Source organism: Trachurus trachurus (genome assembly GCF_905171665.1).
Source record: "Trachurus trachurus genome assembly, chromosome: 13".
Classification (NCBI taxonomy): domain Eukaryota; kingdom Metazoa; phylum Chordata; class Actinopteri; order Carangiformes; family Carangidae; genus Trachurus; species Trachurus trachurus.
The window spans coordinates 26455674-26527762 of NC_139892.1; the positions used below are offsets into that span (position 1 = coordinate 26455674).

At 41.6% G+C, this 72089-nt stretch overlaps 4 protein-coding genes across 4 annotated transcripts in view; 2 read left to right on the top strand and 2 right to left on the bottom strand.

The window, feature by feature from the left end:
• Window positions 1–11729: 11729 nt before the first annotated feature.
• On the bottom strand, window positions 11730–37833 carry foxo1a (forkhead box O1 a). The gene is made up of 4 exons (XM_083985178.1): window positions 37754–37833; window positions 36804–37676; window positions 13403–13594; window positions 11730–12968 (listed from the first exon to the last, which is right to left on the bottom strand). Exons 2-4 carry the CDS (start codon window positions 37458–37460, stop codon window positions 11781–11783), a joined length of 2037 nt encoding a protein of 678 aa, XP_083841304.1. The 5' UTR covers window positions 37461–37676; window positions 37754–37833; the 3' UTR covers window positions 11730–11780.
• Window positions 37834–39209: 1376 nt separating this feature from the next.
• slc25a15a (solute carrier family 25 member 15a) lies at window positions 39210–44227 on the top strand. The gene is made up of 7 exons (XM_083984719.1): window positions 39210–39492; window positions 39575–39646; window positions 40174–40432; window positions 42298–42438; window positions 42527–42702; window positions 42798–42956; window positions 44099–44227. Exons 2-7 carry the CDS (start codon window positions 39592–39594, stop codon window positions 44218–44220), a joined length of 912 nt encoding a protein of 303 aa, XP_083840845.1. The 5' UTR covers window positions 39210–39492; window positions 39575–39591; the 3' UTR covers window positions 44221–44227.
• Window positions 44228–45713: 1486 nt separating this feature from the next.
• On the top strand, window positions 45714–49559 carry stoml3a (stomatin (EPB72)-like 3a; the record flags this gene model as incomplete). The annotated part of the gene is made up of 7 exons (XM_083984710.1): window positions 45714–45792; window positions 46833–46936; window positions 47489–47561; window positions 47701–47783; window positions 48109–48312; window positions 49117–49251; window positions 49368–49559. The coding sequence occupies 7 exons, from the start codon at window positions 45714–45716 to the stop codon at window positions 49557–49559; spliced, it is 870 nt and encodes a 289-aa protein (XP_083840836.1).
• A 3072-nt stretch (window positions 49560–52631) lies between these two features.
• mtus2b (microtubule associated tumor suppressor candidate 2b) overlaps window positions 52632–72089 on the bottom strand; it is a gene marked incomplete at both ends in the record, with an annotated part of 19606 nt that continues 148 nt past the window's right edge. Inside the window, 15 exons of the mRNA XM_083985672.1 lie at window positions 52632–52839; window positions 53081–53178; window positions 53685–53804; window positions 53925–54023; window positions 54159–54232; window positions 54324–54429; window positions 54552–54766; window positions 55117–55183; window positions 59964–60160; window positions 61179–61274; window positions 63049–63195; window positions 67598–67804; window positions 69345–69534; window positions 70405–71077; window positions 71591–72089. The exon at window positions 71591–72089 is cut by the window's right edge and continues 148 nt beyond it. Coding sequence (XP_083841798.1) covers window positions 52632–52839; window positions 53081–53178; window positions 53685–53804; window positions 53925–54023; window positions 54159–54232; window positions 54324–54429; window positions 54552–54766; window positions 55117–55183; window positions 59964–60160; window positions 61179–61274; window positions 63049–63195; window positions 67598–67804; window positions 69345–69534; window positions 70405–71077; window positions 71591–72089 — 2996 coding nt within the window. The remainder of the gene's footprint in view (window positions 52840–53080; window positions 53179–53684; window positions 53805–53924; window positions 54024–54158; window positions 54233–54323; window positions 54430–54551; window positions 54767–55116; window positions 55184–59963; window positions 60161–61178; window positions 61275–63048; window positions 63196–67597; window positions 67805–69344; window positions 69535–70404; window positions 71078–71590) is intronic.

A 72089-nucleotide genomic window follows, 5' to 3' on the forward strand; every position in this document is an offset into this window, starting at 1 on the left:
CCAGAATTATACCAGCTAACTTGTGGTGATGAGATAATCAGAGACACAGATGTTAATGTGACACTATTACATGACAATTATACTGCACCTGCTTCCCATTTTAAATAAAATGACCAAAATACTGAATTAACATTCAAACAGACCTGCATCCATCATATTTATTCTGTTCTGTAATTGAACTGAAGTTAATAAATTAACATTGAAACAAACCTGTATCCATCATGTTTATTCCGTCCTGTTATTTCATTGAAATAAACAAACTTTGTGGGGGTAAAAAAAAGTGAATAAATCAGGTCTCATACAATTGTGTGTGTTTTATATACATTTCCTACAATGTATATTCCTATTCTAATGATTAGTCTACCATTCAATGCTTTTGACAGTATTATAAACACCTGTGAAAAGATCCCTTTGTCTCAGGATGAATATTTCCTGCAGGATGCAGAGTGAGTTTTATGTTTTACAGAATGAGCAACATGTGGGAAAAGAGATATTGTTTCAGTCCACACTGGCTTTATTTCAATGGGGAATTTTGTTACATCAGTTACACAGGTGCAAAACTCCAAAGAAGTGACAACTAGGCTAGTTATCACCCTCACAAGAAATAGGATCTATATTATTTATACAATGGGAACAAATTAATGAAATCATGTTAGTGTGATGCAGTCAGACTTGTTACCAATTAACTAAAAATATTCATTAAGATGTGAGTTACAGATATCACTGTGGACTTGGTGAGGACCAAAAACAGAGTGAACACAGTGACCATTGAACATAACATACATAACATACTCTCCACTGAAAGGTGAATGAGTCCACAGACAGTTGCCTATTCAAGCATCCGGCAGACAGGGTATCATTTGTTTGGAGCCATTTTTGGTCCACCCTGACAAAATCCTTTTTACAGTACCTCTTTTCTTGGTCACCACATCTGTCCCTATGAATACTAATGGTCTACTTACCTCCACTGGCTAGTTGCTAACTAGCTATGGGTGGTTTGGTGCTGGTTGGTTTATCAGTAGCAGTAGCCTATATTTGCCAAAAAACAGCTTGGTGCTGCTGGAGAATCCAAATTTTATTTTTTTGTTCATGTAAATCTTTGGCATGTGGAGCTTTAAATCAGTTGGATCACTGATTTTAGTATGGATGTTGCTCAAAGACAATACCACAATATTCCGTCATCACAGGATTGTATTAACACCGTCCATGTCATGTCAAACAATCAATAGCATTTCCTGGGTCTTGCTTTATTTCCCCATGTTTTCCTGCTCCTCCCTTCTTCTAAGAATATGCTAGCCCGTCTAATCACAGGAACCGACCCAGGCTGGAGGTGCATGCCTTTGCACATGGCAGCACAAATTAAAATGTCTCCTGCCGCCCGCCTCTCTAATTCCCTGGCACTACGCCCTGGCCTGTCCCACGAATTACAACCAGACCTCTCCATATGGTGCAGCCAGCATGGGGCAGGCTGGCTTATTGACATGAGCTCCTCCCTGAACTCTCTAAGTCAATAACCAAATCGCTCAGAAAACACACATTTGAAAAGCCACAGAGTGCTAACTCCATAACATTATTAGGAACAATAGAAGAGGGATTTTTTTTTGTCCCTTAGCTAAAGGGGACTACCCAGTCGATACCACAACACATGCGTTATATAGAGAAAAAATTTGGAGTTTATCCAATCCTGGACCATTTAATCCCCTATGAAGTGCACAGTGTGGTTCTTGGCCAAGGGTCTCTGGGTCATTCCCAAGTTTAGACTGAAAACAAAAAGAAACTGGACTATTTCCAAAGTGCTCTTTGGCTTTTTAATCTCAGTTTTATTGTCCTGCTCACAGTTAATGATTTCAAAGTGTTGCCCCCCTACTCTACTACCCATGCACCCCCACCTCCTACACAGGATTGGATTAATCCTGTAGTAGAACAGCAGAAAGGTACAACATTTCAAAGGTCATTATTAGAATGTATCAAATTGATATTTTAGTGTTTGACAATGAGTGAATCAGAGAATAGTCAAAGACCAAACATCAGATCAAATAAGTCTAAAACACATATATTCATACATCTTGTGGTTGTAAACATTTTTGTTTTGGAGCATTTTTAATCTAACTGAGGACATTTTGTTTCACTGCTTATGTCTATAACAAAACATAAACAAAGTTTATGGCCTCTTTATCCACGTGAAAGCTTCAAAATTACGAGGATGAAAGAAGTGAGGGGAGGTTACACAGTCAGCATTTGAGCTCCAATAATTGATAACTTGAAATAAAAGTGTTTACCACAACAAAGCCAGGGAAAAAACTAAACAATTGGTTGTTTAAAAGATGAAAAAACAATCTATGCTATAAATTTCAATAAGAGGGTTTTGGTTGCCATTTCCCTTGCTTTGTTCTCTGCTGGGTGTATAACTGGTTGATTTTGTTTCACTTCTGCTTCTCAGCTATGTGCAGATGAAGAAATCAGCCAAAGAGCAAACACTCACAATGCTACGAAATTCTCTGTCCACTGCCTAAAAAACAGGCCCATTGGAATATTGTTCTCATTGATAAAATCACAAGTTGAATTCCAGATACGTAATTGGGAAAAAAAAAAGATTCATAATGACACTAGAGGAAGAGCCCAGAGGTGTAAGAGACATCACTCGCTTCCATCCTGAAAACCAGACAATGATGTTCTTGTTGACTCTATTATCAGGAGACGAATCTTTGACCGCAGCAGCGGCGGGACAGCTCCTGCGGTTGGATCAGTGACAGACTGCCTCCACCTACAACTCAGTGCCAGACTTCTCCAAACACACATGCTGCTTTGTTAGGATCCGTGGCCAGTGTTTGTCAGCTGCACCGAGTGTTGTTGATGGTGTTGTTTTCCAATGTCCTGTTGATACTTGATTCTCGCCCCCACGCATGCCCTGGATGCAGATTACTAGGCCGGGGCTCAGGTAACCGATATGTTCCTGCACCAAACATAAACAAGCGTGAAACACCTTATGACACACATGAGGAGAGGGGACACAGAATCTGATTCACTACTGAATAATTTCATCACCTGCTGAATGACCCACTGCTGCTGCAGGTTACCTTTCTCCCTTTCTCTTGCATTGATGAGTGACACTTTAAAACTCATGGCAACCATGGGGCCAAACAGGTTTGAATGTGTATGTCTGTCCATTTGTTGCACAGGTAGAACTGAGGGAAAACCCCTCACTACATAAATCTGACATTTCAATAACAACAAACACAAAAGAAGTCTCCTTCTCAGAAGCTAAATTGGCCATTCAGCATTTTAAGATGAATAACTCTCTCAATGGAAAACCAGAGAACCACAACCCCATAGTTGTTAGTAATAAAATATATCCTGGGGCAGCTCCTTCCACAAAAAAGAGCAGAAAATCTTTGTGGGCTTATGGGTATTAAGCTAGGACATAAACCTGCAAATGAGCACTTTTGTTCCAAACCCAGAAAATGTACTGTACCACAACCAAGCAAAGTACAGTAACAGCATCCTGGTGTTCTCTAGTAGTGCAGTCCGTTCAGAGAGATTATGAATTCACTGCTGGGTCGATGTGTGTGAGATGTTTTTCTCTTGTTTCTCTCGTAGGGCAGACCGCAGGCTGTAGTTCTTGTGAGAAGAAACAGCAGATTTAAACAGTGAGGGTAAAGGAATGAGGGATCTTTCCACTTAGTTGGCTGCATTAGTGAATCATTGGAATAACGTACAATTATTAAGCGATTGCCTCTGTGTCTGAAAGGTGCGAGACAAATAAAACTGCCTCACCTCTTTCTTTCTTCTTTCTGTTGGTGTTTCACTGTGTCCACACTGTACTTTTTCTTTTGTACCTTTTTCTCTTTTCCTTCTCTTTCTCTTTGTCCTATTCAGTGTTTACATCCTGTGAGCCATTCAAGAAGACTTTGTTTATGCTGGAGAGTGCCGGTGTGTGACTCTCTTACTATCATTCTGGAGGAAATACCATGAGTCGCGTGCCAGTCACAGCTAACCACAAACCCAAGCTGGGTGGAGAGGGGGCATTTTTCATATAAATCATGGAATATGGCTGTGGGCGAGCTATTGCTAGGCTGAGTGAACGACCATAAATAGACTCCCATTGCATGTAGTAACAGCTTTGAGCAACACAAAGGCAGACTGTAGTAACCGTCGCTTGCAGTATAGCAGGGAAAATTGTTTGTGAACATCCCCGAGTTGGTCACAAGATATTATCGGGCTGTCAAGTTCAATTCATGAAGCTTCAGAAGTAAACCTGTGTTTAAACCAGTTTATTTAAATACTTGAAATACCCAAATACCAGAATTTTCACTAGTCGTCTCCTCCCAGCACCAGAGGGTCTGACAGTGTGACAGAAAATGCTTTTAACGAACCCAGCTTTGACACCCTTTTATTCTTTGACAAAATCCTTACACACAGACTCTGCTCTGTCTGGCTCCATTTCCCTAGACTGCTCACTTCACATGACATAAATGCAGCTCATGGGTAATAGATATCTGATGCTGCAATGATGGATACTTAAATAATGTCAGAGGCGGTTAACAAGGGCTCCGGGAGCAAGAAGATGTGACAGCACAAAGGCTGCAAAAAGCAAAGAGTGATGTGGAATGTAACTAACCTAGGCTAAAGTCATATGGGGCTAATCGGTTCCAGCAATGCATAAATTACAAAGCGAGGAGCAGTGATGGTCAGCAGCACGGCCAGAGACAGTCAAGATAAAACAGCGAGGGGAAGAGAGAGAGAATCGCATCAGTGTGTGTGTGTGTGTGTGTGTGTGTGTCATGCCTGTCGGGTGTCTTATCAGTGCTGCTGGAGAGGTCAAGTCAGGACACAAATCACCCCCCACCCCCACCCGAAGCTGGGCTGCCTCCTCTCAACTTACACAACAGTTGAGCTACATCTGTTTCTCTTTAACTCTCTCTGTGTCTCTACATCTTTCTCTCTAACCCCCCCCCCCCCCCCCCCCCCCCCCCCACTTCTGAAGTGCAGCATTTCAGAATGACGTTTGTTGGCCCCGAAGCGGAGTTGCTTTGGTACAGTGTGATGTGATGCAGTTCAGTGGAGCATAACTGAGCAGTAGCATCCAGGCTGTCTATGGGTCAGGGCAGGAAAAACATGGCTCTATGGTTTATGTTTAGTTTTTTTTTTTTTTTTTTTGATTCATTTAGCCCGAAGGTCACATTAGATTAGCACTTGAGTCGACCACAGAAGCACTTAGGGTGACCTGAGGGGCCCTCACACTAACCAGAAGCATCACTTAGAGCAATCAAGTGATCCAAGGGCACTTGTCACAGAAGGGCCCTCATGCCGACCAGAGCCAGGTTAAGGTCAACCAGCAGAAGTATTCAGGCCAACCAGAGGGCCACATAAGCCACTAACAGGGGTATGTAGGCCAAATAAAGAGGCACATGGGCAAACTGCGGGGCAACCAAAAGTACACCTTCTGCAGCCAATCAGAGGGTCACTTGCCAACTACAGGGGTCAATAATCAAAGGGGCAGCTCTTGGGCCAGTCATGCCAACCAGAAGAACACATGGGCCTGGCTGAGGAGCACTGAGGTCAACAAGAGGGGCATTTACACTAAGGTCACTTTTCAGGAGGACCTTTGGTCCACTTATGGACTCGCCAAAGGAGGGTATTTGGGTTGACTGAATAGTTACTTTAGATGTGAGCATGGGACACTCCACATTTGGGCACAAACTAAACTAGATAACTTGTTTTTGGAATCCAGTGTTACTTGATAATAGTCTCTTCGAGCCAGCAACACAATTTGATGACTGAGCAGTCCTGAAATAAATCTTTTTGATGACTGAGCAGTCCTGAAATAAATCTTCGTTATTGTGTAATGCAGTCAAGACTTTTCTTTTTAAAGGATGGTATTACAGGGAATATTTTTTCCATCAAACAAGATAAAGAATATGGGTCAAACAAGCAGATAAAAACATTGCTATAGCATGACGTTGAAACAAAAATGTATAGTGCAGGGTGTGCAGCAGGAAGGCTCAGGTGAGGCTGGTGACCACCCATGGGTTCTGTCGTCCACGTTGGCACTTCACTAGTTACAGGCCCCACTGCTTGGTGTCTTCAGGCCCAAAGTCTCTCTGAGACTCATTTGTGTCACCTCCAGAGCCCTTGGAGACACACCTTCAACACACACACAACCATACGTGTTCAGGCTTGCCTGATAGCTGGGAAAGGTAAGAGTGATAAAGTACACTAAGTAGATAAGTCAGAAAATGTGAGTTTGGTTCTCCTATTTACATTTTAAAATGCTTTACAGATCAATTCTTTTGAAATGTTTAAAAGAGTAAAAATTCAAAGATATCTATTACATTATGGTCCTTGCTCTATGCAGCGATAAGATGATACCCCACTAGAATAGATATGTTTTTCTACAGATTTTTTTTTTTTGAATCGGTGAATACTAAACCCTTTTGTTATTTGGCTACAACTGTTATTTCTCTTAAACACTTCTACTTTGATTGTTTATAAACCACTTGAAGGCATTAAAATAGTTTTTATATTCAGGTGTTCTGCTGTGTCTAGTATGTTCTAATAGACCAGGTACCAGGAAGTGTCTTTGATAGCAGAATCCACAATTGGCCACATTTTTCTTCTGCTAAGCCTTTTGTGTTTGCAAATATTGACTCTACTGCACCAGAGGAATGACAAGAATTTAGATTTAAGGTTGTTTGTTTTTGTTTTTTTTCCTTTTGCCATTTGCCTTTTGTATTTTCATTAACCCATTGTCTTCTTTTCAAATTAGGGGCTCAAGAAAACAATCTGAAAAGAGCCAGTTTGTTCTAAAAAAGAGCAAATACAAATGTAGCAAAGAGTATGAACTCAACGACCTCTCCCTGTGTCCTCACACTGCATCTGTGTCCTGACATGGACCCAACTGTCTAACCGCGTTTTGCCTTCTTGCACCCAGGGGAACATAAGGATCGCATATGCCTTTGGCAGGAGTCCACGCCCACATTCCTGAGCTATATGCTCACAAGCCCCCCCCCCCCCCCTCTTCACTCTGACACCAAAACCTTGGCCCACATTGCTGTGCACTGTAAAGAAATGCAAACACTCAGATTTCACGGGGGGAGCAGAAACATAAATTGTGCTGTTGAGTTGAGTCTTCTAAAGTCTCTTCAGCATGCTGCTGGCTAAGCTGACTGTTATACATTACGTGGGTTTGTTGTGTCTCTGTGATGGGATTCATTTTAACTGAGCAGTAACTACATGCTTAAAGTCATTTCACAGAAATCATCCTCAATGTGATATGCAGCCCTGCAAGAACGACGGTGAAAAAATGGTTTCGAAAAAGAGCTGAACACTGGAACGAGTCTTAACAGCAATTTCCTAAGAACCTTTCTTAGCCAGAGCCCTTTATGAGACAAGTCCCCAGTGGCTTGTCTAGTTAAAGGTTATCTTTTACTTACAAGTCAAAGTCAAAGACAGTGGGGTCCAGAGAGGTGGTGCAGTTTGCTGTCTGGGGTGACTGGGTTCAGTGGTAGGGGGTGCATGGTGCGGAATGTGGCTGTAAGGAAAAGCCAGGAGGAATCATTATAGGGAAGAAATGAGACGCCAGAACTGGGAGTACAGCACATGAGCAGAGAATTTTCAGTCTTTTATAAAACAACGCTCTGCACATGGCTTAAATCTCCTGTACTGAGATCCTTTATCCTCCTGTGACTGTGTACTTTCCAGTTTAGAAGCATAGAGACTGAATAGAAGTTGAAGGAAGAAAATGTACTTATTTTACTCTGCATATACTTTTACTCTCAGGTTAGATGATTATGGGTTATAATGGGTTTTGCCATCTAGCTCTGGGTTTGTTCATTTTTCTATTACAAAATGCTACATTGTGTCAGGTCTTACTACAGCAGACACAGCATATGTCAGTTGTTCTATTACTTGGGACAAAAATGTGACCCCTGGCCAGATAACCTGCTAATCATTCCCTGCCAAGACAGGCAGTTTAGGTATTTTGGGTGTCATGCTCAGGGCTTAAGAAGTCACATGTAATATGTGTGTAACTATAAATCAGCAACCGACTGCTGTGGAGTCAGGAGTCACTTATTAATCAGTAGCCAAAAATATGAAGCCCAGTGCTCTTGTTAGTAGCCATATTGTCAGGAAAGAGTGGTCACCAACATGTTAGCTTATTGAGCTAGCCAAATTACCCTCTGCTTTCTTTATCATCATGTTTGCATAGGCCTATCTAGTGATTAAGGAAATCATTGAGTTTAGGTATTTTTAATGTCAAGCTGTCCATCTAGCTTACCACTATCCAGAGTCACATGACCTGACCCAAATCATACCAGCGTCAAGGTTTTGAGGACTTGAGACTTGCTTTGACTAAGGTTCCATGAAAGTAGCGATAAAACATAAAAAACAAAACAAAACAAAAATATTGCTTCAGTACTTTTTGGTAAATCTACAAAAAACTAAGGAGAGACGGATGAAAACTTGTGTAATTATAATCAAACTCTTCTTCACTTGCTTGATTTACACCACAGTAACCAGGGATTTGAGTGTTAAGACTGGAGATGTGCATGTGTGACAGTAGTTTCTTATTAGTTTCTTATCCTTACCCACTGTGTTATCATTCAGATTTTTATGCATATAACAAGAACAGATTAAGTATGCACCTGCATTTTCACCAAAAACAAACCATTTTTACCAAACCAATATATCAGTGTCTATATCCACTTCCCCTGGATCTTTCCCATTGTTGAATGACAGATCAGACACGTCTTTAACACAGAAGTACATTTATTCAGGTCTTAATACATTAATATTGAACAAGTTACATATTCTAATTGATTGCAAATCACACATCACAATTCCAATTTATTCCTGTATACCTGTATAAGTTAAATGTAACAGATTTTCATTTTAAAATATGTATTGGGAACTCTTCCTCTTGATATGAGGAGCACTTTGTTAAAAAAAATGTAAGTAAAAGTGCAATATCTTTCTATTCATAAAATTACAAAAAAATTGGTCCAGAATCTGCCTTTTGAGCGGGACTTCTCTGACAGACTACATATTCTGTTTTTCATTTTAAAAATGAAGTATATCTTAGCATTTCTTTTTTTTAAGTAATTTGCTTTTTGATGCTGTTTTCTAAAAACTGTAGCTAAATACAAGAAATACAACATTGTCAGTTTACAAAAGCTTAGCATATCAATCACTGCACTGTATTTTCTAAATAAACTTCATTTTTTCCCCCATATAACTATCTGGAACATAGAGTTTTGACAACAACAACACCATAATATCTCACAGCGCTATGTTACAATAAAATATCTCTGTCATAAGTTCAAAAAGAAAAAAAATGAAAATATAACAATAGCAACATAAAATTAAGGAATACAATGCATAGATTCAATCATTTAAAAATGTAGAGATATAATTTACTTAGTACAGCTCTTTTACTTTTAGAGTGAACCCTGTGACACTGACTACATGGATTCATTACAGTTTATCCTGACTTGAGTGACCGGCACAAATATATATAATTCTTAACATATCACATGATAAAAATGCTAAATATATCACTTTAACTTCAAAGGCAAATTTGGCTATAGTACATTATGGCATGTTTGGGTAAGAAAAGGCAACACCTGGCACCAAAGCCAAACAGCAGCTTCTTTAACGGCTCCTCTGCAGAGCCTTTTGAAATGTTAAGAATTTAATTTTACTCTTCTTAAACCTCCATGGCTTTCTTAAAAATCTTTCAGCAGTGTCAGATCTTGTGTCATTACCAGCTGGTGGAGTATGCAGGCTTTCATTTCAGCCAAGCTTTCCTCCTGTGGTTGGAGGTGAACTCATTAGTAAAAAACCTGCATACTCCAAGTAATCGACAACACACGATCAGACACACGGACTGGTATGTGTGGTTTCTGTATAAATCAATCAATAAATGTTAACATCAAATTGGCAGTTTTTTCAGTTTTAGTTTGTTATCTCCAAGCCACTTGGTCTTTTAGCCTCCGAACCAGTCGACTTCATGAGAAGCAGTCATGTTTACACACACCATCTTCACAAAGTTCGCCACAATCTTGTACACTACAGGCTGACAAGCTCGTTGTTAGTACAGCAATAAGTGGGAAAAGTTGGAAAATGCAAATACACAAGCTAGATAGGATACTTAACACTTAATAGCACTTTTCAGGGAAAACTTAAAAAGAATAAAAAAATAAAATAAAATAAACGTGTCATTAAAAAAGTAAAAGACTGGAGCTATCGAGCTATTACGTGTTACCATTATATCAAATGTTTTAAAAGACATAGAGACAAGTAGAGGTAGGAGGGGCAGACTGAAGGTGGAGTCTCATTAAAAGCAGTAAAGCTCAGAGGAATCTCACTGTACTTATTCATATCAGTCACGTGATATTTTGATACTAAGAAGTAAACGTTCTAAAACTGAAAAGGGGACAGGCTGGTTACTCACAGTGACATCAATGACAGGTTTTGGACTCAGTCTTGGTGTGCGAGCAGCAACAGTACCGAGAATATCTGTTATCCAACCTGCCTCCACCTCCTTACAGGCCACAGCCAACAGGAACGACCTTGCTTCTTCTTGTGAAATCGGGGAGCGGAAAATAAAGAATTCACTGTACTTCTCTTTAAGACTGCTGGATTTGAGTATCTTCTGGACCGTAGATATTTACAATATAAAACCCTTCAAGCCTGCAGTCTACTCTGTTAGGCACAATAAATAGGCCCCTGTGGTATTAAGGTTCAGAGTGACGGACGACTCAGATCAATTCTGATGTCTGAGCGCAGGTTATGCACCAGCATAATCTATATTAATCCACAAATAATTTAGGTCTCAAATATATACTAAATCTAGTAAACACCTACTACATAATTTTAATATACATTTGTAATGTATGTACAAGAAATCAGAGAGTGTATTACCATTTTACAGCCTGATTGAGAAGGATTCTCAAAGCACAGATCTGTCCACTCGACGTGCGTTTGAAAGAATCTGATCCAGTTTTCTCTGTGAGCTCATTTCTGCTGCCTTAATTTTTGCTTCCATGCTGTAAACACTATTTACAGTCTTACAAAACACACTACAAGACCTGATTTTACAAGGCGTATGACGACATTATGTACATTCAGGCAATAACAAAGTGAGTTATTATGTAACATCATCCGAGGATCCCTTGAGAAGTCTCTCACTTTACATCATGTCAGTCCATGAACCCATGAGCTAGATTACCTTCATAATTTGTCCGTAGTGGTAATCAATTATCCCTACACTGTACATACAAAAAGTTTGATTGTGCAGACACAGTAAACAGCATGGTATGTGTTTGTGCACTGGTACAGATTGTGCTGCTGATGATGAGATGGAGTTGGCAGTGTCACTCGCAGACAAAACCGCTGAATAGTATTTCTAACCTTGGTGAGTAAACCAGAGGAGGTGTGTTTCAGTTTGGCTCTTACGTTAAGGCAAAAAATGTTTGGCACTTAGTTTGTACAGAATATGTGAGATTTCAAAAATAATCTGATTTCATCTTCTTCAGTTTGGGGGCTCTAATGGCGCTGCGTCCTCAGCAGATTGTGACCAGTCTCAGTCTGCTGAAGTATTTGTGAGACACAAATGTCCGAGGACATCTCAGGTGATGTTGGAATAAGGATTAAACCTCCCATGATACATTTTTGTTTGTCTTAGATGAGTTCAGATTCTGTCTTCTGCCAGACAGCAACAGCGACAGGTCAGATGAACAGGCCTTTTTATTTAATTATTTTTTGTCGTACTACAGTTTCTACCCTGACACCCAGCTGTGTGTGGTGGTCTTCACACCATGGGGGAAACCTTGTTGGGTCACCATTGGCTCAAAGTTGAAGTCCAGTGAGTCCCCGTCCATCAGAGTGTCATGGAGGACCGTCTCCATGTCAAACTCAAACTTCTCGATGGACATGTCGTCCAAGTCGCTTGGCAGCTTCTCTGGGTGTGAGGGTGGTGCCAGGCTGGGTCGACCGTATCCATTGGTGTTGACTGGGCAGAAGCCGGCGGGCATGCCTCCTCCGCTGAGGTGGCCGGAGAGGCCGTAAGGCATCTGCATAGGGCTTTTGGCTGTAGGCAAACGTATGGAGCCCCCACCGTGGCTCAGGGACATGAGCAAGCGGCCATTCATGGCGGGTGACGTAGCCGGGGCTTGGCTGTGCACATTGTGGGGGTGAGTGTGAGAGAGACTGTGCAGGTGACCGTTTCCTCCTGCCATGAGTTTGGCTGCATGCTGACTGCTGTTGTAAGGTGGCAGCATGCAGCCTCCACTGGACTGAGACACCACAGTGTCCACCGACGGCATGAGCTCGCCGTGCTGGTCTGTATCAGACGTCAGCAGTTCCTTCAGGAGCCCCGCTGGGCAGCTGTACGGGCCCATGCTGGGCCCAAAGCCGGGCTTACTCTCTGGCAGTGTCTGCAGCGGCATGGATGACAGGGTGTTCATTCCTGCTTGACCATACACACACTTGCGATACTCCTGCTGAGGCTGCGTGACCATACTGGGGGAGCTGTAAGTGGGGTACCCGGGGCTCGGCTGCATCATGGGAGATGGGGAGGACTGGGAGGAGCCTGGGGTTGTTGCCCCGCCTCCGACTTGAGAATTGTTGGGTGAGAGCAAGTTCAGGTTGTCCAGAAGGTTCTCCATAACATTCTCAGAACTGTGTCCCAGAGAGCCCGTCATCTCTGTGAGGCTGGGCAGCGTGGCTGTCATTTTGGCCCCAGGGGCTCCTGGGTAGCCCATATGCACATCTGCCTCTCCGAGATCATCCTCAGGCATGAAGGGAGAGAGGCGGCCGCTCAGAGTGCTCGCATTGGAGCTGGTCCGAGGCCTGAAGCTGCTCCACGCATCAAAGTCATCGTTGCTGTGGGAGTTGGGACTGCCAGGCCACTTGGAGTAGGAGCCGGGGCTGTCTGCACCTCCGTCAGGGCCGCCCTGCAGGGACAGCTGTGGGGAGACAGTGTAACACATGCTTTAGGCTGAATTTACTGGGGGAAAAAAGCACAGGACTGGCAGACACTAAGAAAACCAAATTCCAAAATAGGCATGTCAAATAACTGTTCCATAATATGATTGTGGGAAGGGCTGTTCAGAAGATGTTTACAAGAGGGTTAAAAGATATAACTCATCATCAGTGTTGATTTGATTCCCAAACACAAAGAATCGTTTTAACAGTCTAGTAAGTTAATTGTATTAAGTTAGCAAAATATATAACCTGCTCTTTTACAGTGAGTGAATATTAACATTTACAAAAAGACCAAAATGACCCTGGGACACCCATTCCACACCTGTTTGTAAATGCTCTCATTTGAAAACACAAGTGGAGAGAAAGTGGAGATGAAGTTAAATCACACAAGGACAAATTACTTTTATTTGTTTACCTTTTTCTTAGCTGCTCTCCCTCTGCTCTTGGTGAACTTGCTGTTGTTGTCCATGGAGGCCGCCCTGCGTCGCGGGGACTTGCCGCTTTTCCCACCCTCTGGGTTTAACATCCACCACGAGCTCTTGCCCGTCCCCTCATTCTGGACGCGGATAAAGCGGCTGTGCAGCGACAGGTTGTGTCTGATGGAGTTCTGAAGAAGAGGGGGTGGGGGGGAGAGAAAGAGGAACGATGGGTGAGGATCTGACAATTGGGAGAGATTTGTACTTGCCCTTTTCCCTGAACACCTCAGATCTGCTCCAGCAACAAAGTGCAAATCCCCCTGTACAGGTGGCTCTCTTTTAGAAAACACACACCGGGCTTGACAGCTGACTAACACAGGAGAAAGGGGAGATTTTAAGTTCACTCAACAATCTAATGCCATTAGCTATTCAAAGGAACACATGTGCACAAACACACACGCACAATAGGTGACAATAAGTTTACTCCATGAGCAATACATCCTGAACAGAGCAGGGATTAAACTGCAGACACTCTTATCTCCAAACATACTGTACAAGTGGGCCTTTATTTCCTTTACAAAAACAGAGGGGCCCATTGTAAAACACCATTGTACCAACACTCACATTCCACCTGACTACGTGTCTTGTCTAAACCAGCACAGAATCAAAGGGAGGAAACAGACTAATCTTTCCTCCTTACAGACACATTAATTCTGCACTCTAACGTCGCTTGGTGACACATCCAGGTGGAAAAACTCATTTTTGTCAAGAAGCTAATGAAGCATCATTAAAACATGGCAAACAAAACAGCGAGAATATTGGGCTAAATGTCTGCTGAGCAAACCGCAGAAAGCGAGACACTGTTTCTGTCCTGCTTAACTGTAGGACTGCTACTGTGCCGGGACGCAGCATTTCAGGGCTCATCTGCTTTTTCAGCCTGTTAGAACTTTTTCGGACGGACCAAACAAGTGACCATCTACAATCAGAGGGTGATTTACACTCTGTGCTCTGATGGCTTGGCTTGTTTTGTGTCCGCACCATAACATGAAGTAATGAGCCTTGGCCAGACATTACTGTGCATGCGTAAAGCTTGTTGTTTTGGAAAAAAAAAGGCTGGAACTCCCGGCACACACACACATACACACACACACACACACACACATGCAGAGCTTAGCGTGCATAGTGGCTAACGTCATCAAGCCCGTTCCTGCTGTGAGTCACTGCTTCACATCTGGTTCACAGTCTGCCCTCTGCTCTGCCTTCACCTCTGCTTCTCCTCATCTCTAACATCTCCACTCTGAAATCTCTCCCAACTCCAACCAACAACACAATTATTTTCATTGTCGATTAATTTCCCACCTAAGTACTTCAATGGTTTGTTTAGTCTCTGAAATTTTCCATTGCTCACGGCGATGTCTTCAAATGGCTTGTTTTGCCCAACGATCCAGAAATGAATTACAATGATATAAAACAGAGGAAATGAGCTAATTCTTGAATTTCAAAAGTTGGTTTGGAGGGAAGGGGATTTCAAAACTAAAGCCATAAGAAGCTGAAATGTAAAGACTCTGACCTTTTAGGGGGCGAACTGAATACATTTTCCATAATGCAACTTGACATTGTCTTCCATTAGAACCACATTTGTTGAGCTGAACTGGGGATAACCCTGATGATGTCCCTTTGACATCATCGGGGTGATTTTGTCAAACTTTAAGAACCTCCCTCCTGACCTGATTGTTACACTGCTGTTTTTTAACAGGTCATTGACTTCCCTATGTTAAACTGGTGAATGCCCTTTCCATGAATCGACAACAGTGTCAGTTTATGACAATCAGCTGAGGGACGAATTTACTAATCTAAATGACCTTCCACTGCAGCCACACAGGCCGACTTAGTTTTTATGTCTATCATTTCGTAAGTATCTTTTTTTCTTCTTCTCCTTCTACCTCTCTCTGTATCTGCTTTTTCTTCCCTGCATGTGTTTCCTCTCCTCGCTGGAGGACCTCAGGCTCCAGGGCACGTGAGGACCCTACTGAACACTGGGCCCTTAACAAATGAACAAAATTACCTCTTGGTCAAATGACCCGACTGTCTCAGCCAATAATCTCAGTCTAGTTTGCATGATCTGAGGGACGTGACCGTCCTTCCCTGATTACCCTAGCAAATGCCCCCCCCCCCCCCCCCCCCCAACCCACAACGCCCTCCATCTCCCACCCCACACTTCCCAACCCTACTACTCCTTACTGCACATCGGTAGCTATGACAAAAGGCGAGGAGTAAAGTCTGGTCATGAGCCTCTCTTTCCCATGACCACTAAGAGTGCTGGTAATTTCAGCTGTGCTGCAACAAGGAATGACTGCAATGTGAGCGCAGACGCCGGGATGTCCTGTTACAGCCCTATATCATTCTGATGACAGAAAGGACTGAGACAAACTTCACTTTAGGCGCTCTGGTTTCTATTTTGGCTTACGTAACAGTCAGTACTCCGGGTGCTCAAATTCAAAAAGTCTTGATGCAAGAAAGGGAGTACAAGAGAAGGGTCATTAAAACTGTTCTGATGGGAAATACCAGAACTCAATGTGCTGTGTGGGGAGTGTGGCTGAGGGTGACTGGTAGGACCGATGGAAAAGCCTCTCTCACTGTGTGTGTGTTGAGTGTGTGTGTGCCAGTTTATGTTTTCAGAGGCATGGCAGTACGACAAACAGCAGCAGTGCAGTATACGTACAGTAGTGTTGATTTTGTTGGTCACTCCGCTGCAGCCAATGATATTGTGGTTTGAAAACACACACGAGTGAGGGGATGAACACACAGTCACTTATGCAAGACACATACACGCATGCATGCATGGTATAGTTTTTACAAATGAAGTTGAATTCGGCCACCGTACGTGAAAACAGTTTATCTCTGGCTGCGCTACACGAGAATCTCAACATTCCAGCTAATCACCGTGTGCAAAGTTCAATTGTAATCACAGCCAACTTGTTAGTATCTCTTAGGAAACAGTAAAGGCAGGATTCCCAGCCAAAACAGTCATCACAATCAACATTCCTCAGCAAGGTTACAAAACCTACGATTTCACAGCGCTGAACTCTGCTGATAACTGCTGCTGGAGGACACTCGTATCTCGTGTTGTATAAAAATATGACACAAAACCAGAATGCAACAACTCACAGTTCTTGACAGAGTGGCCTGCACTCAAAATCACACTAACAACACTAGATGTTGTTTACAATGAATGAATAGCTAAAGTGAATGAAAACCTTTTTTTTTCTTTTTTTTTTGCACAGAGGAATGTGATCATAACAAGTGGCGTGACAGCAGGCAGTAACCTGACATTACTGTTTTCTGTGAAGCTCATGTAGCCAGAGATAATAAAGACAGAGAGAGAGAGAGAGAGACTTCTCTCTACTCTGCCCGGGCCCACCACGAGGAGCACCACCTCCGTTCTCTGAGTCAACAGAACAGAGCGGCGCTGGCAAAACACGAGGAAGTGACCACATGAAAGCGGACAGTGACAGGAAACAGAGCTGACTTCCTGCCTCACAGGAAACACGGCGGTCGTGAGGCAGAGAAAAAGGCATGGAATGCGAAGCCGCAGCATCGTCAGCCAAGTGGACACCGCAAATTTAGCTTTGCCCCCCCCCCTCTCCTTCAACAACAACCCCCCCTCCCCACCACCCCTCACCCTTCATTGCCAGAGAGTTTATGTTTAGCTACAGGCTCTAATCCCTGATGTCACACCATATCTATTAAATGAAAGTAATGTTCACTTGTGTCGTGTGACTGCTGAAATTCAATTACATGACTGGATACGTCATGACTCAACAAGTGGCCACAGTATGTGTGTCTGGGTGGCGTGTGCAATGCATGTGTGTGTGTGTGTGCGTGCATGCGTGTGTGTGTGCAAAATGTGTTTTGAGTGTAGGCCGTTTAAGGCATAGAGAAAGAGGGGTTGTGTGTGTGTGTGTGTGTGTGTGTGTGTGTGTGTGTGTGTGTGTGTGTGTGTGTGTGTGTGTGTGTGTGTGTGTGTGTGTGTGTGTGTGTGTGTGTGTGTGTGTGTGTGTGACAGAGTGGGCATGGATCAGTAAAGAACACACTGTGCTGGTTTAAACTCCCTCACTGGCAGCACTACTGAAAGGCCACAGTGTTCGCTACATCACCCTCTCCTTTTCCTCCAAGTACCTGCAGAGAACTAGCGAACGGAGCATCAGACAGATGCTGGCACAATGACCGAGGTGCTGACGCGCTCATAGCTGCATAAATGTCAACTGATCAAATGAAAAAAAAATCCCCAGAAGAGTGCAACACCACCTACATGCAGGGCTGCTTTGAATCAAGTGAAGCCACAAGAGAAACCTCAGCTTGCATAGGCCACATAGCACATACGTATACAGTCTGCAGCAATGCTCCCTCCTGACAGACTGAAAGCGTGCAGCAGGTACAAACTCACACGCTATCAGCTCTCTGAGCAGTTTCACATGCACTTATCAGAGATATGGAACTGATGGAGGTGAAAAAATGTGGTTTCCCTGCACTATTTCCACTGAACACATGAGAAAAACGGTGCTGTCCTGAACAGGCTGTTTCACCTTTCATTATCTACAGTTTAGCCTTAACTGCAGGTGTGTGCTTGTGCACTGTACTGTAAGTGGCTATTTTCTATGTCACGTCTGCGGCTGGGACTAGGTAGAGTATGTTGCACAGCTTCTCTAAGTGCAAAAGTAAGTAGCCCTAAAGCTGTAGCTTGGTCATGTCTGAAGCTTTGTGCTGAGTCCGGCTGAGTTAAAGCAGTGTGGTTAAGACAGAAAACGTGTAAACCTGTTATTAGGCTAACACCAGCTCAGCAGGTCTGCCTGCTCAACAACAGCATGAGGCTGAGCGCACAGCACCAGGTGAGATGGCGGGGCACAGAGTGATGGGGAACCACCACTCATGAAATTATGAAAAGATTCACTCACTGACGGTTTTTCCCCCTCAGCTTCAGGTTCACTTAAGTGAGAGGCCAGAAACTGATTCCTTTAGATTATGAAAGCGGGTTTGCTGAAGGTGGTGTGTTGGGGTGAAGTGGCCATATTAATAACATCTAGAGATAGGGAAAGAGTAACACAGACATGAGCAAGAAGGACGGTTATTTTTCTTTTCTTCCTTGCAGGATGATATGAGAAATGTGTCTGCAGTCGAGGACCAGCTCAGAAAGAGCTGACATCACATGTCTGCTCAGATAATCTCATGTGATCACGCTTTTATTAGACAGCTTCTGATTTACATCTCAACTTGGAAAATTTGAGAGTGCATTTATTCAGGGAAAAGACAAAACGCTGGCTTCTCTTGTTAAATAAAAGAATAGATAAAATAGATTACACAGCCACAGGCCAGTAAGGGGGATTTTTGACGGCTTCTTTGATGAGGGAGGATTCTGATTTATTTGTGCATCAACTTTAAAGACGATGATAAAGATGTAATTGATTGAATTGTCAGTGTCTGCACCAAAATTTTACTTTAGATTATCTGTCATGGGATATTTAGATTTTAGTGGAACAGTTGTAGGGTTACTTTATCTAAATATCTACGAATATGGTGTTTATCTTTAGGGTGATAGATTTTGTAATGATTTTCATTCGAAACATACAGAATATCAAAGAAACTGTTTCAGACCAGACGTATTGATCCTTTTGCATACACACACATGTGCACGCTATCTCTTTGTTGCTTAAACACACACACACAGATATCAAGCATCACACCGTCACATTGCCAAATTCACAGAGCAGTCTGAACAGCCTGTGATGACTTCATGCATTTGCAGTTTGATAGGTTATCATCACCAACAATATTGAACTGACCAGTGATAATCACTGGCCTATTTACTAAAGTCAATACAACAATGATCATAAAAAGGCAGTGGACATTAAAAAAAAGAAAAAAGAAAAGAAAAGCAGGGCACCTGCCTGAGGCCTTTTTTTATTATTTACACCCTCGGTTTCATTAAAGCGGTCCGGAGAAAAGGAAATGATTGTTGTCATTAATGTTGCGTAGCAGCGAGCAACACAGCACAGCGCCTCAGGTTGGTCTGGTCAGGGCAGCATAAACGAGTCACTGTTAGCGGCGATATAAAAAGAAATCTGTTGTACCACAATTTCTGTGTTTAAAAAAAAGTCTCAGTTTAAAAATGGAAACTGACCCTAGGATATCGTTTAAGCCATAAATAGGTTGTTTCTGCCCCCTCCCCTCTACCCCCCCCTTCCCTCTAACTTGTCTTCTATTCCTCTCTTGTCCTTTTCATTCGCTCCTCAGGGAGATCATGCACGTACACTACTGGCCACAGCTGATCGCACACTCGTGTTGCAGCAGAAAAGGTCCCTTTCTCACCCGCTGACGTCAACTTCCAATAATTGAATTTGGCAACGAGAAGGGAGAGAGGAGGCCCCGGACACAGAGCACTCAGTGTGTAGCTCCTTAAATTCACTTTGGAGTCCTATATAAGCCCCAGTAGTGGTCTATGACTTCCAGGAAAGTACCTCTTTAAAATGGTCATTGTCAGATGCTGAGTTATATGACCATTGAAAAGGCAGAAAACGCAAGTCATGCAGAAGCAAATCTGTCTGCAAATGTATTTACTGACGGCCTCTTGGCAGGATCTCCTTTTCACAATCCTCTGCAAGGAATCTGAGTGCAACCAAATGCCCCCCCACCCCCCGAACACACACACACACACACAGCTGAGCTTGGAAGCCTGAGCGGATGGTGATTGGTTAAGCTGAAGATTGATCGGTCTCACAGACGCTGCAGGCAAATGATAAATAGTCAGTGAGAGGTTTTGTGCACACTGTGAGAAGCAGCAAAGCCACTGACACTCCAGGATCTTTCATCGCCATATGATAGTGTGAGACGGGTGGCGGAGTGGAGGGGCTATTAGCAGAACTTCCTGCTGCATTGTATCCGCACAGGAAAAGCTGGCCGGTCCTGATACTGATCCCACTGATGCCTCTGGTTTCTATGCAAAACACTGCAAAAATGAGGCTCTGGCAGGTGCTACGTAAGGGACTTGCTGAAGAAAACAGTAAGTTCAAGAGCCACCACTTCCTAATCAAAACTGTGTAGTCTGACTGGGCAAAACAAGAGGAAAAGGGAAAGAGGGGGCCCTTGTCCAGGTAGGGCTTTTCCAGCAGGATTACAATGGCAGATAAAGCCCTTACTGTACATCTTAGCTTTGCCCTCATAATGGATCCAAACAAACAGAACTCGGTGAGAGAATAATAAATCATCTTCTCCTTCCCTTCGGTTTGGTCGTGTCTCACACTTGGACTCCTCAGGCTGTCCTTGAAAAGTTTAAACTCAGTTAAGCTGGAAAAAATGCAGAAATCAAATAGGCTTTTACTTCATAACAATAGCCAAGCAGTCAATTTGCATTTGCATTGAGCTTCTCTTCTGTGGTGTTATTCAAGAAATGTTATACTGTTGATGTTCTGATAGGTATGCAGTGATAGGATCAGTGATTCAGCTTTGACTCTTAGAAAAACATTACCAAGCAAAGACTTTTATCTTTGTGCGACATTTTAAACTCTTTTCAACTCTTTCAAGTATTTTGAGTGGAAAGCAAGCACATGTTAATTTAAAATAACTTACACACTGCACTATTGATTTTTTTTTTACCACACTGACCTTACCTGAGCTGGAGGGCTCATATAGTACTGCATAGTGATTCACATCGCATTTAGTATTTTATTCTGACTACACACATGTTGTTTATGGTAACTGTTACACATATTTCTAAAATAATGTCCCAGCAGCATGTGAGCAGCAGCAATCAGAGCTTGGTGTTTACATGCTGAGCTCTCTCTTGTGCTCGCTTATTTCCTGACTCAGACTTAAGCAGCACGTAGCTCATGTGTACAGACAGGGCCCGGGTTGTGCTGGCAAAGCTTACCATGCTAAAATATGTGCATGTGTTGCTATGTGCAACACAATGTGAGTCTGTAAATGCACAGAGCTGTGTCTGTGGAGCGGGGATATTTTTCGCCTCTGATCAGCAGAGCGGCTGGGCTGGGCTGCTGCCTGCTCTGCCTGGATAAAGATGCAGTGTGTGGACCACTGCTGGGTGCCTGTGTGGCGGCCTGCGTCCACAGGCCTGACCCACCACGGGAAGGAGGGTGGGGGTGGGAGTATGTGTGTGTTTGTGTGTTTTTGTGTGTTACCCCAGTTCAACCTAGCAAACACAGGGATATCCCCAAGCTGTTTTATGGCTGGATGTCGATTCCAACAATAAATTTGGTCACAGAGATGAGAGGATTTCTCACTGGGTTTCATCTCTCAGTGTTGTTTTATTACATTGAAACTGCACTGAGATATATATACACATAATCTTTAAACTGTCTGGATGAAAAAAGCTATACGGCAATAATGTTTTTAATGAGGGGAAAATGGTCAACACAATACATGAGTCCTTGTTCAGCAGTGGGATGTGTGGATGAGATCAGGAGGAAAACAGCCACAAAGTGTTTGAATGCTGTCTCCTCTAACAAGTGCAATCCACACCAAACTGCACTGATTCCTCTTCACCACCAAAATCTGTCCATATGCTGATGATAAGACTATATACAATTCCTTATTCATTTACATCTATTACTGTAAGGTGTCATCATGAAATCTTGTACCTTTACATCTGAACCCGTCCAACTAGAATCTTTAATTTGTTCAGTAAGTTTAGGCCCAGGGGTGAAAGTAAGCCGGTACAGTCCGGTATTGCGTACCACTAAAAGATTCAGAGGCGGTAGGCCTACTCAGTACCAGGAAGATCATGAGAGAGAGGCTGCCTGCACTCTGGGTCAGAAAATAGATCAATAGCAATATGCAGTCTTGAAAACTGCTTTGTCTGTTAAAAACTCCTTTTAACTTATTCCGAATTGTTTCTGAACTGTCCGTTGTGTTTTAGTCCATGCTGTACGGAGCTTGGCCAGGAATCTCCCTCTCTTCCTCAAGGCTCTTGCCCTGCTTCTCTCCCCCTCCTCTCAGAGATAACCCGGTGATTTCCTCTGCATTCAGCCTTTGAAACGTGTAGGCTACCACACGTTTAACGTTCGTTGCAAAATGTTCCAATTAAAATCAGTAGGAGAGTAAGCAGTTGTGTTTTGTGTTATTTTGTTCAATTTTAACGACACAGTTAAGCTCGGAAAATTAACTGCTTATGAGCGAACGACTGGACAGTTCACTCAGCAGTACGTGAGTGTGCATGCGTGTCTACTTCCTAAGCACAGCGGTTGCTATGGGGATCGGTGCGTTTGATTTAATGCACTGGGACATTTCCACAACTGGTCCGCAGACGTCAAGAAACGCCGATTGCGCCGGGACAGGACGACAATCAATTACACCAACGAAATTCAGACAGTGTCAAAGTAGTAGTCTTAGTAAATGTTTTTATTTGTTTGGATTTTAACTTTGCTATTTTAAAATTCATGAAGTGAGAGAGAGATAAAGGTTTTGGTAATAGTACCGGCAAGAATTTAAAACTACTTTCACCCCTGTTTAGGCCCTACCCCTTTTGTCCGAGGGGATGAAAATGCTTTAGCAACATAAGATATACTGTGCAATTCTGACACTCATGGCTTACTACTAAACATTTCACACAATTTGACATTTTTGTCCTTAATCTTTGCCTTTAACTTTATTTTCCTCCAAAGATCGGCTAACATTATACCATTCATTGCCATACAAAACCATCATTTTTGGTTGAAAGAAATAATGTTATCTCCTTTCAAATTCCATCTAAAGATATATATATAAAAAAAAAAAACCTAGAAGAAATGACAAGTTGTCTGTGCTGAGGAGTAAAGGTGGAATAACCTGACTTGTATCTGTGTTACCTTTTTAACAATGCTGGATACCCTACTGAATGAGGCTGTGGAGGTACAACTTCTTAAGCGAACTGATTGGCTGGAAAGTCAGATAACAATTTTTTGGTTGGGTTTTGGTTACTGTCCCAAACCTATTGCAAGGTTGATAACATTTTCCACTTGAATTTACACGCAAGAGGGTCAGTGTCATGGGCCATAATTCCACCTTTAGAAAAGATAAATGAGTTCTTCTTTTTCTGTCATTACTGAACAGGAGAGGGAGTGGCTTACAGGACACAATAAGGTCATTCCTGGACTCACAACGCCTCTGCCCTCTTCTCTTTATATAACAAGGTCATTGTTGGACTCACAATATTCACTTCTGGTGTCTGTTCCTGTTAGGGATATTCTTTGTTTAAAAAAGGAAAGAAAAAAATGAAAGTCTAATAACTGTAGTACTGCCTCTCTTTTCCTCCATTGGTGTGTCTTGTCTGTCTAAGAGCCATATCACTGTAGTGTTGTATCGGCTTTCTTAATGAAAAACTTACTTTAAAACTTTAAAGGGACTATGTTTTCTTGGTCATCACATGTGTTTTTTTCCTGGCAGGTGGTGGTGATTGTCTCTTTACAACAGTTTCAGCCATTGTTGTCTTTATAATACAATCGGGTTAGAATACTCTCTCTGAGCAAGACTACACCTTCAGGACAGATTGGAGACTGCATTGAGTTGCTATCGGAAAATGACGACTGGGGCTAGCTGGTGAGCATGATAATTTCAGGAGAAGAAAAGTCATGATATAGACAAGCGCTAATACTGGCATTGCCTTCCACCACCACTGAAGACTGTGCTTGGCAAGCAGACAATCAGTTTGATGCTGGACTCGCAATGTTTCTTCTAGCCTATAGTAAGTTAACAGCTGCTAATGTAGTAACAGAAAAACTGACAAATAGTTACTTTAAAATGCACTGGAGAAAAAAAAAACATTGACGGAGTGTGATTTACAAATAGTCACAAATAGCCAATTATTTTCCGAGCATAAGAAAGATATCTCATCACAGAAGCAGTGTGGAACGCCATTTTGCTGTCCTTCCTTTGTGCCGGTAATTTACTTGTATTGTTCAAGAGTAAGAGTGCCAGTAATTGGCAACAAGTGTCTTTGGATGAAGAATTATAATAATGAAGGAAAAGTATTTGGTTTTAAATGTTTTGTCCCTGATGCTTTAACTCTCGAAAGATATTTATAATGTCTATAAAGCAGTCTGTAAATCTGGCTGCAATGTACTTACCTGTTTACTGGAACTGGTAAAATTAGCATGACTCATTTTCTGCCATTAAAAAAAATGTTCTCAGAGGAAAAACAACAAAAGAAAACTGCTGGGACCATTACAGTCCTTTTTATCACAAAGTGTTTTTTTCATGGGCTCATTATGAAAAGGAAATAACAGTGACACATCATAGAAAAAATAAATATTTGCGAAGCTACCTTAAGGTGTGCTTCTTTCAAGTGGGCAAGTAAACTACATGCTGACTCTGCTCTGATTGTGAGGGTTGCATCTTCACGTGTTTTGAAATGAAAAACAAACATAACATGACAAATGCTGGATTTTAATGAGACCCTGGGTCCAATGAGATTTTACCTGTATAAATAAAGTCTTTCTTTAATTATCACTAAAGTTGTTGCTATTTGACCTTATTGCTATTACACTGGTGCTAATGGAAGAAACACATTCAATGGTCTGTGTTGTTGCTTCAGCTGAAAGTCACGGACAGCTACAGTACTATGTGTTATTCTACTGCCTGAAAAGCTAAAAAAAAGCACAGATCGGTATGTATGTTTGACAATAAAAATGGTGCTCAACATTCAACAATGAATAAACATGTGTTACAGTGAGAGCTCACATTTTTGAGATGAACAGTAGACAGCAAGTGTGACATTAACCCAGGGCACCAAGACCTGGACTTGGCATCCAGAATCAGAGGGGCCATTATCAAGCTGGCAGCCGCACAGGTCAGGACAGGAGGTGCACATGAGTAAACCAAAGCCTCAGTCACTCCAGCATTTACTTTGGCTCTATTAGCTGATTGTGAGTGAACCACAGAGCGATCACCTCCATATCTCTATATGGGTAGCACGGTGATTTGAATTATCCCATAAAGGGAGCGATCGGCAATATTAACAATTCTGAGTGGAGCTAAGAGGAAAAAGTAAAAAATTAAAAAAAATAAAAAAAATGAAGGAAATGCTGGAAGAGGAAGAAGCCACTGAATCCAGCGTCACACTGTGTTACTTCCTCACCAGATGATTTCTGCATTCATTTTCTGCAGCATTAAATTAATAAGGTTGAGATCACGGTGCTACTAGAAAAAATGTCTATAGCTATAGAGAAATGACAGAGTTGCATCTGCAGATGATTAAACCCAATAGTATTTGAGCTCCAATATTAGCACAGAATAGAATATATGGGTTTTATAGATGCACAGACAATTCAATTATACTCACATGGTTAGATAAGCAGAATAAAACTGTCTTTAAAGCAGAAGTAAGCGGAATATTTGTGTTAATATAAGTCTTAAATAGTTATATCTTCCGACGGCAATCACTTACATAGAGTGTTTGGTCCGAAACACAGGTCTGTCAGTCACTCTGCTCTGCTGTAAGCCGAGGAGAAAGCTTCTTGTATACTTCCTTGTATCCTACAAGCTTTATCCAATGAGGAGAGAGAACGGCATGAAGGGCTGTGTGTGCAGCCAAGGGATGCGTGTGAATGTGGTGACGTAGGGACGAGGACAAATAGATCCATGACTAGGGCGGGGACTGCTAACTCCATCGGCTGACATTGAAGTTAGCCAAAACGACCGGATCGCTTACTTCTGCTTTAATATGACACTGAATTCTTTACCTCCTGACACAAAATCTGGTGTTGTGAAAAGAAAAAGAATCCTTTTATTTCTTTGTAGTGCATCACACAAAACTACTGCACTCAGTTGTGTTTTGTCAATCCTCGTCAATTGCGTCGATCAGGATGCGAATGACGAATCATGAGGAGAAAAATTTGTGCACATGTGGCTACATGTCTAAGTTGCCTGACAGGCACTACAGCGTTTCCTAGAACCTGAATGGGGAGCCACACTGGAAACTAAAGACGCCACCCTCAGCCTGTGAACTACCTCTACACACTACAAGTGTGTTTACAGCTAGCATTAATACTCCCCAGGAAAAATCTCAAATGTTAATCCCAGATATCAGTGGTGAGAAAAACAATAACATCCCACACTTGCTCTGGAAAATTGCAAACAGAAATGTATGTTGGACTCAAAATCAGTTTCATTCCATGCGGTGTGAGCGAGTAGAGGATGATGTCAAGCTGAAACCCAACTGCCGGTAACCTCTCCCCTCTGCGGGGTGTTCCTTTTATAAACACCATGCCAGCCAAGCGCCTCGCTATACAACACAGACAATAATGCCACAATATTGCAACACCAACGCAAACCTAACGTGAACACTCCTGAGGGTGCCTTGGTTATGCTGTTATGCACTTTGACCTCAAAACAAACTATTAGTTGCTGTGGCAACAGAAGCGGGAAACCGGCCGTCTGACGCACAGTCATAACAGCACTTCTGATTAAAGTGCTCATTTAAATTTCCACCCATGCCAGCCAGCTGTAGAGCTCCCAGTGAGTGTTCATATATGTGATAGAGGGCCTGAATGCATGTGTGATTGTGTGATAATGCCAGGCCAGTCTGACAGGCACCGTGCATAATCGCTTTAGGGCGGGAGTTGCACAACAATGTGGGTCTGGGTAATGCCTGTGGTTTGGGGCCCTCAGCAGCGAGCGGTCCCGTAAAAAAGTGCTGCTCTGCTCACTCCCTGTGTGCAGCCACTACACACAAAAACACAGAAACACACACACTATGAGAAATTGATGGGACACCACATTTTTTCAAGTGCGAAGAAGCGCTGAGGGTTTTCACTTCTCACTTGCATGGTGAAATAATTTTAAATCTGTACAGTAGTTCCTCTTCTCACACCATACAACAATGCAGAGGTCTTCCTGTTAACCCCACAGAGGATTTTTTCCAATTTTCTGACTGATGAGAAGTTGCGATAGCAGGAACAGCCGCTGTGTATTCTGTGAGACAAACCACCATGCCCGGGCAAACCCACTGCCAAAACAGACGATCACATGCTCTCATCCCACTACTACCAAACCCGCACTGAGAAAAACAAAACAGTCTGACTCATCCCAAATGACTGTTTACCTGACCATGGAGCTGGATGTCAACTCTATCTTTTCGACTCTAGCGTAAAGCAACCTGCGTGGGCACCTCTCCTCTGTCCTGCTGAAAGATACTCTCTGCCGGTATCTTTTTTTTTTTGTATCACTTACACTCTGTGCAGTTACTGAAGGCTAAGCTGATCCGTCCTCTGGTCAACAGCCAGAAAAAAAAGGACTGACAAAACAAAACTCTGGCAGGAGTGCTGCAGGGTTGTGTGATGCCAGTGTCTGAGGTGGGTTGGAAACACCCGTGTACACATTTGACATGATTTGTTTGACTTCACTAAATGAAAGGGGCACTTCACAGGGATTTTCCTGGGTCCTTTCCAGTACGATACAGGCGCTTTAAGTGTAAAGCTATCAGCTGTAGCACTAACAGAGGTTAAAAATATCACTTCTAATACTGTGAGTTCAGCTCCTCAGCTCAGGAAACTCACAGTTTCAAAAGATCATGCTCTCATCTACTATGTTTAACTTAATCTTTATCTGGTTTGGGAAACTAGTTTTATTTTAACAGCTGTCAACAGTAAACAGTTGTATTTTAAATTTGGTTTCAAACAGCTGCATTCGTTGAGCTTTGAAAGGTTTTTTAAAGCAAAAAGCAATGCAGGAAAACATTCAAATAACAACAAGAATATTGTAGATAAAGAAAATGATTAAATAATTGGAAAGAAACCTTTTAATGATTTTATAATGAAACATTTTCTTTTGCTTCGCTGCAATTCAGTTTATACCTGTTATTCATAACAAAACATTTCTATAAATTATATAAAGATGTTTCTTACAGACTAGTACACCCAAACAGGTGCAGGATAAAACTTGATCAAGTCTACATGTTTTTGAGACATTTCAGTGGGAAAATGGCCTGTAGAGCAATGACCCAACAAAATACAGACTTTTTTTTGGAAGATCTGTAAACTGTGAAGTCTCTTGGACAACCAGACACACTGGCAAAGTAGACAGACACACATCTTCAGAGTGGTATGTGTCTCACAGTGTCTGTCATAGCCCGATGGCTTCATCCCACAGCATTCTGGACATGCTGTTAAAAGGTTTACTGCGATTTACTGCGAACTATGACCCAGACAGCAGCAGCACATGGGATACTCATTTGATGTGACTTCATTGCTACAGAATGGCTGGATCCATAAATAATGTGCCACACACAGACGAAAACATTAAAACGCCATTTGATATCCCTGCTGTGCCACACTGACCTGCTTTCCTGTCACTTTTTTTATTTTTTATTTCAGTCCGTTGAGGTTGGAGTCAGGGATTAATTACTCAGATGTTTTTCTTTTTTGGTAGAGGGAATAGGAGACTGACAACAACACAGAGTACCGATGGTGAGGCTGGGAGGAAAACAAATAGGGAGCAGAACATGATGAAAACATGAGGTTGTGAAATAATCTGTGGGGCTACCAGTTTTACACTGTTGCTCAATCTAATCAGTGTGACTGTGAATGGTTACATCACTTTGAAAAATGACAATATTTTCCACTCGAGTGCTTCAGATTTCACCCCAAGCTAAGCCAAAGGCACATAAACAAGACGATCTACTTGTAATAGTTATTCAACTGGATTTGTTTTTGATCATTTAGGTCATTTATGAAGCAGAATTTTCTGGTTCATCTCAAATGTGAGAGAGTTTGAACTTCAAAGGGCCTCTTTGGGGGTAGTATTTGCAGCTGATCAAGAGATTCAGCATCATCACTATGTTTATGATACAAGAGTTGATAATACCACTCTGAGCAGCACTACGTCCTCAAGACAGACTGCTACAGTGAGTTGCTAATGGAGAGTGGTCAGACAGGCCAGTGCTAGCTGGTTAGCATGCTCACAAAAACACCATGGCAGAAACAATAGTTAACATTGGCATTGCTTTCCACTTGGTAAATAAATCCTCTAGACTGCTGAGTGAACAGCTGTTGATGCTAATGTTAGCTATGCAGCAATATGATGATGTTGGCTATGTAACAATAGTATAATTTACAAATAGCTCCTTTAAAGTGGTCATATTCAGTTTTTTTTTAAACTTTAATTAAAACTTTTGTTTGACATATTAAGTACTTTTTTTTGACATATTAAGTCTTAGTAATAAATAAATGAACAATAAGTAAATTGGCATTGCAAATAATTGCTATTGTAGTCCTTGTATCAACTGGAGCGTCTAACACAGAACAGAACACAGACTAACAGGTAGTGTCAATCAATACTCATACAGCTGCTTTTTAACACCCATGGTGGTGCCAGCCATGATGATTCAGCACATCAAAGTGATATAAAAAGCAAAGAAGGGGGAAAAAAGCAGTTGTAAGGAGATACTGGATTAAAATCAGCTGAGGAGAAAGGAAAAGGCAGAATATCACGCCACAATAAAAAGATATAAAAGCCTGTGCTGGAATGTTCCCTGTGTCGGCCTGTCTGTCTGCCTGCCATCGTGTCTGTGCATCTGCCAGCAGCAGGGCTTTAATTATGAGGCCCAGGTTATGTGCGCTCACACACACACTTACACACACGCACACACAGGAGACTAGCGTCCCACATATCTCTAACACAGTGCCTCACAGTTCCGCTGACTAACCAGTGGCACCAGACTTTGGCCTGCGGCTCCCTGATTCCAGTAAATGTCTTGTTATGCAACTCCTAACAAGTGTCACCCAGTCTGAACTTAGAGCATTCTGGGACTCTGCTGTGCCCTCCCTCTCTCTTTCTCTTTATCTCTTAATTCTTCTCTGAAGACAGTGAGTGGTTAGCTCCTTGGGTTTTTGGGGAGGGGGGTGAAGGGTGGTCCAGTAACCCTTTAAAACACTAAGTGTGGCCTTCTTTGTGCAGAGGCAGAGAATCAGGAATGGGAGAGGCAGGCAGTGCGAGCAGGAAATGGGGAGGAGGGTGAGGAGAGCTCCTCCAGCTCTGTGCCTGAGAAACACAGCTGCCCCTCATGTCTTGGGGCAATGCCAAGGTTGGACTCCTCAACTGCCTCAGGGGTGTGTGGGTGTACATCTCTCTGTGTGTGTGTGTGTGTGTGTGTGTGTGTGTGTGTGTGTGTGCTGAACCAGTAGAGACAGGAGGACTGCTGTTCTATCCTGCTCAATGTCCTACTAGTGCACAGACTGAGTGATAAAAACAACCACCTTTGTGTTCACCCAGGGTTACAATCTTAGCTACTGTATTTTTGAAGCAATGCCCCTGGGGTTCATGGGAAGGGTTACTACTTTTGATAACCCACATCACATCCTTTACATCTCTGCATTATTCCCACCATCAATTATCAACCAATTACACATAAGGCAATTAGAATCACATTTACTGTAAAGAGGCTCATATTAGTACTATTTATCCTGTCAAATATGATTTATAAAACTACCAATTCACCGAATCTGAAAAAATCAAAATTTCATGGAACGCCTCTTTCAGGGATGATGAATCTGGTTAAGCTTAAACGCAGCAATGGAAATAAATGAAGCATTGAAAGTAAATGCATATTCCTACAGGTATAAACTGTCAGTCTGTCAAAGACAGGAAGTAGTATTGTGTCAAAATGCTGCTACTGTATAAGAATGGCGAAAACAACACAAATTACAGTATATGTCAGAAATACTGTTATCTAAACAAAAATCTGATAATACTGGATTGCATCTTGACAGCATGAAAATGTGATTTGTTTTTAACGATAAGTGTTTTGCTTCATAAGAGAAAATATGATGTTTAAAAATGCCACTCTTACATTGACTGCAGTTGTTCCCAGGAGAGCAGAATTTAAAATGTTTTCAAAAATTAAGTTTTTGAGATAAAAATTCTGATATACAGTATGGCAAACTTCATCAACCATGACTCTAAAATATTGTCAATTTTTTCAGGAAGACTGAAAATGTATTTAGTAAGAATTGGATGGTATATGTTCACAGTACTACATACTAGTAACGTTTTCATGCACTGTAGGCTCAATTTTTGATAAATCAAAAATCAGTGTGGATTGTTTGTGGATTACAGTCTGAAGATGCTCTCTAGCAAGTTTGGTGTCAATTGAGCAAAAAATTTGGGAGGAGATAGGTTCTAAAAGTTTTACAGGTACTGAAAAAAACAGAATGATGGGCTTCATAATTTGTAATGAGTTTAATTGGACAAAAGTTTCTGCAGTATTGGGGCGACATTTTGGTGAAAGTTGCAAAACTGTAGCATGTACTGTTGCTTTGGTAGGAATAAATTTAAACGCTTATTGTGCCCCCCTGCCCCAGGAATATTGACATGTCCTTGGAGTTGAGTAAATCTGGCATGGGGCCGGACATTTCTATTAAGTTTTTTTTCACCGATTATGCATGGGAAGTAGGATTTCCTCGGAAGAAGAGGAAGAAAGAAGAAGAACATTGAGGAAAACAATGGGGTACTGGCAGCTTAGGTTGCCCGGGCCCCTAATTACAAAGGAAGACGGACTGATTGGTCAGTGATTTATTTTACAGCAAGAGAATGAGCCGAAATGTTAGAAGTAAAGAACTGGATGGTGGAGGAGTCTCCTGATACCCTCACAGAGCTGGACAGAGGAGCAGATGAATGGGACAGAGGGTGAAAGTAAAGCTACATGCAAGTGCCACAGAGTCATAGGAACCTCTGCAACAGCGTTGGGACAAACTTACTGAGCAATATTTGATTTCTATTGCAGAAAGAAGCCACGTGTGTTCAGCTGCTGGATGAGTCCAAAATTTAGATTGAATTTAGTTCAACAAGAAAACTGCATAATTCCTTGGTTTTAAAATCTCCAATTGCTTTAATTCCAGAAACGCTGAGACATTGAATCATGTATATATAATAACAGCTGGGAAAAATAAAGCTTGAAACCAACTACCTGTCTGGAACTGCCAACAACATAAGAAATGGTAACGGTAATACTGTATGAGCAGTATTTTTGCGTCAGTTTAATAAAGGTTGATCAAGTTACTCAGCTACATGAGGGTTTATTTTGTTGAAATTTTTGTCCATGAAGAAATGTATTCCAATGACCACAGCTAGATGCAAAGCGAAACTTGGAGTTTTACAGATGGTTCACATACAGATGGACTTCCCGTAAAACTGTCACTGAAACTCAATTCAAACACAAACTGTTTATGACCATCACCTGTGAGGTCCGTTGGATCCATGATGTGGTTATGAAGTGAGATCAGAGATTTCAAGACGCACAGATTCCCGACACACTCACATCCTGACCTACTGCATGACCCATCTGAGCTTCTCCTCTCGGCGATACCTACACTGTTTACTCTACGACCAAGTGGGATTGGAGTCAATGGGTGCATTTACATGGTAATGACCCTCGTGTCACTTGCTGTACAATCTGCTCGGGCACAGTTTGTTTTGAGATCCATGGGAGTGTTTACCAGCGTAGGCCGAGGAATTTCAGGTCAAGAGAGCGCCATGTCCAGAGAAAACCTATGACCGAATTGATCTCCAGACTGACATCAAAGAGCGCCTGAGCCATCCAGCTCCACCGGCTGAAACCAAATATTTATCCTGTGGTGACGTACAAATAGTAGAGAAATACAAGAAAGAACAGATTTTTGGCAGTTCTGCAAGGGTGTGTGTGTGCACTGTATATATTATACTGTATTAATGCATGTGTGCAATTTGTGTCAGAGCTGCAACCTGAAACTATTTCACATTAGTAGAACAGGCATAGCAGAAATAGCTAACCAGAACTGCAGAAAGGTTTAGATACATAAGATACATAATTTGTGCCATCTGTTCCTCTTCCTGTTGGATAGCTCCTTGTGCCAGGGCCAGTGTTCAGTCCACTTGGAGAGCTTCTCCAAGCTGGTCCCACCTGGCACAACTGTCCTCAGAATTCACACTGTCGCAGACGGCCTGAGAAGTGTGGAGGCTGTCATGACTCAGTTTAGACACGACTGAATGTGGAGGATCAGCAGCGCTGTGAAACAAGCTCAGCCTTAAACAATTACAGAGCAGACAGTAAATAATCACAGATTAATAAAATCTTCATGACATGTGATGATGTGATGTGTTGAGCCAGTTCACTTTGGGAGAACCCCCAAATGCTCAGCAAGTTAAGTAACGCGGAGAAATGATCCTTGGTAATGAAAAAGTCAAATACATACAATGCTTCAAGGCTGAGCTGGTTGATTGGTGTTCCGAGTCCTATGGCACCAAAGAAGCCACTAGAAACTTCACCCTTCAGCACATCAGCCTAATACAGTATCTCTACAAACCACAGAACACATTCTCATTCTACGCATTGTATAATTTTCTCTTGAAGGCGCACTGGGTAAAGAGGGGGAGGTTGTTTAGTCTGGGGGCTTTTGTTTGAATGCCTAGAGTCATTTTCAGAAAGCCGCTGTCTTTGGAATAAAGTCTGCCGCACAATTTACATATTTTCATGTGTCCAATCAGTCATTTCACCTCAACAATGCAGTTCAAGATGAAAGGCCATACTTCTATACTATATGGCAAAAAACTGATTTGTTACTGAACAAATATTTGACCAAATTCTTAAACTCAATGAGTTAAATAATGACTGATTAATTACTGTCTGGACATATCCATTTTACATCAAAGGGGCCTTGAAGAAGAAACAGCACAAGAGAAAACACATGGCTGGACAGAAAATTACCATTTTACATTGTCATGTTTACCACAGAGGCATTCTCTCTGCGAATCGCCCCGGCTCACAAGAAAGCTCGCTCTGAAGAGACAATGTGTGATAGCCCCCCTGTGTGAAAGCGAGGGGAGCTCTATGAATAACTCCCCTCGCAGCAGTGAATGGCACTTTTCTTTCCCACAGTATTACTCAGCCTACACCCCCAACATGGCAGGGTAAGCAGTGAGGCCAGGCGGTGGCTGAGCGCCCCTCTCCAAGCCGCCAATCACACAGAAACTGTTAAACGGACGCAGCGATGGCGAGAAACTCCACTGTTGGTGTGTGGCACAAAGACACGCTCACATTCTTGGTCACTGCCACTCTGCTTCATGCTTTTCAAAATGTAAATGATCTACTAATGTATTTAATGATGCTGGAGACAATTAACTCACAGTGATCTGTCCTCACTGCACTCCAGTATACAATAACTTCCTAATTACAATGGTTGTACACCAGTGAGTGTCACCGAAAAAGTGTTGACCGCAGCTGTTTCACTGTCATCCAGGGGCTGGTATGACTGCTGACAATCATGTGGCCAAATGACAAGTCTCTCCTCTCTCTACAAAAATGTCTATTACGTCATTTTGAAGTAAAGCTGGTAATACAGAGAACTGTCCCACCTTCTTAAGTCAACACCAGTCCTGATTTCACGCTGTTGATTCTCCACAACCTCGGACTCCACACATCTAACCATCTGCATGTGTGTGTCTTCATGTGTCACCATACCACACACGACTGCCTTTACTTGAATATGTGTCAGCGTCCATAAACTTGTTAAAAATTAACCCAGGGTGTATTCAGTTTCTATTAACATTACATTAATTCATCCCCTTCGTTTTATTTAATGAATTAACAGGCAGTATTTCACATGATGCACTGTTCATTGGAAAACAACACCATTGCTCAATTCAAGATATAAGAACTCATCAGAGATTAAATTCTTATATAAGCAACACTATGTTGACACTTTAAAGAAGCACACTTGAAGTTTAAATCATCTACAGATCTTAATAAAGCCACAGGGCAGCATAGACCCTGAACCTTGAACAAATGAAGGGATGTTGCTTTACTTGGTCAAAGCTGCTCGGACAATATCACCACCTTAGCAACACATCTGCCCAGTACATGCTTTGTTTACACTGAAGGGGTTTTTCCACTCTCATATAATTTGACCGACAGGTCTACGTTTGACAGCTCAACATGAGTTTCATACTTTTTGTAAACACTGCAGTCAAATGAATGAGCAGGGCGTTGCTGAAAAATACATTTGTTCTTTTTGAAAGAAAGAAGGACAATTTTAAACATTGTGAACTCAATTATATGCCTCTGTAATTCTGAAATTCTCACTGGCATTTGTGACTGACAAGACTGTGTCATCTCTCAGCACATGACTCAAACGTGGGAGCCTGTTCTGACAAGGGGAAGACAAAAACACACACAACATCCCAGAACTGTTTTACATTTCATCAGCAACCCAGACAGCATAAAACAGAGGGAAGCCTTAATAAATCTCTCACTGTGTGACTGCAGGCTCAATATGATTTCCCACTGGGAGAGTAGACTGTCATCAATTTATTGTCAGACACCAGTGAAACTATGTGTCTCCAAAGGAAGGTTTACGCCCTTCCATAGTGTTCAGTGGGAGGGCCTGTCACACCACATCAGAGATTTTAAATCCCCTCTTGTGTAATGTTTTTGGACTGTTTCCAGGACACATGAAAGTTTCTGGTATCTCCTTTACAACACAGATGTCAAAAACAGCTTCAGCAACAGCACACTTGAACATGGAGAAGCGTGAATTTGTCTTAAAATCTACTATCCCTTTTAAAGAGAACAGCTGAGTATGTTTCAGTCATACTTGAAGCATTTGGTACATTGAGGAACGCAAGAAGGCGAATAGAAAAAAACCCTGTTGAGTCAGCAGACTCATATAAATCACATACTGCAGGGAGAAGTCAGATGACTGTCTAAGGTCACGGTTGCAACTGATCAGTTTACTGAATTGGCATGAACTGGATGGATGACAATGAAGGGAAACATAGTTTCACAAGACCATGAGCAAATGACAGACAACTCAGCAGTGACTTGACTCTTTGTGCATGTTCTTCTTGTCAGTGAAAAGTAGCGAAGGAATGCAAAGTGCAAATATTAGCTGTAGTCTGTGCAGGATATGTAAAGTACTAATGACAACAAAGAGGGAAGATGATCGATGATGGAGATAAGAGATAAATAAACAACACTGACCAAAAAGCATTATATAGTCTCGATAAAAAGGAGACTATTAAAGGTTGCAGACAACCAGAAACCCCTGGAGGGGTATTACAGTGATACCACAAGAGATTAAAAATATATCAGAAAGCACAATGAAGTCCCTGTGAACTCACTGTTGAGTACCACAGACACACCAAAACTCCTCACTGGAAAACTTTGTTCAAAAACTGGCCTGGCACAGACGACTGCTTAATCAGGCATAGGCAGCAGCTAGTCAGGTTGTGGATTCCCACCACACACACACACACACACACACACACACACACACACACACACACACACATACACACACACACGCTTAATCACACTGCATCTCCTGGATCTATGTGCCAAAATATTGAAAAAACAAACAAAAAACTAACTAACTAAAAACATACCTTCCAGCCTGCGGAGCTGTTGCTGTCTCCCTTGTCCTTGAAATATGGCACACTCTTCACCATCCAGTCATAAATCTGAGACAGAGTTAGTCGGTTCTCAGGAGAACTTTCGATAGCTTTGGTTATGAGGTCTGCATATGACATATTCCCCCATGCGTTTCGCCGGGAGGAGCTGCTCTTCCTTTGGGCAGCGGCGGCAGCTGCGGCCGCGGCCGCCGAGGGCGACGAACCGACCGGAGAGGAGAGCAGAGGCACCTGCTGCTGCTGCTGCTGCTGCTGCTGATGCGGGAGTTGCGGGTTTGGGTGCTGCTGCTGCTGCTGCTGCTGTTGCTGATGCTGATGTTGCTGCTGATGTTGCTGCTGCTGTGGAGGTTGCTGGTGGACACAGTTCTCCTGACACTGGAAATCAGAGCACAGGGTGACAGGTTTCTGCTCCGTGAAGTCCTCGGTCTCCTCCAGCAGGCTCAGGTTGTTGATGAACTCGGCGTTGCCGGCGGGCTCCTGCTTCACAGACGGCACCGGCGATGACGTGTTGGAGTCGCCCGGGTTGATAAACTCCGGCCGGGGCAAGGGCCAAGTGCAGGACCGGGGCCGCGGTAACGGCTCAAAATCCGGGTCGATTTCCACCAGGTGTGGCTGCTGGGCCGCTTCCGCCATGGTCGAGAGGTGACGGAGCCAAGTGTTACAATGTCATGTAAAAAGCGGCAAAAGAAAAATAATCTGTCGCGTCTCAAAAAAAAAAAAAAGTTGCAGCTTCGCCTTTGAAATGATGTCTCCGGGAGAGCTGACTGTCCGCCTGGGCGCAAACTCTACACTGACACTTACATCCCAAGCCGGTAAAAGTCTGAGTCAACGCTGATCATAACGATGTTTCTAAACAACGTGAAAAAAGAAAAGTTGTGTCAAGTGACCACACACTCGCACGCACACATACACTCACACACACGCACCGGAGCCACTGCTTTGTTGTTGTTGTTGTTGTTATCCAGTCGTAGTGATGTAGAGCCCGCGTCCCGTCCAGCCTGTTGACTCTCTGTGTTGTACAGCATGTGAGGACTTACTGGAAGTATCATTAAGCGACTGACACCGCCCACATTTGATTGACACCCGAAGAGCTCCAATGAATAACACCGAAAGACTTAGCTGAAAAAAAAAAATTCTTGTTTTCATTCTTTCGCCTGGCAAATATGTGGCCGAGAAAAAAAGTTTTTCTCTCAGCTGTGTTTCCCTCTGTTTGAAAATATGGTATCAAGTCTCAACTCCAAAATATGTCTACATTTTAACATAGGCTACTTTTATATACTGGCCTTCTTTCTTTCTTATATTTCTAACATTGCTGCTTGTTTTTTTTTATGAAGCCTATTTTTGTCATCAAGTTCAAATCAAATCCATGTGCAAATATCTTCTTTTTTTAATAAATCGTTTGCAGAACGACATTCATGAGAAATTTAAACAACTGATATCTCTGTCAAATACTGAGACGCTATGAGACGGTTTTCTGAATTAATTTCCCACCCAGACAAATGCTGCTTGTGCTGCTGCACTGTATAATCACAAGTTAAAGTGAAGAGTTTACAAATAGGCCTACCAGGTTTTATAAAAAAGATTAATCAAACATCAAAACTCTAGATTACATTGATAATAGTCCAATGCATAATAAAGGCAGAGTTGAGAGTTTAAAGAAAGAAAGAAAAATGTAGCATATAGGCTAGATAAAACAAAAGCATGTTCATTCAAAGACATGAGGATAAATGGAGTCTCAGTTATAAGTTAATGAACCAAGTTAGCCTCTGTTCAGTTTGTAAGAGCTGGTTCTTGATGATTTCATGGAGCAGAGCTGTTTCACTGTCCTCAGCTAATTGTGGAGTATACTGCCACCCTGTGGTAATTTGTATTAGAGCCATAAACAACCGGCCTCGCATCTCTTCCGCATTACAGTTTCCCGGGCCATTTAGGGAGCATGGCAAAGAATAACGCTGCACTCAAAGATATGATTTAGCTACATATATTTCATCATCGATAGGTTTTTATTGTTTAAGCTATTCTCTGCTGTGATGTCTTAGTTTGCAAAAAATCTTCTAATGCTTTATAATATAACCAGACAAGTGTCAAGTCAGTGTGTGTTAAAATAGAGCATGTGGCCTACAGTGCTAAGTTTCAAAATAAAGCTGATTTCTTAAATGTTTTGTTTGTCTTTACTGAGAGCAAATATAAATCAAACATTAGGTGGCAACAATAATAACAGCAGTGTCAGCAGGCACATGTTAAAGATAAAACATCTTCAAGTTTTGTCGATTAAGCAGTTTAAATTTACCCTTAATAATTATCATGCTTTAATTTTGGTTTTAAGAACAGCCGTTTCCTGTGTCAGTGGGACTTCCCCTGCAGAGTTTTGACTAAAGGAGCTTAGTGCGCACAGCAGGATCCACTTGTAGTTTACAGACTGACTCCATAAGGAAAACGAAAGCGCGTTAAATTCCTATAGCTCAATTCAAAGCGGACATCTGCTCCTGAAAGTAGCCTACCACTTTCATTTTGTCAGTTGAGATGCTCGTGTTGATTTATTTTTTGGTGGGGTACTGACGTGTTAACAAGGTCACGGTCATCCTCCCGTGCCACATGGAGCTACAGTACCTGTTGTGGCATAGTGAGTTTCTTCAGAGGTGCACTCAGTGAGGGAACATCACAGGTGAGCGTCACATAGTTATTGTGCTGTGATATGACACATTTAATTGCACATCATTAGAAATGTAACTTTCTAACATTCCTAGTTGTGCGTGGACAAAGGATGGCTCCACACCCTGTGATCCAGGCCATCATTGACTTCACATCAGGAGCAATAGGTGGGTTTGTCTGGACACAGCAGATCATATGGAGGAGGTAAATGGACTGTATGAGAGCTTTTCTTAAAGCATAGGTCTCATTCACCTGTTCACACAGCAGGCAGGGGTTCAAGGTCTCAAAGACACTATGACACGGAACAATGGCTGATGAGACTATGGAGCCTCACTAACTTCAAATCTCATGATAAATCAAGTTATTCACCACAGTTTTACAATTATTTAAGTTTGCAACCTCCCATTGTTATTTTCTACCTTTTGGATTTTTCTTGAACTTATAACTATAATGTAGCTAGTGCTGAGACACTATTAAATACTGTGAAACACTTCCAAGTATGAGAGAAGCTGTGAGGTCAGAGAGTAACATTATTAACCAAATGTTAAGTCATCATATCATATAACATCTTGTGAGAGCCTGATTATTCAAGTGTTTTAACGGTTTAGTGGATTTAGACACTTCCACTGTGATAAACATGACCTCAGTTGTATCTCTGTGAGTGGACCCTCCATCTCTTGTCCTCTTTGCTCAGGTGGTACAGCCTGTGTGCTGAGTGGTCAGCCTTTTGACACCACAAAGGTGAAGATGCAGACGTTCCCCACCTTGTACCGCGGCTTCATCCACTGCTTCATATCGACCTTCAGACAGACGGGACTGACTGGTCTCTACAAAGGCACCACTCCAGCCCTCATAGCCAACATCTCGGAGAACGCTGTGCTCTTCTTGAGTTATGGCCTTTGCCAGGATGCAGTCCGCTTCATTACCAGGATGGATAAAGGGAAAGAACTCAGGTCTGACAATGATATTTCAATCATTTCTTTAAGTTTCCATCATAAGCTCTATAACTGGCTATGGTGATGATGAGCAAATCATCACTCCCTGTGCAGTTCATGTTTTTGTCCATCTACTGTAAATGAATTATGTCAGGGACACTTTGAGGGCTGAGTTATTTCGTAAATACTATGAATATAATAACAATAAAAATAAATAATAATAATAATTGGCTAAAAACATTAATCCTTAGTTGCATTTCCTGAAGAAAAAGCATGTGAATGCTGAAGGCTGGAGCAATGCTGAAAAGGCTGAGGCTATAGAAAAGTAAAACTGTTAAAAAGGCAAAGAAACATCCTACATTTATAAATACAACATGAGGTGGAAAAATGTAAGTTTGTTCAAATAAAGTAGACTACAATTCTAATAATTTGAACAAACGGGAATGTACTTACATTACATTACCGCACCATACATACTAACGATCATGTACAGGACTGATCTGATCTTCAGCTGATAGCGAGCGGAAGACATGATTGCTGCCTGTCATGAGGCATGCTTCAGTATTAAAATTGTAATAATAATTACATGATAATCATCAGTGGTATGGGACTTTCCAGTGAACCATAATATAAATTAATAATAATAATAACTTTATTTATATAGCACTTTTCAAAACAAAGTTACAAAGTTTTTAGAACAAAAACCGAAATGTTGCCAAACTGCCGTCGGCTGATGTTACACTATGTAACGTTACGTCTATCTATCTATCTGTCTGTCTAAAACACCTGCATGTAACCCTGCCCTTCCTCAGAGGATGCCGTGGTGATTTTAACCTTTGGTGCTTTTTAAAGTAAAAAAAAAAAATTGGAAATATTGTGAGTTAGAAAAAAAAGGCACCTCTGCTTTTCTCAAGATATCAAGATCAACTATTAGAGTTTATGGGCAGCTGGATTTGCTCATAGAGGCTCATAGAGGCTCATAGTTTAAATTTTGTCAGTCTGCCTGATTTTTAAAACACATTTTCTTAAATACAATAAGTTTGATCATCATGCATGTAGACAATAATTTGTGGACAGGAGGATGATGTAAAGAGAAAAATATCCTAAATTTTAACCTGTCATCAATAACTGTTGAAGATATCAATAAGCTGAATGCAATGCTGAAATATGAATGCATTGATGAAGTTATCACCTATACACAGTGTTAATAAAATGTTAATAATATCAAAATGGATCACAATGAATTCAAACAAGTAATGTTGCTTTTCCATCTTTACAACTACAAATTAGATTAAATGTTGGAAGTGGCAATGTTTTTTCCAGCTTTAAATGTCTTCTGTTTTCCTGAGGCCTCATGCTGACCCCATGCTTGTGGAATCTAAGTAGGCTACAGTGTTATCCTCACTGCAAACCACTGTAACCAGCTGAATATTTGACATGTTCTGACTTTTTAGTGTTACACTGAACAGTGAGCAGCATGAGTACAGGCCACAGAATGTGATCATTATTTTTTGATGAGAATGCATCTCAATGTTAGAAACACTTGATTCTGAGAAATGCCACAAGAAGGTGGCTTTATGCACTGAAGAACTCTTTGAGATAGAAACAATTCCATGGGATCTGGCCCCGAAGTGTGACTGTACTCCCAGAAAATCATCTTCGGTACATTCGTAGCAGGATGCTTTTCCATTTAGTGCATGTCATTTTCAAAGACATTTGTGTGTCAGCAGACTACACCAGAGCAAATTAATTCTAATTTGAGGTCATGATAGGGAAGAATTTAGTTTTCAGTGTAAAATATCTTAAACATGGTGGTCCTCCTGTACACATGCTAAAATTGTTAATGTTTATTTCTTGTTTGACCGCTCTCCCTTGCTCATCAGTGACATACAGAAGGCATCATCAGGCTCTTTGGCCTCCGTCTTCTCTGCCATGGCCTTATGCCCCACCGAGCTGGTCAAGTGTCGCTTGCAGGCCATGCATGAAATGAAAGCAACTGGAAAGATTGCAAGCGGACAGAGGAGGTCAGTGTGACCAGAAGGAGACAGAACATGTTAACATGTTTTCGCTGATGCACTTTTGACTGTGTTGTGCTTTGCGATGTGACTTCAGCACAGTGTGGACGGTGGTGAAGACAGTCTTGAGGACCAATGGCCTCCTGGGTTTCTACCAAGGACTGACGTCCACCATCGCGAGGGAGGTGCCAGGCTACTTCTGCTTTTTCGGGGCCTATGAGCTGTGTCGGTCTAAATTTGCGGAGTACATGGGCACAGACAAGGATGGTATAGGTATGGTTAGATTAGGTTTCTTGAGGTGTTTTTCAGTTCATGATGTGTTGATGTTCTTGCGATCTGCTTCCGCTGAGCAACTCTTATCCTTGCAGGTATTCTTCCGCTCATGTTCAGTGGTGGATTTGGTGGAGCATGTCTTTGGTTGATGATTTATCCAATAGACTGTGTGAAGTCCAGGATCCAGGTGTACTCCTTAGCTGGGAGACAAGAGGGCTTCATGAAGACCTTCCTGGCTATCATCCGCACTGAAGGTAAGAAATGATTGTTAATTCTAAATCTGAAATACACCTACTGCTAACCAACTGCAGGGGAGTACAACTTTATATCACATGACCATATAATCACAGTCTGAAGGGCAGCAACTGTGTAATTTGGCTCTTTACAACCTCCGTTCAGTAGAGGACTGTGAAGACTCAAACACATGCTTGGTGTTTAGATGTGATTTTCTCATTCTGCTTCTAACCAGTTCAGATTCTCAAAGGCAACCTCTGCAGACACACACCCACCACCTTAATGTGTCTTAGTTCAAAAGAGGATTCTACAACAATATATGTTTTCTGAGCTTCTCTTCTCTGCAAAACGATGGGTTGCTACAGACGTGCTTCATGGTGCTCTTCCAACCACCGTGCCTGTCTTCCCATGTTCGCCTTCCTTCATGAACTCCTCAGGCCATTGCTGGTGTATGTTAGTTTTGGCACTGAGAGAAGATGGGAGAGGCTGACATCTGAAAGCATCGGGTTGATTTGAATAATTCCGGCTCCTTGTGTACACACACATCAGTGTTCACAATGAGCCAGACCTATTCAAATTAGAGAAAAATGAAAATAGAGCCACCCTTAAAAAGACATGGTTGTGACACAAATGAGACTTGAATTTGACAAGTTGTAGTAGCAATAAATAAATATTATACAGTAATGTACAGTAAAGAAGGCCCAACATACTCAGTGCATGTTGCGACAGAAATTTGACATGTAAGTGCACATATAGCAAAAAATCATTAATACATGAACTAAATTTCACTAGAAAAGTCAAATTGTCTGGTGAAATGTCTGTTTTCTCACAGCTGAAAATCAAAACATTTAATGTCTCAGCACTGTGTGCATGTCTCATGTACAGTCACAGCAACATGCCACACAACCCTCTGCTGGTGTAATGGGGAGTTGTGCAGAAGAAGCTGATTTCACTGTATCTGGGGTTTAACACTGTAATTTTCCTTGTTTAAATGCTAAATTAATTACATGTAATTTAGATTTAAATAGGGTCAAAATTTACATCAGCAGCACTGTTGTTCTGACTTTGCTGCAGAGTGCGGATGCCTCTTGTAACTCATTGGCCCAAACAGGCCTGACTCGTCTGTGGGGAATAACCTGTTTGACTGTCTCTTTTCCCCCAGGGTTCACTGCTCTGTACTCAGGCCTCACTCCTACCATGATACGCACCTTCCCTGCCAACGGAGCCCTATTCCTCGCTTATGAGTTTAGTCGCAAGTTTATGATGGAGACAGTCGGTTCTTGACGAGGAGGATCTTTCTACTGACTAATGACTTTACCAAAAGCTTTATTGAATCTCTATCTGATGAGATTATGCAAATATTGGTGTATTTGGTCTAACCATACTAGAATATCTTGTGAACAACACCAACACTCCGCCTCACAACACATTTTCCAGTTAATGTTCACAAAACATAAGTTGCTGCAAATCTAAGAGTCTGGACTGCCAGTTCAACCTGTTCTCCAAGATGTCTAAACCACACCAACAGTTACATTACACTGTTCAACTGATGCAATATTATTTTTTCCTTGGGTTACTATGTAAAAGTTATTTTCTTGTTGTATCTCTATTTGTTTCCTTAGTTAACTTTTTCATAGCCGAAGCTTGCCTGAGTTTCTCATCCTGACCACAAGGGGACCCCATTTACACTTGTTCTCAGCCTATTTCAAAACTCTGTCATCTGTGCTTGAACACATGTTTGAATTGTGTGTTTTTGTTCCCAAGGAATTAAATCTTTAAAAGAAAACCTGGAGGAAGTAAATGTATTTTGGTCTTTCTTAGAAATAATGTGAATTGCAAATTGCAATATATTCCAATCAAAAAATGTCAGTTCTAAAGTGCAGAGTAGATGTTTCCTGCTGTAGACACAAGGATCACAGTGTGTGTCATACTATTCAAACTGTTCTCTGCAAGTGTCCAAAGGGGGCAGAGTGAGTCAGTTGTGTGTAGCATCTCGTATACAGTTGGCATCCATGTGCCAATCATCTAGTGAGCTGCCTGTCATGTGACCATGTGACAGTCCATTAAAGGAAGCTCACTGAAAATTTCTGGTTATGAGTTTCTCACATGATTGTGCATATGACTGTGTAGCTCTAATTATAATAGCTCTCACATCGCACAAGTGGCCTCTACTGTGCAGTCAGCTGTGTTGCTACTAATGACTAATTACTGTTTGGACTCAAATTGCTCTGTTACACAACAGCTGTGATTAATACACAAAAAAGACCTCTTTTTATAGTTTCCCTTCCTCTTATTTTATGAGATTCCATACAATATATTTTACTTATAAAATATATAAATAAAATATGTTACTGTCAGAACGTTTCTCTTGAACTTTTTGTTTAAATGTGGGTAAACTTAAATAACCAGGAGAGACATGAACATGATCACACCTCCTCTTGTTCCATCACAAGATCTCATGTTTCACGACTTGGATGCCACCTATTGCTTATTCATAAACAGCAGGTGTCGGACTCCTGGACGTTAATGTTCAAGTCTAATGAAAAACTATAAGCTTTCCAATACAGTAGATAGATGCTGGTTTAGCTGTGTGGTTCATGTTACCTGAGTCACACGCCATGTAGGAGTGTGAGCATGCGCATGTCTCTGGCTCATTCAAATGAACAGGTGATGTGGGATAGGGGGACAGAACACACCCCTCAGGGAGTGGAGACAGGTAAACAAGAGCAGCTCTGGTTCACTCGCTTCATCACGCAGAAGGGAACATATCCTCACTAATGATCTCAACAACATCCAGCACAGCAGACATGGTAACACAAGGTAAACTGCAGATCAATGCTGAGGACAATGTGGAAGGTAAATCCTTTTCATGATTTTTAACGCAGAATGCGGGAGATAATAAATGTTTAAGGGCCCTGGGGGAGGTCAGGGGAGTCTGTTTTTAAAGGACCCTGAAAGACAAGGAACACATCATCGATATAATATTGTGAATAAAATTGCATATAGATATAGTACATAATCATTGTTATACAGATAATGTTAATATTATTGATTTAAGGGAAGAAGGAAAATGCAGAAAAAAAGATTGAAAAAACCAATTTGTTAGTAATTGTTAGTAATTCATTAAACAATAAATTGAACATTAAGCATTAAAAAAATCACTTCATCCTTATATATTAAGCACATTGACATGTTATTTTCACTCACAATGTTAAGTTTGATAAGGTCCACCACACACACCTTAACTGGGACAGACTGGAACCCTCCAATAAGCCCTCTGTATTATTATATAACAATTTAAAATGGTCTTTCTAGTGCTGAAGCACTTTGTTGATCAATCGTTTCTTCAGTCAACAGAAAATGTTTTCTTCTCTCCCGTTACTTGTCATTTATTAAGCAAGCATGCCAGTGACTGGTTATGTGGGGATTGTGTGTTATCTAAAAGTGTAATTTACAGTGTAAACTGATTTCAGTATAAAACACACTATAGTGTCTGTATGTATGTTTGGCCTCTCAAAATAGTGTATATATATATATATATATATATATATATATATATTTTTTTTTAGTCATTTTTCTACTATATTTTGACATTGTACAGAATAAGAATAATGTAAGAGGAAAAACTTGAAAGGTTGTGTCGGTGATTCAGTAGTTCTTCACAGCACAGTGATTAATAACATCATTAACGATAAATAATAATGAGAAGAGTGTGTCCATGGCACCTTGCTGCCTGACTGCATGAATGTTTGTGTCACATTTGACAAAAGGTGCCGTCCCACTGGACCATATTTCTGTTTAATTGTGTGACTACAAGAGTCTTAAATGGGTGCCGTGGAAAATTATGCAACATACTAAAATGTGTATTTGTGACTTAGTTTCCACTGTTTCGGCAGATAAAAACTCTGGGGGACTGGGATGTTTCGGTTGGCTGTTGGTACTCATATCCATGATCTTTATCACAGCAACCTTCCCGGTCTCACTATTCATGTGTGTTAAGGTAGAGTATATCATTTCATTTATGTATACTATTGATCATTATTCAACCTCACCAAAGGTTCCTTAAGTGAAAGGACAGTCTAAGGAATGTCTTTTATTTTACTCACTTACAGGGCCTTCAGTTTGTTTATCTCTAGCTCAATAAATGGATTTAATTCATTTTACGCTGATGACAAGTTTGTGTGGAAAAATGACTCAACCCTGCAGTATGTGTGGACCTTTCAGCTGCACCATGGGTGCATTGCTGAGTCACACAGTCAATGAGGCACCAGATCCGATTGGATTTTAAACAGGATGAATTTCAGCATCTGTTCAGTTAGAGAGAGTGGATATTTCATTGATTTACAAAAATGTAATATCGACAGTAGACAGTGACATGTCTCAGTAAAACACTCAGATGTTACACACGGTGACCCCAACATCGAAATGGATGAGTGGTTGAAACAACTGATGGCTGGCTGATGTCATGAGATAATTTCTCTTCATCTTCACTGATTCCTTTTTTTGGTCATAGTTGGTTCTTTGTGTGGCTGTTTGTGTCTCTAACATGCAGATAGTGAAGGAGTATGAACGAGCTGTCATTTTCAGACTTGGACGAATCACAGACAGGAAGCCTAAAGGTCCAGGTTGGTTATTTTACTATACACTTTCCTCATCTCATCCCAGTAGAACTTCTCCAGGATGGTCTAAGTGGTTTGCCAGTTAACTTGTTGACTGTTATTGATACATACTGTAACATAAATCAGAATCTTTATTTCTTTGCAGGACTTTTCTTTGTCCTGCCCTGCACTGATAGCTTTGTGAAAGTTGATCTAAGAACTGTGTCCTTTGACATCCCTCCACAAGAGGTAAGTTTGTTTTTCTTTTCTTGTTTTGCCTGATCTGGATTTATCATATGTCATGTGTTTCCCTGTTAAAAGGGTTTTCCATGGAGTTTTTCCTCAGTCGATGTGAGGGTCTAAGGGCAGAGGATGTTGTTATGATGTCATGTGAAGCCCTTTGAGAAAACTGTTTGTAAAAACAGGCTATACAAATAAAATTGCCTTGCCTTGCCTTGCCAAACTCCCCTGCAGTTTCTGGGGTTTATAATATTCCTGGATGATGACAGATTATAGCAGCATCATAACTGCAACTTTTATGTTTTTTTTTGTTTTTGTTTTTTTACCTTTGCAGATCCTCACCAAAGACTCAGTGACAGTGTCTGTGGATGGTGTGGTGTATTTCCGTATACACTGCCCAATCTCGTCTGTTGCCAATGTGTCCAGCGCACACTCATCTACACGCCTGCTGGCTCAAACCACCCTGAGGAATGTGCTCGGTACTAAAAACCTTGCGGAGCTGTTGTCGGACAGAGAGGGCATCTCAATCAGCATGCAGGTGAGGATAAACTGAGAGCAGTTCAATTTGGTTGAACGTAAAACCAAAATTCATGTATGTTCTCAATTCTGATTTGTCAAGGATAATTTTAGCCTTCATTAAATCTGATCAGATCCTATTTTTGAATTTACAGAAAGAGAATAGAAATTATTGCCCATCAACATTCCTAAAATAACAATAACTAAAACAGGAGTGTAATATTTACTTCATTACCCTTTATATTTTCATTTCAAGGATTTGTTTGCATTTTGACCAGGTGCAAAGTATGTATGTGTGAGAAAGCGGAGCCAGTGTGGAAAATCCGCTGCAAATGTTTGTAAAAAAAAACAAAACAAAGGCAAGCCCACTGATCTTTTCATGGTCCGGAAAACCTGAACAGAGATAATGAGCCCAGACCGTGACATAGTGGAGCTGCATCTGATATTGATTTGGCTGCTCGATGCAGCAGAAGTCCAAAACAAGCAGACACAGACCTTTTCTTCTTTACTCACCCAGCACTTATTGAACAACATTATCTTCATGTTGATTATGAAAATGATGAATACAGGGCAGATATTCATCCTCATTTTGGCTCCATTTTGGTATAAACCAACAAAAAGATATTTGGATATTTCAAATATTGTTCACGAGTTGTCATTAACTTGTGGTGTTTGGGTTTATCAGAGCTTGTTTGCATAAACTGCCATCTTCTTGAACTAGAGAATAAATTCACCACAAAACCTAAGTGAGCTAAGCAAAGTCTCCACAGCACACAAACAATGGTTTGCTGATTGGATTATTTGTCATTTAATATTCCCCCTGCAGGAGGCTCTGGATGAAGCCACTGATCCGTGGGGTATTAAGGTTGAGCGTGTGGAGATCAAGGATGTGAAATTGCCTCAACAGCTGCAGAGAGCCATGGCAGCAGAGGCAGAGGCCACCCGGGAGGCCAGAGCGAAGGTGAAAGGGGCGATGGAAGATCTGATTTCATTTCCTCTATACCTTTTAATCATTAAAAAGAAAGTTTGCTGAGCGGGAACATGAGTTGGGACAATGACCGTCTGTCTGTGTTTCAGATCATTGCTGCAGAGGGAGAGATGAAGGCCTCAAGGGCTCTGAAAGAAGCCTCTCTGGTGATTGCTGAGTCACCCTCTGGTCTCCAGCTGCGATACCTGCAGACGCTCAACACCATAGCAGCAGAGAAGAACTCAACCATCATCTTCCCTCTGCCCATAGATATGATGCAGAATTTCATGCAGAGGAAATGATGAATCTCAGAGAAAGGAAGTCATATAATAGTTACATTATGTCAGATTTTTACTATTATTGTTATATTATTACTATTATGGGCTTCAGTGATATCTCTTGTAGATGTGGTCCAACTTCTTAAAGGGCAAGTGTGTCAGATTAAAGACTTGGGTAATGTAAAATGTTTTGTTTGTCCATTCTGGGCTACTGTAGAAACATGGCAGTACAATGTGGCATGTTCAGTAGAAAAATAACTGTTCACTCTAATCTAATACAAACACAATCGTTTTTAGTTTCAAGTGATAATGAAAATATAATTATGAACATTATTTCTGCCACTAAATCCCCTTATATCCTACACACTTGTCCTTTAAACATTATTTTTCATTTATTTTTTACTCAGACAAAAAAAGAACGCTGTATCATCATTATGTATTTAAAGATATATACACTCAAAATCTCACTTTAGTCGACTTATTTTCTTGTTGTGATTTAATACTTAATTACAAAGTGCAACATATACAGTAAAGATGTTAGTGTCTCATCACCGACCACAATATTTCAACCAACTAAGCTACAGTTGCAGTTCTGGAAGAGGACAAAATAAATAAATAAATAAATAAATAAATATATATATGAAATGCACAAGAAATGTGAAACAAAAACAGTAATGCACAACAACCTCATAAAGACATGCTTTCGAGTTTCTGAAATACTGAATACAATCGTTATAACGGAAGTCCTGTAAACAATCAACAGAAATACCAACATCCATGTGACCCACCAACCCTCTCATTGGACATTGGGTGTAAACTGTAAACAAAACCTCTTATTCTAGTGTGGAACGAACATTCACTAAATGAATACAAGGTCATGTCCATAGGACACAGAGGCAATCAGTGCAATCAAAGTACCTGATGGCGAGAAATATCATTTCCACTCTCAGAACACAGTAAAACCCACCAGCGACAAAGTTAAACATAATCAACTTGTCCAAACACTCAGCTACAGCCAAAGTCCTGTTTGCGCAGATTTCCATATCTTATATCTGGGGAGCTTATTATTAATCATAATTTTAATAAAACATTATTTCTTCAAACTATTTTTAAATATTTGCTGACCACACTATACTCTTTAAAGTATGAACATATTCTGTACAACCAAATCATTTTATACACAGGACAACCTGCACAACAGACAGTTGAGCTGTTATGTAAACATGAGCATAAGTTTAAAAAAAGAGTACACTTACTATAATACAAAAAAAAAAAAGGTTATGGCAGTTGCTTCCCTTGACGAGTCATAATTCTCAACACCTGAGATTATTCTCTGCAATGAGACATGAGGTAACAGCTTGCAGCTTTATCCAAATTTGTTTCTCAACATGAGTTTTCCAAAAGGAGGAACTCATGGAAGATGAAAGTCTGGAAGCCATGATAGATTTTTTTTCTCCCAGATTTGTTGTCAAGGATTTTCTGTGATGAATCTCAGAACACACAGAAAACATCTAGTGAGACAGAAATCACTCTGGTCAGCTGCAAGAGCAACGGTAAGGTACACTTAATGAAAGAAATGAAAAACAGTACAAATGCAACAGTGAACACAATTAACAGATTTGTTCAAGTCAAAACGTTGTGACAAGGACAGCTATGTCTGCACCATTTAAGGCTGATGTTGCAGCAGTTACCTCCACACATACAACGTACAGTAGTACATGACGCCATGGTACATGATGAACTGCTGTGTTTTATGATATTGTCTTTGGTGGTTTCTACGGATCCTGCGCTTTTGTTTTCATCCATGTTTGTTTGTTTGTTTGTTTGTAGGATTTTGCAAAAAAAAAGTCCTTGAATCGATTCACACCAGCCTTCACAGATGGATGGGGCATGGGTCAGGGAAGAATCCACAACATTTTGGTACAGATCCAGTCAAAGTGGCGGGTACAGGAACTTTTTTTTCTCACTATCACAACATTGCGATTTCCGTCATTACTACCAGAGGTATACGCTCTGCTGAGAGCCATTTGGAAATACTTTTACTTGCTTAAGACGACTAAAGGTGAGGGAAAATAACTCACATGAAAAATGTAGTAATAGTCTGAAATGCATAATAATGTGATGTTTTATCTCGCTTTCATTTGAATAATTCCTGTTCTGTGTCATTAGAAACAAGAGGTAACTCATGTTACCTTTGTCACACTGTAGGTTATCCTAAAATAAAGGTCATTATAACTGGAAGACAGAACATGCTTTAAAGAGATCAATACATGTACAGTTTTTTTTTCTTTTTTACAAATTATGATCCATAACATCGCTAAACTGTGTTGGCAGTTCAATGGATTTATGAGTTGTTATGTTGTTGTAATCATACATTTCAGGTCAGCACTGCTATCTACTGTAGCTGTAGGGTGGATGACTGAGGTTAGATGGCTAGGTCGTCATTCATACACTACATGAAATACTTTGTCATGAAAATGTTGACTTGCCCCAGAGAAGAATCCACACTTTGAGAGTAACTTACTGAAGGTAGTTTTGTGATTTGTACTCAGAAGTATTGCCTGTGCCGTTGCTGGTGGGAGAGAGTGTACAGCAAAGGCGCTTCTTGTGTTCATTGTCGCACTCTTGATGTTCATTGTGTCTCTTTTGTCTGTCATCCTGAGTGCTGGATGAGACGGTGGGGATGTAGATGGAGGCGGAAACATTGGAAATGAGGCACTGTGACTCGGATCTCGTGGTGGACGTTTTGAATGACCAGGTCTTTCTTCTGCTGCTGTGTTTGTGGCACCTTTGTGGGGCGTTCATGTGGAATAGAAAAAGAGGAGGGCAGAGAATTCCCTTTTGAATCATAATAAGAAGTGTGATCATTAATACAATTCTTTAGGTCAGAGATTAAAATTCCTGGGGTTTGACTTGTTATGAAATGCATGGGGAGTGGTATTTCCCAAGAAACAAACTTGTTTGTGTTTGTTCATCTACAGTGTGTAAAATCCTACTCTTTTAACTGAGAGGGACATTCAAGAGTTTAAAAAAAAATTGGGGCTTCCAATGCCAGATAAAAGAAAGCATTTGATACAAGAGCTTCCATTGAGAGTGTCATTGATGGTAGGAGTGTGGACGGGCAGGAGAGCCTTGCCCTGACGATGGCCGATGGATGGGGGAGGAGCTGGGGGACATGCGAGGGCTCAGCTCCCCTGTCTGAAGACGCCACATCAGTTCTTCATTGGTACGACTCAGCCGCTTCTTCTCGTTGCTCTCCTTCTCCACATGCACCTGCAAGTTTGCATTCTCCTCAGATAGTTGTCTGAGGAAGAAGTGGTGTAAGTAACTGATGATGCATTTCCTGTGACAAAGAACAGCTGGATGTGCCTGAAATTTTCTTTGCCCAATGCTGGATTTTCATGAAACTGCTCTGCATACTTACTAATAGATGATACGTAATAACTTCAGAAAATCCCACCATTATATTTTTTATAACACAACAATGAAATATAAATTCACTTCTGCTGGTTTTTAAATCTGCACGCGTGTGTATTCAAACTAACCTGGACACAGCAAGGTTCTTGTCTATTCGTTCCTTCAGGTCTTCGTTCTGCTGCTGTAACACTTGTAGTCTCTCCTCCAGGTACACATTCTTTTCAGCCTGCTCAAAAACACATAAAATGGTGCACAACATTAAATTCTTCAAATGGTAAAACGGCAGGTGGAATATGCTAAATATTGTGGGTCTGTATGTGCCTATGTACAACTTGATTTTAGACTTGACTTGATTTCAGTTATAAAACAGATTGAAACAAGTTGTGCGCCTTTGTATAGTGTGTTTCGTGTCCACATCATCACAAAAGTGCAAAACAGGAAAAGGCACTGACCACCGCCTCACTAGCTTCCATGTTGCTTTCCATTGTTTACTTGCTGTTTTCTGTTGCACTGATGATGTCATCATCAATGTGATGACATCACCAGACACGCTGTGGTGGGGGTGAGTGGCCATGCAGCTCGCCAGCTGGAGATCAGACCCAGGTTCTTTGGCTAGTGGGAAAGGAGCCATATGGCGGGTCGACCCGCTAAGAATAAAAACACCCTGCGTCGACTTGCTAGTTTTAGTGGGAAGGCGGCTTTGCTAAACAAAAGCAGAAATTTGAAGCCTACTATTTTCTCCAGCTCTGTAATCTTCAGATCCTGTTGATGAATCTGCTGATTCTTCATCTCCAGAACGTCTTTCAGACTCTTCAGGTCCTCCTCAATGTGTTTATATGGCGCCAAAGCATCCTACCAAGACAGACAATAAAAAGCCACTATTAGACCTGATTTCTTCAAGAAGTGCCCAGTTACTGTCACCAAATGATGCAACATATTGTTCTGCGATGTGTCATGCAGCAGTTACTGTACCACTATCTGCTCATCTGTGCTCCTGCGAAGAGCCTCCTCAAATCTCTTGGCTCGGTCTCTGAGGCTACGATTCTGAAAGGTCAGTGTGTCCACCTGATCCTGTTCACCACACAGATATTAGTTGTCACTAACCACAAAATGTATATATATATATATATATATATATATATATATATATATATATATATATATATATACATATACATATACTGTAATATATTTTAAAGTGTGAACCTGCAGTGACAGTCTGATCTTTTCAAACTCTTCATCCAGGGATTTCCTCTGCTGTTCATGGGCCATCTTCAAATCTAATACAACAGACAGATAGGATTACCTCTCTTAACCTGCAGTAGGGTGAGTCAGTAAAAAGAAGCAACAGGTTTTAGACATGATGCTCACTCTTCACAGTCCTAGCATGCTCCTCCTGCAGGGTGGCCAGTGTGTCATTGTGAGCCATCTCCATCTCCATCAAGGATTCCTCATGGTTCTCACTCATCTCCTCTATCTGGAAACACATCATAAATATTACATAATGTTAATACCAGTGTTGAACTGAACATGCATATGCACTGGGTGGCAGTAGGACAAGTGGAATGGGTCCAAGTCTTCGTCAAAACACATATAGACCTGCTCTTGCTGCTGGAGCTTTATCTCCTCCAGCTCGGCCTGTTGCTGGGCCTTCAGACCCTCAGCCTCCGCCATGTGCTGCGCCTTCAGCCGCTCCTCCAGTGCTCCCAGCTCCTGCTGCTGCTGAGCCTGCAATCCCTGCAGCTCAGCCTCGAAACGACGCTCCAGTTCCACCTTCTCCTGCTGCAGTTGCTCCCAGTGTGCGACACTGAATGCTGGAACATAATGTAGAGATGGATGATAAGAGTTTGTTTCACTGGGTCCACATTTTAGGTTGCACACTGACTGCAAAAAAGTAGCTGCACTAAATTTAATTTAGCAGTTGTGTATTTCTGCCCATTTATTTGAATGACTGAAATCCTAAATCTGTCAGAGCAGTTTTTTACAGTGTCTGGTGTATGGTGTTAAATAATGGACTAAATCCAGACTTCAATCAGCAGAGTAGATTCCCCAGGAGTCACTTGCTCCTCCCAACCTTGTGGTAGCACACTGTATAAGACATGGGAGTGACTCATTCCTTTCTGTTCTCCCTGTGTTGCCATGTGTCAAGCTGTATCCCACTTACCCACTTCATCCCTGATTCTTGCGAGCTTCAGGGACAGTTCCCTCTCTTTTACAATGGCACTCTCACTCTGAAATTTAAACACAAACAACATGAATTTAAACACAGCTGAACTGCAAAACAGATTTCATACAAACACCTAACACAGTAAGCCTCTGAGAAAAGAATGTGACAGTTTGGGCACAAATATAAGATGGAACTGACACAGGACTGGCTGGATTGAAATGAATACCACAATATTATAAATACAGTAAAGCCACAGGCAGCGTTGAAAGGGCCCACAGGCTCCCGTGCCACCTCCTAACATTTCCTAAACTACAGTATCTTAGCAAACCACACATCCTTAGTCTATTATAGCTGACCACGTGATCAAATGTTCAAACATGATCAAATGACTGAGTTCAAGAATAACTGATGAAGTCATTTTGCTGCGACTCATTTACTTATGTACAGATCAGGTTCAAATGACAACTTCTCATGTTGTCTATCCTGCTATGTAAGACCGGCTGAAATCACAATAAACTGTCATGACAACTGAAAGTCTATGTGATAACATTGTACTCACATCACATGTCTGGAGCTTCGATGCACACAAATACACACACAAGTGCACACATACGCGGACACACACACACTTCATAATCTGAGTCAAAGATTTAAAAACATCTGTGTGTGGCTGAGGTTTATTTCATATTGTTAAAATATGATGTTGTGTCATGAGATTTAGTATACTGTCACTGCCCATTATTAAAATATTTACTTCCTGCTGTCCTCTGAGTAAAGCACTTTAGAATCTAATAGATAAAGGAAGATCTGTTTGCTGCCTGGTGTTCGTAGATCACAGTGAATCAAACAATACATGAGGAATGGTAACAACATAGTTTCATTATTTCTGATTTGTTATTAGTAAATCATCTGGTTTACCATGGATCATAAGAATCTAGGATCGAACACCCAGTTAGCACTGCTACATCACTCATGTTTCCTCTGGTCTGACAAGTAATCAGGTGTTAATGCTCAAACTGGCTATGTGGCAATAGCAAAATTAATGAACAGCACCACCACATGAGATACAACATGTTTGGAAGTTAAGTTTTGTATTTTACTTTGAAAAGCTCTCCCCACAGAGCTTAAAGACTTCTCCGGTATCCTCCAGGGACTCCTCATGATGTGACATTCTCAGAGCTCATCTTACTCACAGAGGCAGACACATCAGTGAAATGACTATTGATCACGATTCACGACTTTAAACATGCAGCGAGATGGCTACACACACTGTTGCTCAGAGAGCGGATCACAAAGGAGTGCTCAGAAGACACAGCGAAGGAAAGAGACAGTGGAACAGGTGAAATATGTATGAGACAGTAGGTCTCGGCAGGAATGATGTCACCCTCTAAGAGCTTTTACTTGGAACATACAGTCATCAGGGAGAGACTGGCGTGACCTCATGTAGGATGAAGGTTGGTCAGCAGCTTTTTTCCATTCATTTCTTACTACCACTTCACCTCTGCTCCTACCCATCATTCCCTGGTCCTGTCGAACCCCCTAAAGACCCCCTCCCCCCACCCCAAACTGCTCTCCAGGGAGTTATGTGTGATATGCATCCTAATGCTCCTATTCAGCCCACACCCTGGCAACATGATCCATGTTTAGGGCTCGATCTGCTATTACACTGTTGTGTTTGATTTTCTGTAATAGTGAGAAATGTCATTTTTAAAAAAACAACAACAACATAAGTCCAAAGCCCAAAGATATTCAAATAACAGTGAAGTGAAATGAGATGGAATGATAATGGATGATGAAAAATGTGTCAACTTATCATTTAATTACTAGTCTGTACATAATACCTTCTGGAAAATAATACACATAGCTTTTTGTAGTAAGCATGCTCATTCTTGAGGGCATACTGTAATTGGTTAATAATCTCTCCAAAGTCTGTACCCACGTCTCATTATTCCTTAAAACCCTTCAAATGTGCAGTTGCCTTTTTGTTTTGGCTTCTTGTCCTGATGAGATTCAGGCTTCACTAAACACACAGCATGAGCTCCATGCAGAAAACTGACCATGTGATTTCTTGTAGCTGAGAAATTCACCAACATCAGGCAAACATGGGAGTAATTCAACCAAACTGCCACCCTACAGTATGCAGCCAATGGAATATAATCACAGATAATTATACTAGCATATGTGCAATAAAAGCACAATGCACACACAAATAAAAAGGACATAATAGAGCAGAAAGAGCATGTTATGTAATGTCCCTGCAAACTAAGAGAAAAGGAAGAGGGGCAGTGCGACAGACAAACCTGCTTTGACTCAGCACAATCATGCACGGATTTATTTTCTCCTCTAGCTCTGTCTCCAGGAAACGAGTGAATATAATGCTCACACAAACAGACGCACTCAAACCTCCCCACCAAACACACACACATGCTCACAACCACACACACATCCAGGAATCCTCGGTGCTGAAACAAGCTGCCTGCAGAAGAGCCTGCCTTTTACCGTTCGGTCCAGACAGCGCAGAGGGAGGAAAGTGAGCCCACAGCAGCAATGGCCCATACTAGGCTAGCAGACAGCAGCATCCCTGAGCTGGCTGGGGAAGCAGCAGGGGCAGATGCGAGTGCGATAGACAGAGTGGGGGGGGGGGGGGGGGGGGTTAGTAGCTGAAGGAAGGAGAGGGGAGGAGAGATGGGAAAACCGAAGCCTCACCTCGTTTCCTGGTTTGCGACCGGCATTTATCCCTGCTAGAACAAAGACTGCCAGCCCCAGCCCAGCTCTGCCTGCCTGCCCACCCCTTAAACCCCCACTAGCACGCCCCGTATCACATTCACACGCATGGCAGGAAGCAACACACACACACAGACACATACATGAGCAGTATTTTTGCATGTTTAAGAAGAAAAAAACAAAAAACTAGTGTATCAGAAGAAGATGGGGGAGGGAGATAATCAATAAGTAGCCAATGATCTGCTTTGGTACTCAGCTCAGGGAAACAGCAACATGCAGTAGGCATTTGAGGCATCAATTCAATATTAACATAGGGATGTCCAAATTGTAGTTTTGGATGTAAAGTTTCTTGCAAAAATATAACTGAATATAACATGTATACATATATTCAATCCATTGATGCTCCTGCAGAACGATTCTGTCTCTATTTCTTCAGCCAATCTCTAACATTGTACCTTCTTAAAGCTCATCAGTTGTCACTGCTTGCTCTGCTCTTACACACATACACCCTTCAAAATCTGAACACACAAAACAACATGATAACTGAAGAAACATTTCAGGCAAAATTGCTTACGCTGTCATTTAGGCAATACTAATGATTGAAAACCAAACTAAAGGGTTATTTTCAAAGGGGTGTCCCATTCTCCCCATAGTTTTGTTTTTGGGTGTTTTTTGTAGGCAAGTCTCAGAAAAATATATCACAAAATCTTACACCCATCAGACCTTAGTGGGTACTCTGCCAGTGTCTGACTATCATTCTCACTAAAAGCACAGCCAAGCCCAAGCAGGCAGCTCTAATCTCGTTTATCATCTCGCACTGTAGAGCAGGACACGTGGGTGGGGTTGGGAAATGGATGAAATGCAAGCAGAGGACCAGGAATGAGAGGAAAGGGCAAGGAACAGGCGCTTACAGGTTCGAGAGGCAGAACACACTTTCTATCACACAAAGGTAGAGCACCCCAAAGAGATGCATCAGCTACCTGCTACTTCAAATTAACTGTGTTTAGAAGCCATTGAGTCAACTATCCAATGTTGACCCAACCTAAATGCAACACAGCTCAATCACAGATTTTCATAAACTGTAAACGTGAATGTAAAAAAGCCATAATACAATTTTCCATTGTTTACACAACCTCAGGATTTCCCCTCGAACAGTCTCATCCCTACTGCTTTAGTTATTTCCAACACATTCACAAAGGATCAAAGGCCCATTTTTAAAGCAAGTGACTGTCTTTGAGGACAAAGTGATGCTGACAACAAAAGCCTCATGCTACAGGTGTTGTTTGTGGCTGTGAACATGATGTGCTTTGTAGTCACTGCAGTACAAGGCACTTTGCATGGAAAAGTGCAAAGTGAAGATGAACCATCATGTGAGCCTGATTTAAGAAAAAATGATGCCATTTCCATTTCAGGATTCTGTTTGCATGACTTCTAAAATATTAAAATAGAATAAAGCTGTGTTTTTATTCTATTGTCTAAAAATGATTCAATATTTTGGGCTTTGGGTTCTCTATGCCTATCCCAGTGTCTCTCTTTATTTCAGAGTGATATGAAAACCAGTTGGCAGAGATTTGATCCTCGCCTGATATGGGCAATGCATCCATCATGATGAATGTTTCTGTCAATTCATCAAGTTATGCTGTTCTGACACAATAATGCACTTATGAGAATAGACTGTTTTGAAAACTCATCTGTGCAGATGTTTTTAATGCAAGAGAAGATCGAATTCAAGACATCTACAAGCTAAGTTATCTTGAAATTGAATCCAGAGGAAACTACTGGGATTAATTTCTGATAAGTTGTCTTGGATGTCAGAGCTTCCTCATACAGATAATTAGGGGAAGAGAGAGGAAGAGAATGCAAAAGACCTGATTTACAATTTAGGCTGAAAGAATTTGGGCTGTCATGATATTAATTTCCCAATAAATGACTGTTGCAGCCAGATACATTTATTGTGTCCTGTTTCTTTTGTTTGTTGTACTAAATTACTAATGTGTTGGGAGGAGGAGTCTCTTATTATAGGTGTACATAATATGCCTAATTCAGGGTGCAAAGGCAGCCAGATGAACTGATAAATAGAAGATTCACAAGGCAATGACGAGTGCCCTGCTGTGGCCTACCTTGTGACAGAAGTGCTGGGTAGTGATGCTGAAAACATCCATGCACAGGGAGGCTTTTTTTAACTGGGCCTCAAGGCTCTGGAGCTGCAGGGCCTGCTGCTCACAGCGCTCCCGCAACTGCTGGATCAGAGCCCGGTCCAGCTCCTGGGCCCTGTCAGTCCGAACAGAACCATGGACTGCAGCCGTCCGCCCACGGACTGTGGAGACAGGAAAACACACTGAAATATCATACTTTCTTGGACAAAACCATACATGGGAAATGATCACATGTGTAAGAAGAAACAATTGGCTACACCCTCAGTAAATGCTTAAACTTTTTAAGTAATAATAATCAGTGACTTGTTTGATTTTTCAGCAAAAACACAAAAAAGATCACTGATTCCAGGTAGGCTAATCAAATTGTCCTGTTTTGCATTTTTTTTTATTGAACTGATTTCTATTATTGTAAATGGAACATTTTTTATGTTTTTAGACATAAAATGTAGGATTATGGAAACATAATTACTCCTCTATTTGATTAATTAATTTATTTTATATGGCCTATGCCATATAATGCTGGTAGCTGAACCCCAGTAGCAACACTCAATGGCTAAGCTTGATTACACTGCTCTCTCTCAAACAGCACTACATACACAAACACTGATTGATTGCTGATTGGTTGGAACCTCAGATGTTGGACAAATGGTCAGTCTCAGTTAAATCTGCTCTGTGCTCAGACCTTTTTACAGTCTATGGCTCAGACCAATCAGCAGCAATGTCCCCTCCCATCTCAACACCCCCACACAACAGTGTGTTGTGCAGCTCTGAAGCCTTTATCACCTTTACTGGAAGTCAGTGTTCAGGTTATTGTGTCTGCCTTCTGAGAAAAACACAAAATGCTGACTTGTGTTGTGTTAATCTAACCCAGCAAGATTGTTACTGAAGGAGCTGCCCTAGCATTGCAGCTACTGTAGCCTGTTGCTATGACAACAGCAGGCTGCCATTGGTCATAATAAAGAGGGGAGAGCAAGAGAGAGAGAGAGAGAGAGAGAGAGACGGTGAATCTTAAAGGTACAGCAGAAGCTGACGGTGCTGCAGTGCTTACAGTAGCTTTTGTTACATTTGTGGATTAACCAAACACAAAATAGCTGATATGTGCTGTTAGTGGACACTGAGTGTTTACATGTACACATACAGTGCAGTGTGGTGAAGCCTTTGTGAGTGTATGAAACTCACCAGGAGACTGAGGCTTGGGCGAAACCACTGCAAAACGTTTAGGGGAGGACTTTGGTGGCACAGTCTCTGAGTCTTTCTGTATCTCTCTCCTGGAGGCTGTGCAGTAACAAAAAACAATTAACATTTTTGATTTATCATTCTAAAATAGAAAGAAGAAAAACACCTATTTTCTCACATAAGTTTTGAAGAAATGTGTGTCATTCCACAGAGACTTTATATTCAATTTCACTTCAAATCAATCAAATCAAAAAATTAATTGCAGACAGATTTACATTTTAAAAAGTGAGTTCATAAATTGTATAAATTGTGCACCTTACACATTTATAATAATCCAGAAACACATTAATTAACAAGTTGTCTCATAATTTTGGTGCATTTAGCTAATTATAACTGTAGAGGTGGGGAATAGAGAAGGGAAATATTCTAAATATATCAAATTAATCACATCTAAATTCTACTGATTTTCATTAGAAATCTACTCTTATGGCATTGCCCAAAAAACGATAATAATTTTTGTGGTAGTGGTAGTGTGGTACAGTGACCACTAGCTGGAGTAACTGCTCTACTTGCTGACACAGATGCTGTTTCAGGAAGCTGATTCTGCTCCTGTCTTACACAGAAACACAGGCCTATCTCGTAACCGCTGGGTGGTGTCGCTTTTCCACCTTCACTGATTCACTGCTAAGATGCCAACACAAGGAACTCCGACAGACGCCCACAGCAACATAAAGGGATGTAAATGTATTGTATGGTACTATAGGATTGCTGTGATGCAATGCCAAGCAACATTAAGATACATAATAGACTGACTCCATTTTAAGGTTTATTGTTTTCCATTCTGTAGTGAGGAGATCCCCTGCTGGGAGAGTGAGATGTCAGTGAAGGATAAGTGCCTGTCACACTGTATCATTATAAAGATGCTTTGTGAACTATGATGAAATAATCCAATTTCCAGCTCAGCTTCACATTCATCTTTATTTTCTGTTCACACAGAAAAACACATTTCCTTGATGATCGCAGCCCCAGTTCCAGGAAAGATACACAGCATTTTCATCCTCTTAGGGAACTCCTCACAGAAGAAACACTGGTTTAGGCTATAGGCCAATTAAGATGAAATATGTTTAAGTCTGCCTTGATGACAACCTTGTGGTTGAAATGTTAGAATAATGACTGTATTGTAATGCTGAAAAACAATAGTATTTATTTTCTTTGAGTCTTGCTTTTTTTTTAAATATTCAAAATAAATGGTGTACATAAAGTGTCTTTTTCTGATTCCCAGGTACAGTTTATATTACATTTAATGTAAACATTTCTGTTTTTCCTTCACTGAAATAGCAAGTGGTTGAAATGTCAACTGAGCCCTTTAGAATAAAATTTTGAGGAGACACAGTGTGTCATAAATAAATGAGCTAGCTGAAGCTGGGTAGGTGCCACAAATGATACATCGTGCTATTTCAGCCTGCCTGGCCAAACGTGGTATGGTCAGTCTAATTCTGGACAAAGAGACGCTGACAATGACTAGAAAGCCTCAGTGCATCACTGTCTATAAATTACCCTGATGACCAATTGTCTTCCTGTTCCATCACACAACTCAGCTAACAGAGAAGTGTACAGAAAACAGCCATACAGAGGAATGAATATCAACATGTGAAGAGGCCGGGGCTACAGTTCGTCAGTGGTCATGACCTGTGCGAGTGCTGAAACTTCCCTGTGTCCTTCCACATGTACATTTGCAGTCTAAAGTCATTTGGTCATTTGGAATGACTTTGAACCAGGGGAGTTGTGAAAACAGCTACAGCACAAGTACACTGTGTCTGGAGAGAACCCCAACACCACATACGTTGTTTGGACATGTGTTGTGGGGACTTACCAAGTGGGGAAGACCGCTGCATGGGCAGACTGCGACGCTGAAGGCTGGGAGCATTGGGAGGCTGAGGTCGGCTCTGAGACTGGGACACTTCACTCTGTGTTGCTGTGGCTTTGTGTAGAGGCGTGTCATCGCTGCCACTGCTGGGATCTGCAGTGGGAAAGATATTTCAGAGAACAGGAAAACATAGGGACTGTGAAAATTGTGAGAGGTTCTGATTTACAGGGATGAATGAGCAAGTCATGATTTAATTAATATTGAAGTATTGGACAATATTTGGTTGCACAGTCTCCAAAGGCATGTACTCTTTCTCAGCAGCACCTGACATTACACTACAAAAATAAATATGCTGCTTGGTCTGATATTTAATTTCGTTACTGCCACATTTTTCACACTAAGTCTTGTTTCTGGCAGTGGTGCTGTTACACCTTTTATTTGTGTATAATGTATTTCAGTTTTTCATAATTTGTACATTTATAGTACGCATTTGAAAGAGCAGTGTAAAAACATCACCTCAGTTATTTTGACACACAAAAATAAAAAAAGTATAAAATTTGTCCAGATGATATTTTAGTGGACGGCACGGTAGTTCAGTGGTTAGCATTCTCACTTCGTACCAGCTTCCTCCAAAAGTCCAAACACATAAACAATAGGTTCCTTCGAGACTACTGTATGCCCATAGGTGTGAATGTGAGTGTTTGTCTCCATATCATACCCTGCCTTTGCCCTACTGTATGTCAGCTAGGATGGGCTCCTGCCCCCTGTGATCCTGCACACTAGGATGGATAAGGATGGATATTTTAGTCCAGGAACCCTGGAATACAATATTCCAAAATATCCTATCCTACAATATCCGAAATGATATTATAGTATAATACATAATGCGGTTGTACTGTAAGTCATCCCTAACTGATTCTCCCTGACCTACAAAGGATTGGATTCTTTATAGGATTCCCACTTTGTATTTCTTTGATATTTTTAGGATGAAGTATCATCAGATCACTATCTCTCCTTGGAGAGTAGATTTCTTTTTTATCACAGAAATTCACAGAAACGAGCAAAAAGCAGAATGCTGCAATCATCTTAATTATTCATAACAGCTGTTATTACGCCTCTAGCTCTGTGCACATCGGAGAGGCTTTGATTCATAGACTAACTGCAAAACAGCAAAACAACACCAAGAACAAACATCTCCTCCAAATGAGAAGGAGGATCCAGATCCTTGTAATTGTCATACATTGTTGTGCTCATTGTTTTGTTGTGTACAAGTTGATCAGGATAAACTCCTATCTGTCTCCAGGATTCCAGCACTGTACTACTTTAAATTGTAAAGGTCAGTAAAGAACTGCAAACCGGATAGCTCCAATTACTTATCATGAAATATTCAGCCACTCAATCAATAGTGGTGCTGACACATGCTGCTTCAGGGGGTCACTCATCAGCACCTTCACAGAGGAAAGATGGACAGGATCACGCCTTTAAAACATCATGACCCTGATCTGCAGATGAATAAATCGATAGCTCAAGGAGTATGAAATCACAGATAAAACAACCAGCTGTTGTTGGTAACTTAAAAATACAGTATCCCATTTTCATAGCCACAGAAGCCAAAATTACTGTACATAGCACAAAAAAACATTAACTCCCTTTGATGTCAAATTGCCCAGGGCCTCTATGAAACCTCCAATGGGATCACAGTAACTCTCCTTGCTGCCACAGCGTGAATTCACCTGGGAGAGTCAGCAGATGTTTTCCCTCCTAAGGCGTCTTACTGAAATCGAGACTGAGCAACGCAGCGGATTGGCTGCGGCAGGTGACTGGAGGCTGACTCACAGTTAAATGCTTGTTTCTAGCCTGAATGTTCTGTACAAATCACATCCCCTGTAAGCATCCTCTGATCAGTTGTACACCAGCACAAAGGCAAAGGAGGACTCTGCTCTGCTGGTGACTAATTCACAGGAAGTCAGGACAGGCAGGTTTAGAATATTAAATATATGCCTTGTGTTTGGTATTTTATCAGGTTACTCAGTATCATAAACAATGAATGTGATATCGTCCTATTTGCAAACAACTCCTAATTATTCCAGTTTCATAACTTTTTTGTTAAACAGTTAGTTATTTTTCTAATTGTAAATAACAGAAACAATAACAGATAACAGATTTTACAATTAGAGGGTATCAATGTGAACTCTCAAGATGTATTTAATACACTGTTTACCGTGACTGCACTAGGAAGACAAAAGAAAACATGAAGCAAGTTTACTGAAAAAGCTGAGAAAAGTTTTTATAGACGCCCTCTTGAGAAGATGGACAACACTGAACAAAACAGGCCTCGCAGTCACCAGCGGTGCTGTGTACAGTCTTTGAGGAATATTGTGCCCAGTGGTGGTCTTCTTTTTTTTTGGTAGGGACGAGTTTGATCCACAGGAAAAGACGCTTAATATTCATAACAAGCCACAGAGATTTGAGCTGCTTAAACTGCTGTGAAGCCTCACTTAAGCAAAGCTTAAAGCTGGATTGTGAAGTATGTAGTCACTAGTAGCTACAGCATGTTGATGAGAAAACAGCGTCAACTGGCTTGTTCTGTCTGACCAACAGAGAAAAGTATTATGAGAACCTGGAAACAATGAATGTTTGACATGCTTTCTTGATAAACTACTTAAATTATGTTTTAAATCAACTGATAATAATTAGCTACTTCAACACCAATAAAAAGTGTATTTCAAAAAGTGACCAAGTTGCTTTGAACATACACAACTTCAACTATTGAACCTCGTCTGCCAAGTAGCACAGACCAACTGACAAATGAGTAAACCATGTGCTTCCACTGAGCCGGACAGATAAATTCAAAATGTCATCAGCAACCTTATGTTCATTATGGCTTCTGAGAGGATGTGCTCACTCCCAGTCACAGTGTTTTACTGGAGTGCATCCCTGGTGAAATGTGGCTGCATTGGAGGCATACGGCATACTAATAGAGCTGTCTGAGCCAACTGCCTGCAGGGGAAACACTGCCATGCAAGCTGCCAGTCATGTATATGCTGTCGACTACTGTTTCACTCTCTGGTAGACACCCATCTATTTACTACTGTGCAAACAGAATTACTCCTTTTTGTTTGGAAGGGAAAACATTATTTTTGGAACTGGTTCACAAATTGAACAACAGCTCCACAATCAAAGACAATAATACCAATGACAGAGTAAGACACACTCACATGACTGCAGGTCATCATCTCGAGATGAGGTTGTTTTCTGGAGAATCAGTGTTAAAAATGGGACAAAATAACCCAATAAAGTGTACATTGGAGTCTTTTAGGAAGGATGTTGTGAAGGAAAAGACCATTATCTGGCCCAAGGGTAGTGAGAGTTTGAGATCCACAAAGCAAGAGAGAGGTGGACCAGAGGTGTCCGGGGTAAAAACAGATTCACAGATTGTCCTGCCATACCACACCCTGTCTCACTGTTTTTGACACATAGCGCAACCCGCTGGCACCACTTTCTCATTTCAAAGATTATAAATAGGGAAGACACGACTGCCACAGACATGTGAAGCAGTTACTGTGGTTGAGGCTGGGGGGCGCACCCTGCGTGAGACAACAGCTGTGTCTGGGGACCTTGTCTGCAGCAGTGGCGTGAGGAATCCCTTGAATCCAGCCAGACTGAAGAAAAGTAGTGAGGAGGGAACGGCAGCAGTCAGCTGTCTAAGAGTGGAACAAATGTGGTGACACTTGAGCAGAGGACAGCACTAATCCGCTTATGCCTGTCCAAACCAGTTTGGGCAGTTTTGTATTCATTTTGTAAAAATGTGGAGTGATATAGCAAATAAGTGGTCCAACCTATTTCAGTCATTTTTTCTTGATAAATACAGAAGGGAAAACTGGATTTTTTTTCTACAGTATGTCTTAGCACATTTAGACAGTGGTTGGTTTGAGCCGGCACATATGAACAAATGAATCTGCAGTGACTCCATGCTCAGACATAGTGCAGATACTGTATTCAGTGCAGGCTTTTTTGTGTAATAAATAAGAAATGAGTCGTAACTGACAACTTCTCAGCTTGTTATGACACATTTCTTATATCTCTGTTACAGGCAGATGTAACGGGCTTGTCAACTGAATTTTACTGCCGTTGATTTCTCTAAATGCTGGCTGCAGGAAGTTTATGAGAGGAGTGAGCATCAGGATTTGATCCAGATAAAATGCTGCAGTTTGCAGAGGAGAAGGTGGAGGGAGGAGGAGGATTTCTTCATCAAAATCTCTGTGGTGCAGCAGCTTTCAGTGCCTACTTGTGATAAATGAATGAAAAATGAAACAAAGCGAGCGGATGTTACTATAGTAACTGAGGATAGCAGGGGCATCCACAACTTGTTGGTGGAGACATAAGTGAAGAAGATGTGAAACATAATATCCTTTTAATCAGACTGAACACTGTCTGATGTCTGAAATATTTTGATCTGAGGCCCTTTGTAGTCCTAGTTTAAGATGTACAGTAGTACTGTAGAAACCGTAAAATGTTCATTCATATGCAGAAATGCGAAGAGACTGCGACTCACGCTGAGAGGGTCGACAGGGATCGCTCTGGTTGCTGTCATTTGATTGGTTGCTGGACACAGATGAGACGCTGGAGGTCCGGACGAAGCCGAAGGTGGCCAGACGGGCAGCTGGCAGGGCGGAGAAGCCTGGAGGACGGAGGCCAGACTGGCCTGGTTTGAGCAGGAGGCTCTTTGGGGTGGTTTCTGGACCTGACCTCTTTTGCTCTCCTGGAGGTAGATGGGAAAATATGAAGCATTACAATATCAGTGGTTGAACTTTAAAGGAGAATTCCGGTCATTTTTGACCCCTAAATCATTGTCCTGATGGTCACCCAGTGTTGGGGGGGGAGCAAAAAACGTGACTAAAATTGATGCAGGCAAACCAGAGTTACACCATGGCTACCCGACGCTAGGGATAGTGACAACGCTAAACTATGGGGGCAATTTTTTCAACCACAACAAACACTCAAAAACAATCAAATATCTATGGTACATGACTGGAATCCTTACGAGACACCACTGAACTCATATAAACAGTATAAACTTTGTGTTTTTGCAAAAATAAACGGTCGGAGATATTTTGGACATTACCACTGCACTGCTCGACCGTGTATTTTTGTAAAGAAATCATCACAACAAGGAAAAAAGTGTTTGTTTCTGTGGCGGGGAGAGCAGGCGCTCTGCGATCACTTAGTAATGTCTTTCCAGGATGTTTCAGAGTTAGGCTGTCTGAGGTGAGTGACTACATGCAAAAACACAACATTTATACTGTTTATACTGTACAGTTAATGAGTTCAGTGGTGTCTTGTAAGGATTCCTGTCATGTACCATAGATATTTGATTGTTTTTTGAGTGTTTGTTGTGGTTGAAAAAATTGCCCCCATAGTTTAGCGTTGTCGCTAGCACTAGCGCCGTCTAGCCATGGTGTAACTCCGGTTTGCCTGCATCAATTTTAGTCGCGTTTCTTGCTCCCCCCAACACTGGGTGACCATCAGGACAACGATTTAGGGGTCAAAAATGACCGGAATTCTCCTTTAAGACCCACTGAGACTGAAGCCACACGTTCAGTTTCAGTTACATTATTTACCCTGATATAAATGATGGCATCTGCTCTGGTGAATAAAAAATGGATGTGTCACTTTCACTAATCTGACTAATCTCTAATCTCTCCATTAGGCCTACTAATGATCTCTGAGAACCCTCATTCCGTATTGAAACTGCATGTAAATAAAGTAAGAGAGCATCCGACTGTGTATGAGAGATAACTAGATTATAACTCATAATGTGAACAGGTAGAAGTGCAAGTTGGTAGGGTGTGAGTGACATTGCTATCAAACACTTTGCACTTCAAAGAGCTTCAGTGACAAAAGCCAAGCCTCATCCATAATCATTAAACAAGTTGAAAAAGACAACTTCTGCAGCTCAACAGCCACAAAGGCGATGGGATGTTCTCTGAATAGCAAACGATGCATAGAGGAGAAAGCCCTCATGAAATTGTTTCCCCACAATTGTCTAAATGGCTTAAAACCATTATTTGTTTTACAGCATGAGCACAGACATTTGCCGCATTTCAAATGTGCTATCGTGTTCTCTTATGTGGAGCTCCTAATCCTACTGAAAAACAGAATTATACACTATGGATAGAACTCTATTTTCCTCGTCCTATGAGCTTTGATGATAAATCATACATTATTATGTGCTGCCACTGTGTGCAAATATTCACTCTCATTTTACATTACATTTCAATATTTACAGCAGCTGATCTCACCTGCAGAGTCCTGGTAGCCCTGGGTGGATTCTCCGACTGCCTGAGCAGATTGGCTTGGGGCCAAGGCTGACCTTTGACCTGGTTGCTGAACTCTTGTCTTGGCTGCAGGCTGCCTGGTGACTGCTCCTAACCCCAGCTGAGGCCTCAGGGATCTGGGTGAGCGGTAGACGCTGCTGCCTTCTTGAGAAACCTGCTGGTGAAGGACATTATGGACGCAGTCAGTGTCTGTCAGAACAACTGACTGGCAGTAAGATATAATTATGGACCAATAAAATGATAAAAGTGACCAACAGTGACTTATCCAGTGTTTAAAATATACAATTTATTAGCATTATGTTTTCTTGGGTAAATAATTCCCAATCATTCTATTTCTATTTGTCGTGGGAACAGTTGATACTATTTTTTTGTCTTTAGTGGAAAGGCTGATGCACTCAAAAACTGAGCAAAACATATTAGTCCATAACCATGTAGTGGTTACATAACTGTGTAAATGCTTCTGTTGATACATAACCATGGGGTGTGTAGCATCTAATCGAGGAAATGCAGTGTTGACTATTAAGTTAATTGGGCGTGCAGTCCTCGAGAAAGCTTCAAACATGACTGCTCCTAATGTTGGTTGATGTGTAGAACAGGGTGGCTGCAGCACCTGCTGTGCTATGTGCAGGATCTGGAAAATGTATGCCCTGGGTTTTAAGAAAGGTTGAACTCAACTGCAAGTCTGGCACAGCACTTTCTACGCCATCACCCAGACACTATCAGAGTGAGTCAGTGTGAAGCTGTTTGGATAATGCTCTCAACAAAGCTGCAAGCTGGATTTGCGCTGGCCAAGTAACCAGCCCCTGCTGTGGGGCACTTTTTTTTAACAGGCATGGTACTAGAAGGTGAAATAAACCGTTTTTTAGTTCCTGCACAAAGCTGTTAAACCTTTTGCATTACTCAGATGATTTGATAACTCCCTGTTGTATCAAGCTGCAGCATGTAAGGTTTTTGTTCTTGTGTATCTTCAACCTCTATCCTGTTGTGTCATGTGCATATGTCAAATCAAAAGTCAGTTTCTCACCTCTTGGAGATATTTCTCTGGCACATCCTCATGAAAGCTGCCTGACTTCCCGCTTGGCCTTTGAGGGATGTTGCTGTTAGGAGGTTTCACCCCTTGTGCAGTCATGCCTGATGGATGGTACCCTACCCTCTGCATCTCCTGTCGATATTTGTCAAACAGCAGGTTGGAGGAACATAGCACCGGTGTGGATTTAGGGCCAAACTTTGGATCTTTATGAGCTGTTGGGCTGGAGTAAGAGGTTAATCTTAATGGATGGGTAGACGCATCATGTGGGGCATCTGTGACTTGGGGTTTTGATTGAGGACTCGCTCGAACGTAGGTGATGATTTTCGGTCGGACATTTTTGGGCTTCTGGGGAGAAGAAGACCTCCTGGGTTCATGTTCTCTCTGTGAAGACATGACAGGTTTGGGGATGCCACTGCTCAGCGCTGTCTTACCCGGTGGCTTGACAGTCTGACTTAAACCTCTCTGAGGGGAGCTGCTTCGCTCCAAGCTCAGTGCCCTGATGCCCTGGACCTTGGCTGGAGAACCAGGGGGTCGTCTCTTGGGCGAACAGGAGGTAGTTTTAGAGGAAGTAGGAGTTGCTGGTCGACTGGGGCTTCCCCATGGCTTCCTCCTCTCGAGACTTGAAGAGCTGGAGTTGATGTTCTCAAAAGAGCCCTGCTTCTTTACACTGTTATCAAAAGAGAGCTGCTTCTTTAAAGAATTCTCAAATGAAGGCTGCTTTTTAAAAGACTTGTCAAAAGAGTTTTGTTTTTTCAATGTGTTATCAAATGATCCTTGTTTCTTTATGGCTTTGGATTGAATTGTTGACTGAGTCTCCTTTGTACCTGTTTTGGATGGGCCAAAGTTCACGCCAGGGGCCTCGTCAGCTTGTGTGCTTTTATCCATTTTAGTGTTGTTTTCTTCATGTGATTTATTTGAGGCTGGTGAATCATTGTGCTTAGTGATTTTCCCTTGAACACATTCTCCTTCTAAAATGTCTGATTTGTTTTTCTGGTTACTGCTCTTCCTGTGATCATCAACAACATCTCTACATGGAGCAATGCCATTACTCACTTTTGCCTGCGATTCAACATCCTCTGCATGAACTGTTGAATTTAAATTGATGTCCTTATCCTTCTGACGTATTGTGCTGTCTCTTGAAGTGATGGAAGGACTATCGGCTCTTTGAGAGGCAGTGCACCGCTCAGAGATGGTGTTGCAAGCCTGGGAAGCCAGAGTCAGGTCTTCTGAGATGGTTGAATAAGGACCAATGGCAACGTGCCAGGAGTCTGTTGTCTGGGTCTTGCCAACAGTGTCCATAGCAGTGGCCATACTTGAAATGGTGGAAAGACAGGACACAAAGACATCTGTTTCAGAGCTTAACTCAGTCCTGGACACTTCTCTGCTCTCAGACATATGAGAGGCACTAGATTCCTGCTCGTTGGCACCATGCATTAAGGACCTCCTCTCTTCCATGCTTTTGTTATCTGTTTGTTCTGCTATGGCTTTGCTGCATGATGAAGGCTGTTCAAGAAGCTCCTCCCTGTCCGTAAGCCCGACAAAGTCTTCTCCGTCCTCAACGAGGTACGCCTCCAACTCCTGACACTCCAACATTTCAAACTCCGCCAGTTCAGGGTCGTCACACTGGGAGTCTGTGCCCCAGATGATGACTTTGTCCTGCTCCACTGTTTCAGTCGTCA

What these genes read in the sequence shown, in the direction of transcription:
- foxo1a (XM_083985178.1), bottom strand. Translation starts at nt 37,460, where the DNA reads ATGGCGGAAGCGGCCCAGCAGCCACACCTGGTGGAAATCGACCCGGAT. An exon ending in ACAGCTCCGCAGGCTGGAAG is followed by an intron (nt 13,595 to 36,803) that starts GTATGTTTTTAG and finishes CCTCTTCTTCAG; the next exon opens with AACTCCATCAGACACAACCT. An exon ending in GGAGAGCAGCTAAGAAAAAG is followed by an intron (nt 12,969 to 13,402) that starts GTAAACAAATAA and finishes GTCTCCCCACAG; the next exon opens with CTGTCCCTGCAGGGCGGCCC.
- slc25a15a (XM_083984719.1), top strand. Translation starts at nt 39,592, where the DNA reads ATGGCTCCACACCCTGTGATCCAGGCCATCATTGACTTCACATCAGGA. An exon ending in CTTCACATCAGGAGCAATAG is followed by an intron (nt 39,647 to 40,173) that starts GTGGGTTTGTCT and finishes CTCTTTGCTCAG; the next exon opens with GTGGTACAGCCTGTGTGCTG. An exon ending in GGCTATCATCCGCACTGAAG is followed by an intron (nt 42,957 to 44,098) that starts GTAAGAAATGAT and finishes CTTTTCCCCCAG; the next exon opens with GGTTCACTGCTCTGTACTCA.